This window comes from Rana temporaria, chromosome 2, assembly GCF_905171775.1.
Source record: "Rana temporaria chromosome 2, aRanTem1.1, whole genome shotgun sequence".
NCBI classification, from domain to species: Eukaryota; Metazoa; Chordata; class Amphibia; order Anura; family Ranidae; genus Rana; species Rana temporaria.
Genome location: NC_053490.1, coordinates 166,038,191 through 166,110,279, shown reverse-complemented (window position 1 = coordinate 166,110,279; position 72,089 = coordinate 166,038,191). Strand labels below are relative to the sequence as shown.

General features: G+C 43.9%; 1 long non-coding RNA gene and 1 pseudogene across 2 annotated transcripts; one reads left to right on the top strand and one right to left on the bottom strand.

Moving 5' to 3' along the window:
• Positions 1-25,169: 25,169 nt before the first annotated feature.
• LOC120929678 lies at positions 25,170-26,948 on the bottom strand. 2 transcript variants are annotated; one of them, XR_005747417.1, is made up of 4 exons: positions 26,307-26,948; positions 26,069-26,208; positions 25,829-25,909; positions 25,170-25,587 (listed from the first exon to the last, which is right to left on the bottom strand). It is a non-coding gene; the product is annotated as an uncharacterized LOC120929678 (long non-coding RNA). The 2 variants fall into 2 exon arrangements; XR_005747416.1 differs by lacking the exon at positions 26,307-26,948 and having other exon boundaries at positions 26,069-26,292.
• A 4,804-nt stretch (positions 26,949-31,752) lies between these two features.
• LOC120928566 lies at positions 31,753-32,214 on the top strand (annotated as a pseudogene).
• Positions 32,215-72,089: the final 39,875 nt, after the last annotated feature.

Below are 72,089 nucleotides of genomic sequence, written 5' to 3'. Positions count from 1 at the left end.
TGTAATAAAATGGGATGGGACACCTTTGACATATACCTCTAGGCATGTAAATACAGTGGATTTGCACAGTTCTGGTCTAACACTGGTTGCTTGACCTAATAGTAATATTTCTGGATGACATATTGGTTTTATGTTTTCATTTATTTCTCCGAAAGAAGATTTTTGTAAGCAAACATACATGAATGATTTTGTGTGGTATACATTTTCGCCTAAGATTTGTCCAAACATCTTTGTTTAAAATAAATGTACTGCCAGTACATGTGACATATGTTCAACCAGAGCTTCAACAGAAGCTGCCGAAACGAACAGCTTGTGTTGAAGTGAGAAGGATACAGACAGCATAATATGGGGCCACATTCTGTGTTCCTTTGTAAAAAAAACACAGCCTTTTCACCAAAAACAAGATGGTAAGATTTACAGCGTAATGCCGCGTACACACGATCATTTTTCGGCATGAAAAAAAAACGAAGTTTTTCGGCATGTAGAAAAAACTATGTTTTTCCAACTTCATCATTAAAACGACGTTGCCCACACACCATCGTTTTAAAAAAATGCTCTAGCAAAGCGCGGTGACGGACAACACGTACAACGGCACTATAAAGGGGAAGTTCCATGCGGATAACGCCACCCTTGGGGCTGCATTAGCTGATTCCGTGTTAGTAAAAGACGATTCGCGTTTTTCTGTCTGTTACAGCGTGATGAATGTGCTTACTCTATTATGAACGGTAGTTTTACCAGAATGAGCGCTCATGTCTCATAACTTGCTTCTGAGCATGCGCGGGTTTTTAACGTCGTTTTAGCCCACACACGATCATTTTTTACAACCCGAAAAACGACATTGTTTAACCCCTTCCCGACCGCCGCATGTACATATACGTCGGCAGAATGGCACGTACAGGCACATTGGCGTACCTGTACGTCCCTGCCTAGACGTGGGTCGGGGGTCCGATCGGGACCCCCCCCGCGACTTGCGGCGGTCGGGTCCCCTCGGGGAGCGATCCGGGACGACGGCGCGGCTATTTGTTTATAGCCACTCCGTCGCGATCGCTCCCCGGAGCTGAAGAACGGGGAGAGTCGTGTGTAAACACGGCTTCCCCGTGCTTCACTATGGCGCTGCATCGATCGAGTGATCCCTTATATAGGGAGACTCGATCGATGACGTCATTCCTACAGCCACACCCCCCTACAGTTGTAAACACACACACACAGTATACACCAAATCCTACAGCGCCACCTGTGGTTAACTCCCAAACTGCAACTGTCATTTTCACAATAAAGAATGCAATTTAAATGCATTTTTTGCTGTGAAAATGACAAAAATCCCCAAAATTTGTCAAAATTGTCCGAAGTGTCCGCCATAATGTCGCAGTCACGAAAAAAATCGCTGATCGCCGCCATTAGTAGTAAAAAAAAAAAATGAATAAAAATGCAATAAAACTATCCCCTATTTTGTAAACGCTATAAATTTTGCGCAAACCAATCGATAAACGATTATTGCGATTTTTTTTACCAAAAATAGGTACAAGAATACGTATCGCCCTAAACTGAGGAAAAATTTTTTTTTTATATATGTTTTTGGGGGATATTTATTATAGCAAAAAGTAAAAAATATTGCATTTTTTTCAAAATTGTCGCTCTATTTTTGTTTATAGCGCAAAAAATAAAAACCGCCGAGGTGATCAAATACCACCAAAAGAAAGCTCTATTTGTGGGGAAAAAAGGACGCCAATTTTGTTTGGGAGCCACGTCGCACGACCGCGCAATTGTCTGTTAAAGCGACGCAGTCCAAAACTGTAAAAACACCTTGGGTCTTTAGGCAGCAATATGGTCCGGGGCTTAAGTGGTTAAAACGTCATTAAAAAATGCAACATGTTCGAAAAAAATTGTTGTCGTTTTTCAGAACCCGAAAAATGATGTGAAGCCCACACGATCAATTTAAATAACATTTTTTTAAAACAAAGTTTTTTTCATGCCGGAAAATGATCGTGTGTACGCGGCATAAGAGTTGCTGCATAGGTTTGTAAGAAGTGCTGTCAGACTTCAGGGCCATAATCATTGTGATAGGATTAAGGGATTGGCGGGATAGAGTTCTCATCGGTGTCTTGAACCTCAATATCCAGAAGAAATCCTACACAATGGATACAGCAGGTAAAAAAAAAAAATTCTGGGCTATAGTGCAGAAAACCACTGAGTAGTGAGGTACAGAGGAACCTTCTTTCAAGGACCTCAAATATCTGCTCGAAGATATGTCTTGTCTTAGCAATTGTTACATTGTAGAAAGATGCTGCAGATGTTGAGCACCTCGAGAATAGGGTTAACAGCCAGGGCAGACAAGGATGCCCAGAATCACCTACAATACAGTTTGAAAATGTAATTTTTGGAACAGCAATAGTACAACCCCTGGCAAAAAGTGTAGAATCACCACTCTTGGAAAATGTTAATTCAATTGTTTAATTGTGTAGAAAAAAAATAATTACAGACATGCATTAAAACTATTTTCATGTAACATTCCAACCTTCTGCCAGACCCTGGGAAGCCAGTGACCACATTTCTGATGAACTTATTTGCATCACATACAACCTGGATGTTCAGGGAGTGGTGCCCCTTCCTATTATGGTAGATGTGCTCTTGTTCAGAGGGGGCAAACAAAAAGGAACATGAGTACAGTCTATGACACCCATGACATTGGGAATCCCAGCTACCGAGCTACCGTATAGAAAATCATTCTTAATCTGCTCCCGCTCCTGACACCCTCCTTAGAATGGCCTGAAACTCCAACAAATTAGCCTCAAATTTAGGTTGTAGGAGTAAGCAATTCAGTGTCCAGCTGCCAAATGTGAGTGTAGACTAACCAAATGCTCATTAGATTGTGAATTGGTGCCCCTTTTTTATTTCTATGCCTTGCCCTTTGAGTGTGGTGACCAAAGTCATCAATTCCATCATTTCTGCATGCCTGGACCACTACTTAATTACTGTATGCATTTATTTAATTATTTCCATCTGTAACATTTGTTTACTGCTTGTTAATGTAGTATTTACCTTGTTTTTCTGCATTTTGCGGTACCAAAATGGCATTGTGAATTGACAATTTTAGGATCACATGTGATATTTAGGGAAAATGTGTTTGGAAACCTAAATACTGCATGCAATCTGCTTTAACTGCTTCCGGACCAGCTGCCACAGTTATACTGAGGCAGGCTGGCTCCCCTGCGCAAACTGTCGTAGTTGTACATTGGCTCCTTAAGATGCCTCAAGCGGCGCGTGTGCCCATAGCGTGACCCCCGAGCTGATGCAAATGCCTGGCGGTCATTCCAAATGCTCGTTCCAAAAGGTGAATTTATCCTTAAGTTGAAATCCAAGCCATAAACAAAACCATTTATTTTAACCTATTCCTTACACCTACACCTTAACCTAAGCATAACCTTAAACTAAACATTAAAGGGGTTGTAAAGGTTCGTCTTTTATTTTCTAAATTGGGTCCTTTAAGCTAGTGCATTGTTGGTTCAGCTACCTTTTAATTCGATTTCCTTCCTGTTTCTCCTCAGTAAGCTTTCCACCATCATCTGAGTGGTGGAAAGTCGTTTAGAACAGCTTACTGAACACCTTACTGAGGAGGAACAGGAAGTGAGAAATTCAGACAAAGAAAACAAAGAAAAACAACATTTAGAAGGGAAATTTAAGGAAAAGGTAAGTGAACCAACAATGCAAAAGCTTAAAGGAACCTATTTAGAAAATAAAAAATGAACCTTTACAACCCCTTTAAACTAGCCATTAAACCTAAACCTAAGTGCCCCCCACAACTAGAGTTGAGCGGACACCTGGATGTTCGGGTTCGGGTTCGGGTCCGGCGCCGGATGGATGGATCTTCTCAGCGCTGGAGCGCAGATCACCCAGAGCAGGATCTTCTCATCGCTGGAGATCACCCGCAGCCGTCGCAGGATCAGGACAACGCACCTGAACCCGACACCTGAACCCGATAACGTCAGGGATAACGGGTCTGGTTATGGATATTTAGGGGGAACCGCACGTCATTTTTGTTTTAAATTGACGGCGGGGTTCCCCTGAATATCCATACCATTCCTGAAGGGTCTGGTTGTGGATATTTAGGGGGAACTGCACGTCATTTTTGTTTTAAATTGACGGCGGGGTTCCCCTGAATATCCATACCAGACCTAAAGGGTCTGGTTATTGAATTTGTGGGGACCTCCGCACATTTTTTTTTCCCGAACTCCGATCCCGGACCCGAACTTTTTTCAATTATTCGGGTTCGGGTCCGGGTTCAGGAAAAACCCAAAGTCCGAACTTTACAGTTCGGGTTGGCTCAACCCTACCCACAACTAATTACTGTTATAAGAAAATAAAATCATAATTTCTCTTTTTACGCACTTAAACTGGAGATCACGTGACTGTCCATTCTCAAGCGTGTTGTCTTCTTACATGCATAAGAGGCAGAGTCCTTATTTGGGTGTCCAAAAGCCCACATAACATGGACAGCATGTATTGACTCTTCAGTGTCAAGGGTCTCTCAGGAACCAGAAGTTTTCAGGTGATTATATAATGTGAGGGGTACTTGGAAATAGCACTCAATTGTTTGGGAAATACATTTTGCCTGGAGATTGGCTTTGAAGTCAGTTTAATCCTGAAACATATTAACCACTTCAATACCGGGCTTTAAAACCCACCTCCTTCCCGGGCCTATTCTGGCACTTCTTTCCTACATGTACAAATCCTCATTCTTTTGCTAGAAAATTACTCAGAACCCCCAAACATTATATATGTTTTTTTAGCAGACACCCTAGGGAATAAAATGGCGGTCATTGCAACTTTTTATCTTGCACCGTATTTGCGCAATAATTTTTTAAACGGCTTTTTTTTGTAAAAAAAATGGTTTCATAAATTAAAAAATAACAAAACAGTAACGTTAACCCAATTTTTTGGTAAAATATGAAAGATGATGTTACGCCGAGTAACTAGATACCTAACATGTCACGCTTTAAAATTGCGTACACTCATGGAATGGCGCCAAACTTCGTTACTTTAAAATCTCCATAGGCGACACTTTAAAATTTTTTCAGGTTGCCAGTTTAGAGTTACAGAGGAGGTCTAGTGCTATAATTGTTGCACACGCTCTAACGCACGCGGCGACACCTCACATGTGTGGTTTGAACGACGTTTACATACGTGGGCGGGACTTGCGTGTGCGTACGCTTCTGAGCGCGAGCTACCGGGGACAGGGGCATTTTAATTTTTTTATTATTATTTTTTCTTTTTTATTTTACTTATTTCTTTATTTTTTACACTTTTTTTTACACTTTTTTTTTTTCAATCGCTTTTATTCCTATTACAAGGAATGTAAACATCCCTTGTAATAGGAATGTGTGTGACAGGTCCTCTTTAAGGAGAGATGCGGGGTCAATAAGACCCCACATCTCTCCTGCAGGCTGGAAAGAATGAGATTGTGAAAAAAAATTCACAGATCTCATTCAAACTAGCCGCAATTGCGGTTTGTTTACTTACGGGGACCCGGGCGTGACGTCATCACATCGCGCCCGGGCCTCCGACGGTCATAGAGATGACTGGTGACCAGATCGTCACCAGTCTTCTCTATGGCAAACATCCGGCGGACGGCGATCATCTCTCCGGGCCCCCGGTGGGACGGGAGAGCCCGGAGAAGCACCGGATGGCGGCGGGAGGGGGGGGATGTCCCCTCCCGCCGCCTGTAAGAACGATCTAGCGGCGGAACCGCCGCTATGATCGTTCTTACGGTGCGCAGGATCGCCGCCGCTAAAAAATGATATCTCAATGATGCCTCCGGGTGCAGGCATCATTGAGATATCCCCCCCGCAAAGCCCATCACGTCATATGACGTCCACCCAGGATAACAGGTCCCCGTTTTGGACGTCATATGACGGCGTGCGGGTGTCAAGTGGTTAAAGCAGCAAAAACATGTAAAAAACAAAACCTGTCCACGCTGACCCAGGTATTTTCTTTTGCTACAATTCACTGATGCTTTTTGAGCCCACTGTCTACATCTCACCTTATTACACATTACAGGTAGAGAGTGCAACTCTCTTCTTATTGGTCTGCCTCTCTATAGGCTATCCACTCTTCAGTCTATTATGAATGCTGCTGCCAGACTTATCTACCTTACCAACCGCTCAGTATCTGCCAAACCTCTCCTCCAATCCCTACACTGGCTTCCTATCACCCAGCGAATTAAATTAAAAATACTAATCACAACCTACAAAGCCATCCACAACTCTGCCCCAAGCTACATCACCCATCTTGTCTCTAAACATATCCCAAACCGTCGTCTCCGCTCTTATCAAGACCTCCTACTGTCAAGCTCTCTTGTCTCTTCCTCCCATGCTCGTCTCCAGGATTTCTCCAGAGTCTGTCCCATCCTCTGGAACTCACTACCTCAACCTGTCCGGGTATCCCCTACTCTTGCTCCCTTCAGGCAATCCCTGAAAACTCACCTCTTCAGGGAAGCCTATCACGTCTCCAACTAATCTTTTACCACTTCCATCAGTTCATTCCCCACAGTTACAACCTTTTGTACCACCTGCCCCACCCTATTAGATTGTAAGCTCTTCTGAGCAGGGCCTCTTAATTCTCTTGTATTTTATTGTATTGTAATTGTATTGTCTCCCTTTTATATTGTAAAGCGCTGCATAAACTGTTGGTGCTATATAAATTCTGTATAATAATATAATAATAATAATGTTGCATCCCACCAAAGCTTGATCCTGAAGTCCTAAGAAAAATGAATGCAATGGGACAAATTGATCTAGACAACCAAGTAATCAGTAATTCATGCTATGAATGCATGCTGCACTATGCAGAACTGCTCATGGGCTGCAGCCCAGTTGTTCTCCACAGAGCATAGAACTCCTAAGCACATTAGTGTTATTGGGTGTCACCCAACTCATGTATATTCAAAGCTTTTGCTTATAAATGAAGAACCATATCACTACTTCGGTAATCAATTTGAACAACAGAGTATTTATAAGAGGTGTTTGCTCTATAAAGTCAGGTTGTAGTACTAATGGTAGATTTTTTTAGTTGTGTGACAGGTGCACTTAAAGAAAAAGCAGGCATCTGTTACTTTCACACTGCTAAATATATTCATTAACACCTTTCCTTAAATTCACAACAGCCAGGATTTAGCTACACATAAATAAATAGACAAGAGAACCTTTTAATAATGTCATATGTTTCCTAAGCAGATGTTTCCTTGAAATGTTTAGGATATGTTAAGGGTTTTAGGCATTGTAGCTTTTGCAGTTTAGTGGAGGAGGTTTGTAATCTCTTCTGCAGTTTATCATTTTATTTCCTGACATAAAAATGGATCAAGTTCCAAGCAAAATGTTTATTTTTATAACTGGTCTTAAGTAGACACTAGGGTAGAAATCAGATAAAATACTTTGCAAGATGTGTTTCTGTTTCATTTGAAGCCTGACAGCAGAATTGGCCTCAGTATGTGTAATTTAGTCACTATGCTACTGGAAGTCTATAGAAGATTAATGAATAGTCGAGCTCTGTGGCAGTTGTGAAGAGATGCAGGATATAGCAAACTAGCTGCCATCTGTTCACCATGTCTCTTATAGCTCTTTTAAGGAAAACATTTAGCAGCAGGAGATAAGCAGATGGGTAGTTTTTAAATATTAATATTGTTTTGTTGTTTGAAGATATAGAAAATAATCTACAAATTGTGCATTTATATATTAGGACTTTTAATGATGAACAAAACCTAATTGAACCTATAATAAAAAATTCCAATGAGCATTTAAGAATAGTAAATATATAATTCTTAGATACTGTATGCACCTTCGGTATTTTAATGCCCTTCAACTGAATACTATAAATCAGTTCCCAACATGTAAATGAAGGTTTCCTTGTAATAATTTTGCAGGTAGCCATCTAGTTGCTGGAGTTTATAATAACCAGTTTTAGCTACCTCACTGACCCTTAACACAGAGAAACTACTGCATCCAACTACAAAAGCATCAGTTAGTAATTATTCATACAGTATGCCTGTAGATGAATGTTGTTTCTCTGGAATTAACCACTATAAATTAAGATATAAACCCACAGCATAGAATGTAAATCACTTTTTAGGCATTAATAGTTGTCCTTTTGATTGAAGGGCAAGTATGGGTAGCACATAGTTCATGTTTATCAATGCAATGTGTACTATAAAGTAATTATCTTATTTGTATAGAAAAGGATATAGGCATAATATTCATAGACCCTGGGTTAAAGGCTTGTACCATCAGGTGATTGGATGCTGGTAAATCACCTGACAACATGCCCTCCCCTATAACCCTGCCTCAATCCTTGATTTTTTGCTAGTGTCCTAATGTGGTGGATCTCTTCTCCATGTTCACTGTTTGCTTTTATTACTTCATGATTGAATCTTTGGATTATTTAATCAATTCCTATATATTCTTGTTATTACAATAGAAACAGTACATCTGGATGTAACTTCCATAAAACCTTGAGAGCTGTACTCAAACCCCATGACATGGGGATGGTCTGTAATGTTGCTTCAGGTGCTAGATCTTGCACAGGTCTTGGCACTTAGTGCAATTCTTTGTAATCAGTGACAGGGTGCTATACAAGTCTAGGGTTTAGGCTTAGGCACAAAGGGGCAGATCCTCAAAGAAATTACGCCGGCGTATCTCTTCATACGCCGTGTAATTTCAAATTTTGTGCGTCGTATATTTGTTTTGGTATCCACAAAACAAGATACGACGGCATCTGGGTTAGATCCGACAGGCGTACGCCTTAGTACGCCATCGGATCTTAGATGCGCTACGCCGCCGTAACTTATGGTGCAGATTCGTTGAGGATTTAAACCAACTCAAAGTAAGTTACAGCGGCGTAGCGTATCTTACATACGCTGCACCTAGCGCAGATGTATGTGGATCTGCCCCATAGGGTTCTTCTACCCTCTTTCCATGAGGACTTTTGGTACACGATGGTCTATTATTGGGTTATTGTGTTACTCTACTGTACATGACTACCCTGTATTCAGCACCATGCTTCGTAAGTACCGCCTGCGAAAATACCCTTTGTAGCAAAATGGTGGAATACTAGAAAAAGGGAGCCACAGCGGTCACGGTCACTTTGCCAGGGGCCTCATTTAACACTCCACCCTAGGGTGGTATGGCTTCCAAACACTGGAGCAGGAAGGGCTTGTTTACACTTGCTTCAAAATGTGGCATTGGACACACTTTTTTAAAGCACTCTAAATGCCAATTTAACCCTATGTCAATAATAAATAATAATAAAATCGTTACTTACCAGTCCTGTTCACACATTGGCCCGGATTCACAAAGCACTTACGCCGACGTATCTTGAGATACGCCGCGTAAGTGTAAATATGCACCGTCGTATCTGTCCACAGAACTAGATACGCCTGAAAATAGGCTTCATCCGACCAACGTTACTTTCCTACGCCGGCGTATCTTGGGCGCATATTTACGCTGGCCACAAGTGGTGCTCCCATTGATTTCCTATTCACATATGCAAATGAGGGAGATACGCCGATTCACAAACGTACTTGCGCCTGGCTCATAATATACGCGGTTTGCGTAAGTCGTACATCCGGCGTAAAGTTATGCCCCATAAAGCAGGTGTAAGTCAGCAGCATCCATGCAAATGGCTGCACCAGGGAACACAGCCGTCGTATTTTATGTCGTTTACGTAGTACGTGAATATGGCTAGGCGTAGGTTACGTTCACGTCGTAGGCAGTGATTCGACGTATCTTAGGCAGTTGTTTCGACGTGATTCTGAGCATGCGCACTGGGATGCATCCACGGGATGGCGCATGCGCCGTTCGTTATTCGTATCTTTATGGCGCTTGGCCCATTATTTGCATGGGGTCACGCCTCATTTGCATTGCTGATGCCCACTTCCACCTACAACGGCTTACGCCGAGGAAACCCAGCGCAGTTTGGGAGGCAAGTGCTTTGTGAATTTGGTGCTTGCCTCTCTGCACTGGTTCGGCGTAACGTATATTAGATACGCTACGCCGGCATAAATATGCGCCAATGTATGTGAATCCGGGCCATTGTGTTTGCTTTGCTTGAAAAATTATACCTCATGTCACTTTTTTTGGTGCTCCAAAGAGTTTCCAAAGCCTCAATAGAAGTCTATGACAATGCTCACTAACAACATCAGCTTTTGAGGGACTTTTATTCATCTTTAGCTTCGCCTTGTTTTGGAGGTATTGCAGGTATGAAATATCCCAGGATGCATCTGGGAAACCAACAAGAGAACTGAAAAGACATCATCAGTAGTCACTTCCGATTCATATTCTGGAAGTCTCTGGTGCAGATGTAACATCTGGTGTGCAGCGTGAAGCAGCAGGAAGGTGAGCGGGATCTGCTGAGTGGGGTTACTACTGAGCTGAGGTTCAACTGTTCTCCTTTAAAACAAATGCAAAATCAACGCACACTCAGTGCATTTGCCGACCTTCAGTAAAACTTCAAAAAAGCATAATTGAAGCATTATCGAAGCATCACAGAAGCATCATCAAAGCATCACTGAAGCATCAAAAAAACATGTTGAAGAAATTTGGTGCTTTAATGTGTGTTGTAGTCAAAGCAAGTGTAAATGAACCCAAACACATTTTAGCATTTGTCGTTGCATCTGAAGCTGCCTATATCTCTGGCAATCAGAAAGTGTTCTGTCTGATTAAAGAGGGACTTTCTGCAGCCATGGAACAATTCCTCGAACAGCTAATGACAGCTAATTAATTTAATCCAGCCAGTTCTATCTGCAGCAAAAATCCACCAAGTTCCTCCTTTAATCCAGCCATTGTTTTAGTGTTAGATCTTGCAATACCCGCTCTTCAAGAGTCTAGCATAAAAGAGGAGCAGGAGGAGCTGGATAACATTTTAGAAAGGACCTGAGAATACATCGTTTGTCTGCAGTAAATATGAATATTAAAAGTCAAAATAGGTTTTTAGTACAATTTGTTTGTTTTAAATGTAATAATGTTATTTTTTTCAGTTTTCTTGGTATTCTTTTACCTTATATGGTATGAGTCATTTGGGAAAATTTCAACCCAAAATTGTATCACATTGTGTGTAAAAAGGTTCCAGTGGTTTGGCATCTTCTAACACATTTGTTTGATTTTAAAGGTTGAATTTTGACAAAGCATTGGGGAACCATATACCATTGGAGTCATAGTTTATAATTATAATTATATATATGTAGATTAGGGGCTTGCCCTTCTAAGATGGGTGCATAAATTAATGTGATAAGGCCTTTGACCATTGGGTTATGTTTGCATGCATCTTCAAAAGGGGTTAGGTTTGTAAAAGAAAAATATGACCTAATGAATTTCTTAATTAGGATATAATTGGAATGTTCGTGGCAGGAACACTTGTTTTATTTTATTGCATGTATGATTTTCAAGCAATAACCATACATTCTTCTGTTATGGTTTTGGTTTCCATCCACATGCATAGAATTGTTTGGCTTAAGACTTTGTTGATAAAAGCTACATGGAAAAGCATATGCTTACCCCTCAAAGGAGGTGTCTATTTGGTGATGCTCTGGACAATCTCACATAAGATTGTCTAGAGCACTCTACAGCACTTTCTGTACCAAACAGGAATGCCCGCCCCCCCCCCCAATGAGCTAGAACACCCTCCTAGAATGTTTTTGACATTTAAATGTTTCACTTTAAGCATTCAAAACAAGCACTGCTGCTGGCTGAATGTAATTTTTTTTTTTTAATTGGTACATGTTCCTCAGAGCAGTGCCCCCCCCCCCTCCACTATTTCTAATGCCTCCTTAGCTATTAGCCCAGAAAATGGTCACTTTTAATTTGAAAGATTTGGCTCCCATTGATTTGATTGGGGTTCAAGTTTGACGTCCTAACTCCTTTAAAGTTGGTCGAACCCCCTGCTCAACCAAACTCTGGGCAGTTTGGTTTATCATTACTCCAGATTAGAAGTTTCAGAAGATCCTTCCTATTCCATACTGGTTACAACCTATCATATCAGGCTTTTCTGACTACATACAGCAGTGTTTCTCAACTCCAGTCCTCAAGGCGTCCCAACAGGTCAGGTTTTTAGGATTTCCCTCAGATGAAACAGCTGTGGTAATTACTAAGGCAGTGAAACTGATCAAATCACCTGTGCAAAATAATGGAAAGCCTGAAAACATGACCTGTTGGGGCGCCTTGAGGACTGGAGTTGAGAAACACTGACATACAGTATAAAGAGTATTTCTCTTACGTTCCCTCTTTGCAAGGCATCCTCCTGTACTCGCCTTACATCTCTGGCACTACAGAGATTAGTTATTACTCTGTTACTCTTTAATTTTTTTTATGTTCCTTAAATAGTGTTTCTTTCTTTGTCTTATACAAGGTAAGCCATTTCCAGGCATTCTCTCTGGGCTGTTTGCTGTAGTTCCAGTGTCCACCAGCAGGCGTCTCCCAGGAGCCAGCAGGCTTGTGTAATCATGCAAATTAGTGTTCAGCTGACGGGGGCTACTTAAGGCTTCTCCTCCCTTCCCTCGGCGCATCATGATTTCGGTCCCTTTTTCACTGCTTAGCCTTATCCTGATCTAGTCTGTACCCCTCTGCCTTGCTCCTGCCTACCTCTGCCCTGTCCCCAGCCGTGATCTCTCCTTCCTTGCAAGTGTGCATTCCTTGTTAGTGATGGATGAACTGATGGGACAGTTCGCGAACGCTAACCGCAAACTTTTGCAAATGTCAGCGAACCGCAAGTTTGCGGCGGGCCCCATTGACTTTAATGGCAGGCGAATATTAAAAACCTGCAGGTCATATTTGCAGCCACACTAGCTGTGCACAAATAGTCCCACAACATGAACACTGACCTACCAGAAGTATTAAGTGAAAAACCGGATACATAAGTAAGTGCCGGCCATTACAGGCCCCAAAAATTAGCCGACAGGCGTTCACCTGACAGCAAACAACTTTGTATTCTGTGGCTGGAGGTACATTAACCTATTCACTGGATACAGAAGTAAGTGTCGGCCATTACAGGCCCCAAAAATTAGCCCACAGGCGCCCACCCGACAGAAAACAACTTTGTATTCTATTACATGCCCATTACATGCCCCAAAAATTTGCCCACAGCCACAGGCGTTCACCTGACAGCAAACTACTTTGTATTCTGTGGCTGGTGGTACAATAGGCATTCACCAGATACAGAAGTAAGTGTAGGCCATTACAGGCCCCAAAAATTAGCCCACGGCCACAGGCATTTGCCTGACAGCAAACAACTTTGTATTATGTGACTGGTGGTACATTAGGCATTCACTGTATACAGAAGTAAGTGTCGGCCATTACAGGCCCCAAAAATTAGCCCACGGCCACAGGCGTTCACCTGACAGCAAACAACTTTGTATTCTGTGGCTGGTGGTACATTAGGCATTGACCGTATACAGAAGTAAGTGTCGGCCATTACAGGCCCCAAAAATTAGCCCACGGCCACAGGCGTTCACCTGACAGCAAACAACTTTGTATTCTGTGGCTGGTGGTACATTGGGCATTGACCGTATACAGAAGTAAGTGTCGGCCATTACAGGCCCCAAAAACTTGCCCACGGCCACAGGCGTTCACCTGACAGTAAACAACTTTATATTCTGTGGCTGGTGGTACATTAGGCATTCACCGGATACAGAAGTAAGTTCTGGCCAGTACAGGCTCAAAAATATTATCCCACAGGCATTCACCTGAATTTGAATGAAACATGGTCTACTGGTCACATGTGTTGAATTCCTCCGAGATCCATGCCTCATTCATTTTTATAAATGTGAGGTAGGCGAGTGCGCTTATCGGTCAGGACCCCCCCTGCTGCTGTGAACGTCCTTTCGGACAGGACACTGGACGAGGGGCAAGCCAACAGTTCCATTGCAAATTGTGCAAGCTCTGGCCAGAGGTCAAGCCTGCCCACCCAGTAGTTCAGGGGTTCATCACTTCTCAGTGCATCCACATCGGCCGGTAACCCGATGTAGTCAGACACCTGTCAGTCTAGGTGTTCCCTGATGCTGGATCCGGAGGGCAGCTGTTGATGGGTCAGCTGAAAGAATGATCTCACATCATTAGTGAACAAGACATCTTCAAACTGCCCTCTTCTTGCAGGCGCTGTTGGATTGGTATCCAAAACTGTTTCTCTGTGAGTGGAAATTCCTCTGCCAATGCACGCAAAAGCAGAATGCAGCATTTCTCAAAGCAAGGCCTGGAAGTGCTGCATTCTGATAGTCCTCTGTGATGGTGGTAACATTTCCGTCATGTTTTGTTTGTACCGGGGGGTCTAAGTACATTGCCACCAAGTACTGGTCCTTTCCCTTTATGCTTTTTATACGGGGGTTACCTCTTAAAACACTGGAGCATGAAGGCCCCCATTTGCACTAAACTGGAAGCGCTGCACTGGCCTGGCTCCTGCTCATCATCCAGGATAATGTCGTCCTCGTTCTCCTCCCCCCATCCACGGATAACACCAGGGATCCCAGAAAGGTTTAAAGCATGCTCTTCTTGCTCCTCCTCCTCCGCCCCGGCACCATCCTCCTCTGACTCCTCTTCAGACTCCCATTGTTGACTTGTCTCAGGGGGAGTAGCCCCCCTGGGAATTCATCCAGCATTGCGACTTTCTCATCTTCCTGCTCCTCGACGGCTTGATCAATGACACAACGCAATGCACGCTCCAGAAAGAAGGCGTAAGGTACGATGTCACTGATGGCACCCTGGCTGCGACTGACCAGTTTGGTGATCTCATCAAATGGCCGCAGAAGTCTGCATGAGTCGCGCATGAGCAGCCACTGGCGTGGTGAAAAAAAAACAAGCTCCCAGAACCTGTCCTGCCGCAGAGTTCCGACAGGTAGTCATTAACTGCACATTTCTGCTGAAGCAGCCTATCAAGCATATACAATGTTGAGTTCCATCGCGTCGGGCAGTCACAAATAAGATGTCTGACGGGCAGGTTGTGTCGCTGCTGAATGTCAGCAAGGCGAGCCATGGCTGTGTAAGATCTTCTGAAATGGGCTGAGATTTTCCTGGCCTGCTGCAAGACGTCCTGGACCCCAGGGTATTTGGCAACGAATCGCTGCACGGCCAAGTTCAGGACGTGTGCCATGCATGGCACGTGTGTAATTTTGCCCTGTTTCAGCGCGCTCAGCAGATTGGCACTGTTGTCGCACACCACTTTACCAACTGTCAAATTGAGCGGTGTTAGCCACTGATCTGCCTGTGAACACACAGCTGAAAGGAGTGCAGGACCAGTGTGGCTCTTGTCTTCCAGGCACAACAGACGCAGCACAGCATGGCAACATCTCACCTGGCATGTCGAATAGGTTCTGGGGATCTTGGGTGATGCAGCGGAAGAGACGGTAGCATCGGAAAATGAGGAGTCAGCCAAGGAGGAGAGGGAGGATGGAGTAGGAGGAGAAGAAGAGGCAGGCCTGCATGCAATCCGTGGTGGTAAAACCAAATCTACATGGGTGACAGGGGTTACATGCTTGACGGCCGTCAGAAGGTTCACCCAGTGGGCAGTAAAAGTTATATACCTTCCCTGCCTGTGTTTGCTAGACCACATGTCTGTGGTAAGATGTATCATGGCACCGACACTGTGTACATTCACTTGCCGCTGAACATGGCCATATAGCTCTGGGATGCCCTTCTGTGAGAAATATTTCCTTCCTTGGACCTTACATTGTGGTGTTCCAATGGCCACAAATTTTCAAAAGGCCTCCGAGTCCACCAGTTTATAAGGCAGTAGTTGGCAGGCTATCAGTTCCGACAAGCCAGCGCTCAACCATTGGGCAAGAGGGTTATCCAGCGTCATTGTTTTTTTACGATCGAACATTTGGGTCATGGAAGCCTGCCTTTTCGCAGAAAAATGGGAGGATGGCATGATGGCAGGTGGAGTGGAGGACATTTGTGATCATAGAGGAGAAGAAGAAGGAGAAGAGGCTGGATGGCGAGAGCCTGGAGTGTGGCTTTGTGGGTTCTGATGGCGTTGCTGCCACTGGGCTCGGTGATGGGAGGCCAGGTGCCTTCTTAAGGCGGTGGTCCCTAGGGAAGTGTTGGGCTTACCACGACATATTCGTTGACTGCAAAGGCTGCAGATGGCAACACTATTGTCTGCAGAGGACACGTTAAAATAAAGGCCACACTGCGGAGCCATGGGCCGGCGTCCTGGCAGCACCAGATGTGACCGTACATGGTTGATGGCTCGCTCCTGATACATTAGGAGTCTGGTTTGTCCCTCCTGTTCAATGTAAGTTTGGCCTGCTTCTTCTCCCTATCTGCTGGTCCATCTCTTCCTCTGAACTCCCATCCTCTTCCTCTCTTGTGGGCACCCACGTGACGTCTGTAGACACGTCATCATCGAAGTCACCTTCCCCATCACTAACAATAGAGATCTCGGAGTAGGCAGCAACAGCGGGCACCAACCTCCTTGGGCTGATCTGGGTACTGTCGTCAGACTGCTGAGTGCTACCTCCTCTTCCTGATCCAATGCCAAGAATGGCTGCACATCGGAAATGTCTTCTGATGGATCAGAAAATAATTCCTGTGACTCAAGTGGAGGGTATATGGTGGTGGTGGTGTTGGTGCTGAGCCACTCAACCAAGTCTGGTGCGTCCTTTGATGTAATCGAACGAACATTGTGCCACTTCCCACTTTGGCTCCGGCCTGGTGCTCCTGCCCTACCCCTACTACCCCTGCAGAAGAGCCTGCCTCTTCCTCTGCCTGTCATTTTTTAAATGACCCTGTGACAAAAGTCTCTAGAGAAGCGCAGTATATGTGGAAGAAGGTATATAACACCTCGCTTCAATCTGTCGTTTTGGGGGGCCACTGGTTTATCGCACCAGTTATGAAACTTTTTTTATGAAATTTTGTCACCATGTGTAGCAGAGGTAACGCAGCGAAAGCGACAAAAATTCTGCAGTACCCAAATACACTATTATTAAAGTATACTTTTAGATAACACCCCACTTCAATCTGTCATTTTGGGGGCCGCTGGTTTATTGCACCAGTTATGAAACTTTATTTTCAGGAAATTTTGTGAATGTGTGTAGCAGAGGTTACGCAGCGAAAGAAGCAAAAATTCTGCAGAAACCAAATACACCACCAGTCACAATGCTGCACAATACAAATCCACTATAATATGCTTTCTATATTTAAAAGTATATTATAAGTGTATTACACCCCTATATACTGCTCACCAAACAATAGTACACCTATACCAGTCCTTGAAAGGACTTTTGTGGACCTGTTAGGTAACGATTTGTGTCACTACATTCTGTCCCTGCTCCGCACACAGCAACCTGTCCCTACTCTGACTAAAGGTATATGAATGTATTACAGCTATATACTGTTTGATTCAATACAGCCTGTCCCTGCTCCAAACAGCAACCTCTCACTACACTGACAAAAAACAGAATGTAAGATGGCTGCCAGATCAGTTCTATTTATAAGGTAGGGGGTATGTCCATGTGCTGAAATGGCTCAATTGGCTGTCCTGCACCACCTCATGGATGTGTCATGGGTCAAAGTTCTTCTCAATGTAAAATGGCAGACCGCCGCGAATATCGCCAGATGTCCGCCTGTTTTAGCATCTTTTCCCAGATGAAGACACGTGACGGTGTCGTAACGCGTAGGGATTGGCTGTGGACAGACGTGCACTTGGAGTGATGTAAGAAGGCGCAGAGAACGCTGCTGTTCAAGTTTTTACTTTGCACCCGTTTTTTTTTATGTTAATGTAAGAGCATTTACATTCGAATAAACGTCCCCTTGTTTTTGATACTACACCAATGGAGGTCTTTCTCTGTCTTCTGTCTCCCCCGGTCCCCTTATTGGAGCCCTAATAGGGATTATTTGAGGAATTGGTTGGAGTAAGCCGCAGAAATATATATGAAGTCTGCAGGTAGTCTGAAAGATACCAGTGGAAGTGTATAAAGTGGGAATATCGTTTGATGTATGGAGGTGAAGCTCTTTATGGATTTCCTTGTTGCTGTATCTGTATACAGTATATATATATGAGGTGAGAGTTCTGAGAGACCAGACACGCTGGGGATCAGACCATTTATTCATTTTTTTGGGTTTACAGATCAACAGATGTTTATTTTCCATTTACACATATATATATTTTTTTCATTTTTTTTCGTTTTTCCTGCAGTTTATCTGCCTTATGTATATGGACTATTTTTTGGTGTTACATGACTTGATTATTACACATCACTGTTATTGTTTCATTCACTTCAATTTAATAGTATTAATGCGTGTATAGATTATGCGTGAGAACCTTTATTCATTTCATTTTAATATTTCAGTAGTGAAATGAGCGTTATTGGATTAACAGAAAACGTGCAATATGCATCAAAACGAAATTAGACAGGTGCATACATTTGGGCAACCTTGTCATTTTGTTGATTTGAATACCTGTAACTACTTAGCACTAATTAATTAAAACACACAATTGGTTTGGTGAGCCCATTAAGCCTTGAACTTCATAGACAGGTGCATTCAATCACGTGAAAAGGTATTTAAGGTGACCAATTGCAAGTTGTTCTCTTTGACTCTCCTCTGAAGAGTGACAACATGGGGGCCTCAAAACAACTCTCAAATGACCTGAAAACAAAGATTGTTCTACATTATGGTTTAGGGGAAGGCTACAAAAGGTCATCACAGAGATATAAGCTGTCAGTGTCCACTGTGAGGAACATAGTGAGGTAATGGAATACCACAGGCACAGTTCTTGTTAAGGCCAGAAGTAGCGGGCACATAAAATATTGGAGAGGCCAAGGCGAAGGATGGTAAGAATGGTCAAAAACAGCCCACGGACCACCTCCAAAGACCTACAACATCAACTTGCTGCAGATGGTGTCACTGAGCATTCTTCAACAATTCAGCGCACTTTGCACAAGGAGAAGCTGTATGGGAGAGTGATGGGAAAGAAGACTTTTCTGCACACACGCCACAAACTGAGTCGCTTGAGGTATGCAAACACACATTTGGACAAGCCAGCTTAATTTTGGAATAAGGTACTGTGGACTGATGAAACAAATATTGAGTTATTTGGTCATAACAAGGGGCGTTATGCATTGCGGCAAAAGAACACAGCATTCCAAGAAAAACACTTGCTACCCACAGTAAAATTTGGTGCAGGTTCCATCATGCTGTGGGGTTGTGTGGCCAGTGCCGGTACTGGGAATCTGGTTAAAGTTGAGGGTCGCATGGATTCCACTCAATGTCAGCAGATTTTTGAGAATAATGTTGAGGAATCAGTCACAAAGTTAAAGTTACGCCGGGGTTAGATATTTCAACAAGACAACGACCCAAAACATGTCTCAAAATCTACCCGGGCATTTATGCAGAGGAACGAGTACAATGTTCTGGAATGGCCATCCCAGTCCCCAGACCTGAATATCATTGAACATCTGTGGGGTGATTTGAAGTGGGCTGTCCATGCTCGGCAACCATCAAACCTAACTGAACTGGAGATGTTTTGTAAGGAGGAATGGTCCAAAATACATTCATCCAGAATCCAAACACTCATTACAGGCTATAGGAAGCGTCAAGAGGCTGTTATTTCTGCTCTGCTAAATAGTGATGTGATTTTTTTGTTGGGGTGCAAATTTATGCACCTGTCTAATTTTGTTTTGTTGCATATTGCGCATTTTCTGTTAATCCAATAAACCTCATTTCAATACTGAAATATTACTGTGTCCTTCAGTCATTTGATAGATCAAAATGAAATTGCTGATCCAAACACCCAAATATTTATATATGATAATCATGTAAATTGTCAGGGGTTCCTAAACTTTTGCATATATAAATGCAGTATATATATTTCCCCTCCACCAGTTTACCTACTTATTCTCTTAGGGCCAGATTCACAAAGCACTTACGCCGACGTATCTAGAGATGCGCGTCGTAATTGAAAAATGCGCCGCGCATATTTTTGCGCCTGATCCTTAAAACGAAATACGCCTGAAAACCATTTTTTTCCGTCCTACCTAAAACAATTACACCGGCGCTTCTTCAAGCGCAAAATACGCTAGACACACCATTGTTTTGCTAGGCAAAGATGCAAATGAGGGAGATAAGGCGATCCACAAAATTAAGTGTGTGCGGCGTAGGCTATGCCCTGTGCGCATCTGTTAGTTTCCCGGAGTAAAGTTACACTTTATAAAAAGGTGCCTTAACTTTGCTCCAGCTGTGTAAAGGTCAGCTAAAGCAACACCATTAAGGAAGAGCTGAGCACACACACTTGCCGGACTACAATCTGTCTGCCAACATGCCAGGGGCATCCATGCTCATAACTATACTAGTGACTTTAGAGGCGCAAAGAAGGAGGAGGGAACGGAGGAGGAGGGCACAGGAGAGGATCTACCGCAGACGCTTAGATGTGTTTGGCATGTGTGATTCTGAGGTGTATCGCACCTTCAGATTCAACCGTGAAGCCATCATGGAAATAACCACAATCCTGCAGGATGATCTCACCAGCCCAACACACCGCTCGCATGCAGTGCAGCCACTGATCAAGGTACTGGCAACACTCCATTTCCTGGCCACTGGCTCTTTTCAGCGCACAAGTGGAGGTGTGGCTGGGATGTCACAATCCTCCATTAGCAGATGTGTGCACCAGGTTGTCCCTGCAATCCTCAGACGCATGGCCAACCAAATCATCAAACCCACCCAGGAGGTCCAGCGAATGAACACATTGACAGATTTTTACTAAATTGACAGATTCCCACGCACCATCGGGGCCATTGATTGCACACATGTGGCACTACAGCCCCCCCATGAGACAGAGCACATGTACCGCAATCGGAAGCATTGGCATTCAATCAATGTCCAGGTGATAGTGGATGCCCAATGCCTCATATGGCACACCCGTGCCAAACACCCAGGATCCAGCCATGACAGCTTCATATACCGTCAGAGCAACATCTCCAGAGAATTTGAACAGAACGTGTATGGGGACAGCTGGCTGGTTGGTGAGTGACATGGGTGTCAGGTATGACTGTCCCCCCCCCCAGATGCAGACATCACGAGGGGCACATGCATGACTAACATCCTCCTGTCTTTTCCCTTCCAGGTGACTCTGCATATGCACTGGGACCCCATCTCATGACTCCATTCCGGAACCCCCAAACCCCAGGAGAGGAAAGATACAATGCTGCACACATACTTACCCGTGGAGTGGTGGAACGCACATTTGGCCTCCTGAAGTCACGTTTCCGATGCCTGGATAAGTCTGGGGGTACCCTGTTGTATTCCCCAGACTTCGTGTGCCAGATCATCGGTGCATGTTGCATGCTGCACAACTTCGCCGTGAGAAAGGGACTGCAGATTGACATACGTGATGACCTGACCCCTGAACCAGACAATCCCCCCCTAACCCAGGGTACCCCCTCTTCTGAGGGAAGAGCAGCCAGGAGACGCCTCGCAGAAGGCATCTTTGCACGTTAAACACACACATTAAACATGGCACAATGAGAATGCATGCATGCACACCCACTGTGGTCCCTAGCACACACACCCCACATGCACATCGAATTGGATTAGACTCAAGAAAACCACATGGTATTAGGGAGCAACAACGCCACGCCACTGCTCCAATTATGTCACTGTGCATTCATACACCATTCACATGGACCTGGGATCACTTCTCCCTGGTCCTGGGGATCCCTACTCCACCAAAACTGAGGGTGACACCCTTTTTCACCAGGAATGTCACCTCCACATTCACACATCATTCACACACATAAAACAAATCATAATCACACTAGAAAATCATATATATAAAAAAAAATACCAAAAGAACATCCCTACATATCAACGGCGGCGTGAGCTACGGCCACGGTCCCTTAGGGGAGACTCATGGGGGGGGAGCAGGGGAAGGAGGAGCCTCCCCGGGTGGCTGCCCACCTGCTGGCCTGCCCTCCAAGGCCATGGCGATCCTGGTCAGGCCCAGAGTGAGGGCTGCCGTATTGGCCTGGAGAGCCTGGGTGTTGTCCTGGACAGCCTGGGTCAGGGCAGTCACCTCAAGGGCCACGCCTGTTGTGGCGGCCTGCAGCTCACTGAAATAATTGATGAATGCTGCAGTATTTGTGCCCACGTCACTGACTGACTCCTTGATGGCGGCCAGGCTCTCCTCCATCTGGGCCAAAGTCCGGCTGACCTGACCCAGATGTTGTGTCTGCCGGGCCTGGTCCCTCTGCAGATTTGCAGGCAGGACCTCGGCCACCCCCTGGTTTTCTGGGTGGCCTTCCTGCCTGCAGTTGAGGCTTGTGGCCTGGGAGGAGGGGAGCCCCCTGGGGGGGCCTGTTAGGGGAGGAGTGGGAGGGACTACCCCTGATGGTGGCCTGACTGCTTCCAGCTGAGGCTTGTGGCCTGGGAGGAGGGGAGCCCCTGGGGGGGCAGCCCTGTTGGGGGAGGACTGGGAGGGGCTACCACTGAAGGTGGCCTGACTGCTGTCAGCCACAAGGGAATCCTCATCCCAACACTCCATAACTTCTCGGACAATGTCCATCTGGTCATCCACATCCTCCCCCCTCATCCTTCTCCCCCTGAACCTCCTCATGAGGGGAGTTGTGGCCACTCCCCTGCCCTGGGGACTCCAGCCTTTCTGGTGGCTCCTCAGCAGCCTGTTGTCCTGGGGGTGGTGCAGCCTGGCCTGATGGCCCAGCAACCTCCTGGCCTGATGGCCCAGCAATCTCCTGGCCATCTGTGGAGGACACACAACATACACAGGTTGGAGGATCCACACACTTGGCACATATTCCCTTCCCCCACCCACATGCTACTCACCAGATGGAAAGAAAAAAAAACTTACCTGTCCTCACAGGATCATCAGAGTCAAAGCCAGGCAGGCCCACCACTTGCTGGCTATGGAAGCACCGGGCCACCACACGTTCCTCCTCCTCAGTCCACCTTACGGTGCAGGGTGGGTCTCCTCCAGTGCCCCTGGCATGGGCTGTTTGCTTGGCCAGCTTATCCCGGACCAGGCTCCTAAGATCGTTGATCTTCTTCTGAATCCCATTGGGGTCCTCGTCCCCCCCCTCCGCATTGATCCGATCAGTAATTTGCTGTATGATCGCCCTCTTCCTGGTCGGGGTGACGTCCCAGCTGTCAGGGCCATGCAAAAATTGCCCAAATTGGGTGATAGCCCTGGCCAGTAAGTGCTTCTCACGCACCGAGAAGTTGAGTTTCCTTCTCTTAGGTGCCATCTCACCAAACAGCACTCAGCAACAAACAGACACTAAATTCAAACAGAACAAACAAACACAGAAACACACAGAACAAACCAACAAAAAGACACAGAACAAACACAAAAAGACACAGAACAGACACAAAAAGACACTGAACAAACACACACAAAAATTCAGACAGCAAAAACCAAACACCAAAAAAGAAATAACACAAGCAGACAGCTAATACAAATTCAGACAAAAACACAGAAGAAACAGACACAAAAAACACTCAGAAAATACACACACCTACTACAACCTCCTACTACAATAAATCTTTATTCCAACAATACTACACTAACCAACAAACAGCCACAAACAACAGAACAAAAGCACCTTACTTTAGGAAGGGAAACACAGGGATGTACTTTTGCAATGGAAGTGCGTTTGTCTGGGGCTATTTAAGCACAGGGCGATTCTCACACTAAGTATGCTTGGCCTTTTTTCTATCTCACTGATTGCGCCAGGCCGAGTTCTGCACATGCCCAGTGAGATGCAGATTCGTGCGCGCATGCGCAGTACGGCCGGCCCTTCATTTGCATGGGGTCACGGCTCATTTCAATGGAGCACGCCCACTTCCTTCCCACTTGCAATAACCCTGCCTTACGCCTCGGTATTTACGTCGCGCTGGCGCAAATTTGGGCGCAAATGCTCTGTGGATACGGCACTTACGTCACAAAATTCAGCCGCCGTAACTTAAATGACATACGTTAGGACAAACTAAATTTGCGCCGCTCTACGTGAATATGGCCCTTATATCCTATAGAATATGCTAATTCCTGGACAATGGGGGCTACAGTTACACTGGTTACAGCAGCATTCTAAGGGCCCCAGGGTCTATGAATTGTTGTGGAAATTGTATTATATAAAATGTATGTGGACATTTTGTTCTAAGATGTGTGCTTTATAGATTGTCATCTGTCTCCCTATGTCTGATTTAATCGAGGAGCGCTCTAGCAGAGTGCACTTGGGTTGAATCGAGACCAGCGGTAAAAACCGTCAGTATGAAAACCTTCTCATGGGATTTGAGACATGTTCTCTGTGTGTGTGGACATTTTGCTGGTTTGTAGGTATCAAGCACAATGCGCTGAGCTTCTTGCCTTCAAATGGCTATGCACATTAGAAAAGCAAAGTCTGTATAACGAGAGAAACCTATTATATCTCTCTTGCGGCTACGCTATCCCCTTTTGGATACATATCTGTTTTTATAAGGGGACATTGATATCTGCCTTGCCAGTGTACATATACCGTATATTGACAACAGCAGTAGCAATGTCCCTGCACATTGTCTCATGCCTGTAAGAACAAGTAGAATGATCTTACTAGATACTGTTTACTTTGCGCAATATTGAGTGGGCTCCATGCTGATTAAGATGGTGGATGTGCATGCATGTAGTTGGGCCGGGGGGCAGTGTTCATGCCTCAAATGGATGGGGCGTGAGCACTTCCCCCTTTCCCACCTGTGAGTGCCCTCCCCTTTTCTGTTGTAATTTCCTGTGATGTCATGTTGTATTGAGGAAGCGATTGGCTGTTGGGGCCATGGCTTCCTGTTTGTCATTTCTTTTATTTCCGATGAATAAAAAAACAAGTGTCTGTGCTTCAGGGACAGATGTTTGAGACTCTAGCTTGAAGCAAATAAAAAGGTTAGCTTATATAAGGGGAAAGAATACATTTCCTCCCCAAATATAGGGATTTTTACGTGAGATGTGTTGCTCTTAGTATCGAAGGTAGGCGCACAAAACACAAGGTTTTTAGATATCAAAAATAATTTAATTATATAAATATAAAGTTTCACATTTCATAAAATAAATTAGCAAAGTGAAATATACATGATCACGACCAATTTTACATGATTTATACAAAAAGGAAATCAAGATTATGATTAGAAGAAAAGCAGATGCGATATTGCCAACTAGTTTCGCACTAGATGTGCTTCATCAGGGCTTGCATGATACTTCTGTTCCTTAATTACATGTAGTGGTCTGTGTATGACACAAAGGTTCATTATTAATTCAGGTAGGGTCAATGTAGTATCTTTAAACTTTGTAAATAAGTGTTCAACACATATACAATTAATAAAATAAGAATAAGAGAATATAGTGCGCTTACCAATTATGTTTAAAGAGCTCAAAGAACCTGGCAGAACCAAGAGGAGCTGCCAAGAAAAATAGCGAAGGCGAACCTGATGCGGACAGGAGATATTGGATGCTGCACTTTCAATCAGCGGAGGCCAGATCCACTTGATTTTAGCAGGTGCGGACAATGAGATGTAAAGAGGGGGTTCACCACAGTTAAGGAGGAAGAGATACAGGTAAGAATACGTTGTATCTATTTCTCTCCTAAGAAAGAAGGCACAGGATTAAAATTGAAGATAAAGAAAAATAATATTGATTGAGAAAATGAATGAAAAAATTATAATAATATGACAGATTAAGGATGTATCCATATATATTTTTATAGACATTTTTTTAGATAAAACAGATATCTTATATTCAAATGAACATAGACAGAATAAATATCCATGCATTAAATGAATATGGATAAAGTCTAAAGAATATGTATAAATCTAAAGAGTATTACCTCAATAGTAGTGAAGTTTGGATATAAGCTCAATACTGCTAGTAGAGTCCAGCAGAGTTCACACTGGATTCACGGTAAGCTCTACAAGTAAATAAAGCACAGAATGTGCATGCATATAGGTATATAGATGAATTCAATATAATATGAAAAACATGAATTCAGTAAAGATGACTATTGCGACGCAACATAGTAACCGTCTATTAGAGAAGAATATAATTGAAAAAGAGAAAGAGAATTTACCTTAGATGGTTAATGACATGAAGTATCTAGTAAAATATGCTGATGTCCTAGGGGGATATAATATCCCAGTAGTATTATAACCAAAGACAATGCTGTAGAATAGTCCAAGGGCAGTTATATATGTTGTTTATACTGCGATTCTATAAATAGAATAATAGATAGGTTAAGCTCGTGCATATGGCAAGGAAAACCTGCATAGAGCACTAGATCTTAAGAAGATAGACTGGAAGGTAATTACCTTATTTATGTCTTAACACCGCGAGGCTAAGTAAGGCAGCGTTGCATGTGTGGCGTGATATCCTCCCTCAAGCCGTCCAAGTCGGCGTCTGACACACACTGTGTCAGCGCTGACCTTAAGAGCAACATCTCCACCGGAAGTGAAGAGAGTCAAGCATGACCCCTGGCGTCATATCCGGTCCACGTGTCCCAAGACACTTGCGCGCGCATCCCATGCGCTCCAGCGTGATGATGTAAGCTGGAGCGCATAGGAAGGAGACATGTATTAACAGTCTCAGACCGGCCAGAGACGAAATAGTGGCCGGATATGCGCGCGCGTCCCATCAGATGTTAATAATAGGGACGGGAGGCATTGAAGAGAGCACGCCCCCTGTGTTGGGACCTGTGATTGGCCACACCAAGGCTGTGCAGGATCCGACCTCCCTCCGCATCAGGAATCCCTCCCCATGTTAAATGGAATGGTTCAGAGCTCAGAAAACGCAAAAAGAAAATTTTTTTAATAAACACTAATAATAAGTTATACGCAATAACGCGTGTATTTAACTATGAAGAAATATATTAGAATATACTACTGATTTCTCTCAGCTGGACATCCAATGGCTTATTTTTACACTGTCTTATCTGAGGGAAGGTTAATGAAAAAGACATCTGCAATAATGAATATTTTTAGAAGGTTTTGACATTTTCCAATTGCTAACTCATAAATCATAATATAACAAGGCAAGATGGAACAAAGCAAAATACAATCCAAGTAAGAAAATAAATAAAACAAAAACAAAAAACATAAAAAAGCAAAACAAAAAACACAAGAGATACATTTGAGCCAATGATAGAGGGAGAGGCAATATAGCCATAGATCATAAAGTTCATATCATGTATTTATCACCAATGATTCATTATATCTATATAGGACTAGTACCTAAGGCAAAGATATAATTTGCCTTATATCTATATAGGGCTGGTACCTAAGGTAAAGATATAATTAGCCCTAACAGGGCGACCTATATTAAAGTATATATATGATTTATAAGTTAAATCTCTGTGATTTGAACCAATGATAAATGAATGTATAAAATGTATTCTAATGGGGTTTAATGATGATTAATCACGGCCATGGCATTACCCTATAAAAAAGGTTTAAATGACAGGGATGTGTTGAGCCCTGGTACATAGGTGGCCCGTTGGTCAAAAATCCAACGGGCCTCACGTTGGAGGATTTTTTTATCAAAATCCCCTCCTCTTTCCGGAGGGGAGATCACTTCTAATGCAAAGAAAGTAATGAAAGATGGATCATAGCTGTGGTGCAACCCCACATGTTTGCAAATGGGTGTATAGAGCAAACCTGCCTCTAGATAATAAAGATGATCCTTAATTCTTCTAGAGAATGCCCTTTTCGTTTTTCCTATATAGAAAGCGCCGCACCGACACTTTGCAAGATATACAATACCTATAGTTGAACAATTGGCATGTTTCTTGGATTTAAGGAAACCTCCTCTAGGGAGGGGACAACCGTCCCCTTCTTCGATCCAGGGGCAAACATCACAGTGTCCACATTTGTATGTACCTGGTATCTCAGGCTCCTGTGATACCAGGTACATACAAATGTGGACACTTCTTGCAAAGTGTCGGTGCGGCGCTTTCTATATAGGAAAAACGAAAAGGGCATTCTCTAGAAGAATTAAGGATCATCTTTATTATCTAGAGGCAGGTTTGCTCTATACACCCATTTGCAAACATGTGGGGTTGCACCACAGCTATGATCCATCTTTCATTACTTTCTTTGCATTAGAAGTGATCTCCCCTCCGGAAAGAGGAGGGGATTTTGATAAAAAAGCGCAAGTTTATGAATCAGTGGCAGTTCCTCATTTGCATATTTGCTGAGGGAAAACCATGAGAGCGCAAGTTGCTCCCTGAGCAAAATTGCCCCTTAATTGCGCCGGGGCAGAGAAACTGCCTCTGTGCAAAAATGGCACATTTCAGGCTTAGCTTGCTTTCTGGGTCACCCGCAAATTTGCCTGGGAGCAAATCCGTACTTGCGCGGCGCAAATCACACTTGCTCCCGCGCAAGTCGTACCTGAATCTGGGCCAAGGTCAGTAAATCAATGCCATGTACATTTAATTATATCATTTAGATGAATTTATTCAGTTTCCCACATTTTTTCATCTGTCACTTTCCTTTAAGGCAGTGCATCTTTTTCCCACTGAAAGCTATAGTCTACATAATATACTCATAACAGCTGTTTTTCTTATTAACAATATACATATGTATGTTGACATTTAAATGGAAAATTGATTGCTGAACAACACATACAATTCATGGCCTTTATTTGTTTAAAGTAAAACGCTTTGCATCGTGGTGCACATAACCTCTAGAAGAACCCAACACAACAGAATACAAATTCTTCCTCATTCTGCTTTCTCTATTCCCAGTCATCAGTGTTACCATGTTACTATTCTATTTTCCCTTTCAGATTGTAAGCTACAATCAGCAGGGTTATTTTAGCTTTGTTACAGAGATATTGTATTCATACAGAGGTGGTGTTGTATTCAATGGTGCCTGCAATGGCATGTACTACATTCATCTTTAGTTTTAAAATGTAAAACCCTGTCATTATTTTACTACACAGAGCTAAGGAATGTTTTATAAATATTCTACTATTGATCACATCTCACTGTGGTTTATTCAAATTACAATTCACCAATCTAGTGATACACATTCTTTAGAGATTATCATAAATTATTCTGATAATGCTTTACATTCCTTGTGGGCCTGATGTCAAGTTTGAAAAATGTGACACCCATTTACCCTGTTATGCTAGTATTTCCCTCCAATACATTATACACACCAATGCCATGACCTCAAAAATCCAGTAATGCAGTCTCACTCTGTGAGTTTCCAATAGAGAAGTGAATACTCTGGGCTTCAGAAAAATGGTGGCCTCGATCAAGAAAAAAGAGGAGCAATGGTGGAGGCAACAGCAAAGTATATTTAAAATAGTAATAAATGAACCAAAAAAAGATTTGGTTTGTTGGATATTTTCTGAACTCTTGCCATACTTTTTTCTACCCTTAGGCCCAGGTGATTTTCAAACATGGGTAGATAGGCACCGCCATGTGGACATACTGTAGCAATGCAAAAAATAAAAAATAAAAAGACAGAAATCAGTGAGGAGCAGGTCTTTTATTAAGGTGTAAAAGGCAGCATTAAAAATACACAAATACACAGTACACAATTCCTTTCAATAACTCGTACTCCAGGAAAAGTGCCCAAAACTGCTTTAATGGCACTTCCTATCCCTGGCCTGCATTTCTGATTCTGTAAACAAATTGGACAAGGGATCCAGGATGACGCTATTGACTTAAATATGGTAATTGCCATATTTTTTCAATGGTGCCAACTGGCCAGTTTATTGACTTTCAGCTGCTGGACAAGGAGTCATCATTTCCTGCATTGTGTTTGAATTGGTGGTTCATGGGCCATCTATCAATATAATTGATGATGGATCTAAGTTGCTGGATGGCATGATTGATGTTTAATTTACATATTTTCTTATGTGTGTGTGTGTTTTTTTAAATAAAATTAGTTTCATTTACTTTGCAATTGTTTTCATACTATGCATCTCTTATGCCGCGTACAGACGTTCGTTTTTTGTGATGAAAAAAAACGTTGTTTTTGAAAACGTCATTTAAAATGACCATGTGTGGGGAAAACATTGTTTAATGTCTTCTGAAAAACGACAAAAAAAAATTCGAACATGCTTGAATTTTTTGTGTCGTTTTTCAAAACGTCGTTTTTTGTGTCATTTAAAATGATAGTGGGTGGGCAAAATGACGTTTAAAACGACGTTTTTAAACCCGCGCATGCTCAGAAGCAAGTTATGAAGTGAGCCCCGTCGTACGTGCTGAACGTAACCGCGCTTTGCTAGAGCATTTTGAAAAAACGATGGTGTGTAGGCAACGTCGTTTTTGAAAATGAAGTTTCAAAAACGTCGTTTTATTTCATGATTTAAAACGTCGTTTTTTTTCATCACAAAAAACGACCGTCTGTACGCGGCATTACTCATTTATGTAGACAGGGACAAATATCTGAACAGATATTTGGAGCCCCTTATCTTAAAGAGGGCTTTCAGATTCCAATAAGTCTCCCTCTTGCAGACCGACATATATACCAGGCCAGGGATATGGAGATGAGGCCCTTGTCTCAATCAACAACATAAGGACAAGATGCCCTGCTGGGGGGAGCAAGCACTAATTTCCCTTTACATCCTGTCCCTTTGGAAGTGAGAAGAACTCTCTCTAAAGTGAAGGAAATTACATCTTAAACAATAACATGGGAACAAGTTTTTTCTGTCTACTCCTGTTTAGAGTTGGGCGAACAGTTCCAGCCGAGCAAAAGTTTGGGCCAAACATTGTCTGTTTGGCGAACAGCCGAATGTGCGGGTCGCTTGGCGGGATGTTAGTCTACGAAGCACCCCACACAGCACTGCACTGTGCATTCTAGGGACATAATTGGATGAAGCAATGCACCTGACCACTGGTCAGGTGCAAGGCTTTGCCCAATAAGGGCACAGAGCACAGTCAAAACAATGATTGGAGTCCGGAGTAATGGCAAGTCATGATGACTTTGCCCAATCATGGATCAGTGCTCAAAGTCCCACCCCACAATAAAAAGATTTCCTTCCCACAGGAACCTTTTTCAGTGTGTTGTTAGAGTGGAGAGAGATAGAGCAGGGCGCTGTTTGCTACTATCGAGTTAGTGTGTTATTGTGACTTTGAGTGAAGAGTTTCAGTGTAGTGTTAGTGTAGTCTGAGTATAGTGTGTGTATAGTGTGAGTATAGTGTAGTGTCAGTGTATGTGTCAGAGCAGTGTTAGTGTAGTGTGAGTATAATGTGAGTATAGTGTGAGCATACTGTAAGTATAGTGTAGTGTACTGTGAGTATAGTGTAGTGTGTCAGTGTACTGTCAGTATAGTGTGAGTATAGTCTAGTGTCAGTGTACTGTGAGTGTAGTGTTAGTATAGTGCAGTGTTTAACACAGTATTTTTTACCATTTAGTGCTGTATACTACGCCAATGTTGCTGAATAAATCTTTTTAGTATCTGGAATCACTGCAAGATTGTCTAGGCTGCCTAGCTTTGTTGGTGTTGATTTTATCATGAAGAAATTTTTTGGTATAGGTTTCATGGGCACAATTAACACCCAAGGACAAAACTTTTCTGCACCTGTTTGACAGGTGCATATAATTTTTTTTTTTTTACAGAAAGGACTATTCTTGCTTTTATCAAATTTACCTCTATAGTGTTATGGTGTGAAGGCACCACCAACACCTAAAGCTCAATTTGTCTGCACCTGTTTGACAGGTGTATATACTTATTTTTTTTTAAAGAAAGGCCAATTCTTGATTTCAATCATAAGTACCTCTTATCATTTTTCCTGCTCTCTCTGGCAATGTGTTCTCAGAGCATTCCGCAAGGAAATTGTTTATTTTTTTATCATTGATCTGTAGATCAGTGGTGGCTTCATCAGCAGAATGAGTTTGCCACTAAATCCAAAACTATTCCTTACCGGTAAGCCAGTAATGGTGAAACTGAAGTGGGATATGGAATACAAGGGATACCTGGTCTCTGTGGATGGCTACATGAACATGCAGCTTGCCAATACAGAAGAGTATATTGATGGGGCATTGTCTTGACATCTTGGAGAAGTTCTAATAAGGTGTAATAATGTATTGTATATACAAGGAGTAGAAGAGGAGGAGGAAGAAGATGTTGAGATGAAAGAATAAAGCAATTTCCAAGTTAGTTTAGTAAAAAAAAAATGTGAAACTTCTCTTTTGAGGTTATTGTTGGACAATGCTTTTGTATGTTTTGGTAAGAAAATAAGCAGATTTTTTTTTCAAGAGTACCTCTACAGGGTTATGATATGAAGGCACCACTAACACCCAAAGCCCAATTTTTACACACTTGTTACTTCTATACAAAGTCTGCAAACGTGACACCAGACTTTATCTTAAATAAATTGTTTAATCTTGGCCTGAGTGTACAATAATTTGGCTTCTTCACATAATACTGGTGCAAAAATGTGTTATTTCCATCCAAAGTCTGCTAAAGAGACACCAGAATTTTTCCAAATAATTTCTAATCTTGTTCCGAGTGCACTAAATTGTGGCCGCATCATACAGACTGGCTCCCCAAGCTGTTGTTTACAAAATAAAGAAAGCTTACAAGGAAAATCAACTTAAATGTTATTGTTTTATTTATTTATGCTAGTTTTGCTGCAGCAGGCTCTATACATGGTAAAGATGTGCCACTTTACAGACAGACTGAGGCCCCGTACACACGAGAGGATCTATCCGCTGGAATTGATCTGCGGATCAGTTCCAGCGGATAGATCCGCTGGTGTGTACAACCCAGCGGATATTTTTCCGCAGATTTTTTTCGGGCCGACCGATTTCCAGCGGATAAAAATTTCTTAGCATGCTAAGAAATCTATCCGCTGGAATCGGCTTCAGCGGATCGATCCGGTGGTCTGTACAGACTCACCGGATCGATCTGTCCGATTCCCTCCCTCGCATGCGTCGTAATGATTCGACGCATGCGTGGATATCCTTATATGACAGTGTCGCGCACGTCGCCGCGTCATCAACGCGGCGACGGCGCAACACGTCACCGCGGACGGAATTCCGCGGGGATTTTGATCTCCTGGTTAGTACAACCAGGAGATCAAAATCCGCCAGAGGATTTATCCGCGGATACGGTCCGGAGGACCGTTTCCGCGGATAAATCCTCTCGTCTGTACCCGGCATAAGGTGGCCCCCATGCACTATACAGTGCCTTGACAAAGTATACATACCCCTTGAAATGTTGCCATGTTATAACCAAAAATGTAAATGTGTTTTTTTGGGGGGATTTTATGTGATAGACCAACACAAAGTGGCACATAATTGTGAATTTGGGGGAAAATGATAAATGGTTTTTGCATTTGTATTCAGCTTCCTTTACTCTGATACCCCTAAACTAAAATCTAGTGGAACCAATTGCCTTCACAAGTCAGCTAATTAGTAAATAGAATCCACCTGTGTTTAATTGAATCTGAGTATAAATATAGATGTTCTGTGAAGCCCTCAGAGGTTTGTTAGAGAACCTTAGTGAACAAACAGCATCATGAAGGCCAAGGAACACACCTGACAGGTCAGAAATAAAGTTGTGAAGAAGTTTAGAAGAGGGTTATGTTATACAAAAATATCCCAAGCTTTGAACATCTCACAGAGCACTATTCAATACATCATCTGAAAGAGTATGGCACAACTGCAAACCTACCAAGACATGCCTGTCCACCTGAACTGACAGGCTGGGCAATGAGAGCATTATTTAGAGAAGCAGCCAAGAGGCCCATAGTAGCCCTAGAGGAGCAGCAGAGATCCACAGCTCAGGTGGGAAAATCTGTCCACGGGACAACTATTAGTCATGCACCCCACAAATCTGGCCTTTGTGGGAGAGTGCCAAGAAGAAAGACATTGTTGAAATACAGCCATAAGAAGTCCCATTTACAGTTTGCAAGAAGCCATGTGGGGACACAGCAAACATGTGGAAGAAGGTATTTAACTTTCTGGCCTAAAAGCAAAACGATATGTGTGGTGGAAAACTAAAACTGCACATCACCCTGAACACACCATCCCCACCATGAAACATGGTGGTGGCAGCCAGCATCATGTTGTGGGGATGATTTTACTTTAGCAGGGACAGGGAAGCTGTTCAGAGTTGATGGGAAGATGGATGAAGCCAAATAAAGGGCAATCTTGGAAGACAACCTGTTAAGTCTGCAAGACTTGAGTCTGGGATGGAGGTTCATCTTCCAGCAGAACAACAACCCTAAACATACAGCCAGAGATACAATAGAATGGTTTAAATCAAAGAATATTCATGTGTAAGAATGGCCCAGTCAAAGTCCAGACCTTAATCCAGTTAAGAATCTGTGGCAAGACTTGAAAATTGCTGTTCACTGATGCTCTTCATCCAATCTGATAGATATTGAGCTATTTTAGAAAGAAGAATGGCCAAACAAGTCACTCTCTAGATGTGCAAAGCTGATAGAGACATACCCAAAAAGACTTGCAACTGTAATTGCAGCGAAAGGTGGTTCTACAAAGTATTGACTCAGGGGGCTGAATACAAATGCACACCACACTTTTCACATATTCATTTGTAAACAATCTTGAAAACCATTTATCGTTTTCCTTCCACTTCACAATTATGTGCCGCTTTGTTTTGGTCTATTACATGTAATCCCAATAAAATACATTTATGTTTTTGGTTGTAACATGACAAAAAGTGGAAAATGTCTCGGGGTAGGAATACTTTTTCAAGGCACTGTTTTTAATTACTTCAGTCCCGAGCCTCGTTTTGAGATTTGGTGTTTAAAAACATTTATTTTTGCTAGAAAAATACTTATGCCGCGTACAGACAGTCGTTTTTTGTGATGAAAAAAAACGACGTTTTAAATCATGAAATAAAACAATGTTTTTGAAACATCATTTTCAAAAACGACGTTGCCTACACACCATCGTTTTTTCACAATGCTCTAGCAAAGCGAGGTTACGTTTCACCACTTTTTTCCATTGAAGCTCGCTTCCTGGGCATGCGCGGGTTTAAAAACGTCGTTTCAAACGTCGTTTTTTGCTACACACGGTCAATTTCTGTGAAACAAAAAACGACGTTTTGAAAGACGACACAAAAAATTCGAGCATGTTCAAATTTTTTTTTGTCGTTTTTCAGAAGACATAAAACAACGTTTTCCCCCACACACGGTAATTTTAAATGCCATTTTCAAAAACGTCGTTTTTTTTCATCACAAAAAACGACCGTCTGTACGCGGCATAAGAATCCCCAAACATTATATATATACAGTATATATATATTTTTCTAACACCCTAGAGAATAAAATGGCACACTGTATTTGCACAGCGGTCTTACAGCGGTCTTACAAGCGGTCTTACAAGCACACTTTTTTTGGAAAAAATACTCTTTTTGTGAATAAAAAAATATGACAACATTTTTATTGTGAAAGATAATGTTATGCCGAGTAAATTGATACCCAACATGTCACGCTTGAAAATTGAACCCGCTCATGGAATGGCGACAAACTTTTGCCCTTAAAAATCTCCATAGGCGATGTTTAAAAAAGGTCTAGTGCTATAATTATTGCTCTCATCTCTAAAGCCCTGTACACACGATCGGTTTGATGGACCGTTTTCATCGGACAAACCGATCGTGTGTGGACCCCATCGGTTTGTTTTCCATCGGTGAAAAAAATAGAACACGTTTTAAAATTTTCCTATGGACAAAAAAACGATAGAAAAAAACGATTGTCTGTGAGGAAGTCCATCGGTCAAAAATCCATGCATGCTCAGAATCAAGTTGACGCATGGTCGGAAGCATTGAACTTCATTTTTCTCAGCACGTCGTAGTGTTTTACATCACCGCAATTGGACATGATCGGATTTTTGACCGATGGTGTGTAGGCAAAACTGATGAAAGTCAGCTTCATCGGATATGCGACAGAAAAATCCATCGGATTAGATTCCATCAGATATCCAATCGTGTGTACAGGGCATAAGAACCGCGGTAATACCTCACATGAACACTGTTTTCATATGCAAGCGTATTTTTTTTTCTTATTTATTTTATTTTTAATTTATTATGTTTACACTGTTCTTTTAACCACTCCAGCCCTGGAAGAATTTACCCCCTTTCTGACCAGAGCACCTTTTGCATTGCTTTAACTGATAATTGTGTGGTTGTGCGCTATTGCACCCAAACAAAATTGACGTAATTTTTTCCCACAAATAGAGCTTTCTTTTGGTGGTATTTGATCATCTTTGCAGTTTTTATTTTTTGCGCTATAAACAAAAAAAGAGCAAAAAATTTGAAAAAAAAGCAATATTTTTTACTTTTTGCTATAATAAATATCACAAAAAATATATAAAAACATTATTTTTCTCAGTTTAGGCTGATATGTATTCTTCTACATATTTTTGGTAAAAAAAAATCGCAATAAGCATATGTTGATCGGTTTGCGCAAAAGTTATAGCGCCTACAAAATAAGGCATAGATTTATAGCATTTTTTAAATTATAATGTTTTTATTAGTAATGGCGATATGTGATTTTTATCATGACTGCGACATTATGGCAGACACATTGAACACTTTTGACACTATTTTGGGACCATTGACATTTATACAGCGATCAGTGCTATAAAAATGCACTGATTACTGTGTAGATGACACTGGCAGAGAAGGGGTTAAACGCTAGGGGGCAATCAAGGGGTTAAGTGTGTCCTAGGGAGTGATTCTAACTGTGGGGGGGATGGGCTACCACTGACAGGACAGAGATCACTGTTCCCGATGACAGGGAGCAGTAGATCTGTCATGTTGCTAGGCAGAACAGGGAAATGCCTTGTTTACATAGGCTTCTCCCTGTTCTGCAGCTCCGTGACACGATCACGGGACACCGGTGGACATCGAGTCACGGAGCTCGCGGCGGGTGAGTTTAGTTTAAAGATTTTTATTGAAAGAAATTTCCATAACAAAATGGCAGAAGACAATGACACATGAAAGTACTGAGCCAAGTCTATCCAGTGTAACAGAGCTAGTAAATCATTCTCCCATAGGACATGCTAACAAAACTAAATCATCCAATCTATAACACCAGTGGTGGTAAAACCAACCCTGTGAATGCTACCAAGATAATCAGACTTATATAATACCGCTGCGCAGGTCGCGCGACTCTCGGCTCCCCAGACGCCCCTAAAGGGGTCACACTGCATCCCGGGAGTCAAGGCCACAGAGCCCCGAGCCGCAACGATGGAGAAGGAAGTCTGCCTGCATCAGAGCAAGCAGCAAATATTAGAGCATGTCAGAAAACAACCTAATAATCACAACAACACTACACAACACCAAGAGAGGTGCAAGAGGAGAAAAGAGAGAGAGAAACGTGGGATGGAGAGAAAGAGAGGAGGGTCAGAGAGACGCAGTCAAGAATGGATTGGAGTGGTCCCGCTTTCAGGCTGGACCCCAGTTAGGAGAGACACATTTCAGTAGGTAGCCCAGGGTTCCCATGTGGATCTGAATTTTTCCGATCGGTCCGCCCATTTAGCAACTATTTGCTCCTGCGACATTATCCAGGAGACTTTTCTCCTAAATACCAGAAAGGAAACTGAAGGTTTCTTCCACGACTTGGCTATGGTCATTTTAGCCTCCAACAATATGAAAAATGATAAGATCTGGGATTGTTTAGAAAGGCCAGGGATACACTGGTTCAGCAGCGCCAAATAAGGCTGCGGAGGTACCACTGTCCCCAGCAAAGATCCGATGGTGTGAAAAACCTTATTCCAGAAGGATCTAATGCGGGGGCAGGACCATCACGTGTGGAACATGGTGCCCTCCAGCTCACATCCCTGAAAACATTGTGGAGAGGACCCTGGAAACATTCTCGCCAGCCTGGAAGGAACGTAATACCACCTAAGCATGAGTTTAGGACTTGCTTCTACAAAACATATATTAAGAATATCTTTATACGCCCGATTCGATGCGCTGTACCATACCGCAGTGCTCCATGAGGTGTTCAAGTCCTCCTCCCAGGCCCGTGCATAAGATGGCTTATCTGTCTGAGACATCAGAGCCATATATATATATATCAAGGAGATTCCACCCCTCTGATCCATTGTGTTTGCACACCAGTGTTCGTAGAGAGTTATATTGGGAGGCATCAACTTATTCGTTCAAATAGAATGGAGAAAGTGGGAAATTTGGGAGAACCTAAAAAGTTCATCATTGGGCATGTCCAGTTTTTTCCTGCAGTGTGAAAGGAAAAGCGTGCCCGCCGGGGAGAGAAAGTGTCCTATCCTGTATAGGCCTTTATCCGTCCACCACTGAAATTCCCTGATATCCAACCCCGGTGGGAAGTTGGGATTATGAAATAAATGCGTTAGAGGTTTCAGGGGGGAAATCAGGGTGCGAAGGGAAAATAGTTTGGAGCAGAGGGCTACGGAGTGGGATAGAGTGGGAGACAAAATGGCTGGTCTGCGTTTGGGGTCACACCCCAAAATGTAATCAATGGTGTTTAATGGGATAGCTTGTTGTTCCATTGCGAGCCAATCAGATTTAGCTCCCTTAGAGAAAACCGTCGACATTTGTGTCAGGTGAGCTGCTTGATAGTACCCCCATAGATTAGGAAGCCCCAGGCCACCCTGCGTTTTTAAGCAAAAGAGTATACCCGAGGGACATCTATACCCCTTTTTCCCCCGGACAAATCGGACAATCGGCGATTGAAATTTTCTGAGGAATTGTTTCTTTACCGGGATTGGGAGAGCGCGGAATAAATACAGAAGACGTGGGAGAAGGGTAATTTTAACCGCATTCACTCTACCCAACCAAGACAACCCACACTTGGCCCACCGCTCAATATCCCCTTTACAACCAAATATCATAGGAGGGTAGTTTGCCTTAAAGAGATCCTTAATTTCGGGCGTTAATTTGATTCCTAGGTATGGAATTTGCGAGGGAGCCCAAGTGAAGGTAAAGTTAGTGGAAAGCTGTTTAAGCAAATTCGGGGGGGGGCGGAGATATTCAAAGCTAGAGATTTACCCAAATTAACCTGCAATCCAGAAATCTCACTGAAGACCCATAGTGTCTTAAGTATAATTGGGGTGGATATTCGGGGAGATGTGACGAAGAGCAAGAGGTCGTCAGCGTATAGAGCGCATTTGTGTTCCTGTGGCCCACAGGTTACTCCCTTGATGTCAGTATTCGATCTCAGTGCCACTGCCAACGTCTCTCGATGGCCACCGCGAAGAGGAGAGGGGAGAGTGGACAACCCTGTCTGGTTCCCCTGCCTATGGGGAAGGATTCTGAGTATCTGCCCATCAGGCATACCTGTGCAGAGGGGCTCGAGTAAAGCGACCTGATGAGGCTAAGGAAGCTAGGGCCGAATCTCCACCTTCCCAGAACACCCGCCAAATGATCCCAATCTATAGAATCAAAAGCCTTATGTAGGTCTATAGACAGCAAGAAACCCTTCTGTGGCGGTCCCCCATCCCATTGCGATTTAAGTAGGGAGATGACATCAATAGCTCATCTGATCTGATCCGTTCCCTGTCTCCCAGGGATGAAGCCCACCTGATCTTTGTGAACATATAAGGAGATGAAACTTGATAATCTGTTCGCTAGTATTTTTAACGTCATTGTTAATCAGAGAAATGGGGCGATAATTACACACCTCGCTGGGATCCTTATCCGGTTTCGGAATGACCGAGATATAAGCGGAATTTAAGTCTGCCCCCAGACAGGCTCCATCCCTGATAGAGTTGAACAGTCGCTTCAAGTGAGGGGCCAGATATGCACCAAATTTCTTATAGTAACCGGTGGAGAAGCCATCCGGTCCTGGGGAGGAGCCTAGTTTAAGGGCCTTAATGGTCGACAACACCTCCTCCTGAGTGAAAGGGGATTCCAGGAGATCCCTGTGATCCTCAGACAGAGACTGTTATTGCAGGTCATCCATAAATTCCCTCCCTGTCGAGCTGGGAGGAGAACGGGCAGGTTTGTATAGGTTTGAGTAGAAACGTAAGAAAGCGTCCATAATTTTAGTCGGGTTCTGTGTCAGTTCCCCTGTGGCCACCCGGATTTTAGGGAAGGCTAGTGAACGCTGTTTGGGACTCAGCTTGGTGGCCAAACGGGAGCCCATTCTGTCGGTCTGGGAGTAAAACTTAGCCCTGGTCCACCAAAGGTGTTGTTCGGCCGCAGTTGTCAGGGAGAGGTTAAGAAGTGCACGAGCTTCGTCCAGTCGGGCGAGTGAATCGGTCGTGGGCTGTCGTTTGTGAATTTTCATCAACGTGCGAAATTCCTCTGTGAGTTTAAGAGTGTCTGCCCTGTGTTCCGCTCTAAGTTTAGCAGCCAACTGAATCAGTTTCCCCCTGATGATCGTCTTGTGCGCCGCCCAGACCGTGGAAGGGGACACCTCGCTCGTCGCATTGATAAGGAAGTATTCCTTAATGGCCTCCTCCAATAAGGAACATTGTATCGGGTCGCTCAAAAGTGACTCTCTCAGGCGCCAGCGAGGCGGATTTCTATATCCAGTTGGCCTCCGAGTTAGCAGAGTGACCACGGAGTGGTCTGAAAGGGGGGAGTTTACGATCCTGGAGTTGCATAATAGAGGAATTGTCGTGGCGTGGGTGAATATGTGGTCTATCCTGGCATAGGAGTTGTGGGGGGCAGAAAAATGGGTGTAGTCCTTTGTGCATGGGTTAGCTTCTCGCAAAACATCCACTAACCCTGTGAAGGAGTTTGGCTATTTTGGAACTCTGTTTGGAAGGGCGCTTAGGTTTAGACGTGCCGTCCGCTGATTTATCCAGCGAAAAGTCAAAAGCTGTGTTAGAGTCCCCTCCCATGAAGACAGAACCCTTAAAGTGAGGTTGTAGCTTGCGTAGCAAAGATTCAAAGAAGGATCTTTGTCCCTTATTAGGAGTATAGTAAGAAACAAAAGTGTATAGTTCCCCGTCTATGTGGCCCGAGACCAGGACATAGCGACCCTGAGGGTCAACTATCGATTCCACCAGGGAGAGGTTGATGTGTCTAGCAAAACAGATGGCCACCCCCTTCGTTTTGTTTTCTGCTGATGATAAAAAAAATTGGGGGTAACGCTGATGGAGGAATGTGGGTTTGTAGGAGCATGGGAAATGTGTCTCCTAAATCAGAAGGACATTCGTGTGCATAGAGTGGTAGAGTTGGAGAAGTTTCCTGCGTTTGATGGGGGAATTTAGGCCCTGAGCGTTATGGGAGATGAGCTTGAGGGTTGGTGGGGGAGAATGTGTGTCAGTCATGGATCAGAGGTGTGAAAACTATACCAGACGAGTAGCCTACCTTGGTCCAGCTGAGAATACTCCCTGCAGAAATCGGGCAACCGGAGCGCTCTGGACCCGGGACCTGGGACGAAGGACTGGAATCCGCCGTGGAACCTACGCACACTCCAAGGGTCATGAGAGGAAAGCAGAAACAAAAGAAATGAAAAGGAGAAAGATGAGAAAAGAGAGAACATTATGACTGTATAACTGCAGCAAAGCAAATCAAAGCATACAAAAAAGAGACAGTGCATGATCTGAACCTGGGGGCCAGCCTGCCCCTAAGATTGTCAGCATGCCTAGCCCTTTTCATAACCTCCTTTTTGACCGCATAGTAGTGCAGTTTTACAATGATGTCTCTGGGCAATGCATCCAATCGGGGAGATTGCAAGGCTCTGTGTGCCCTGTGTAGCTCCAGACGGTGCTCAGCAATATCAGGGATGAGGCTTTTAATGAGGGATTTCACCGCCACTTGTACCTCCTTGTCTGATTCCGGGAGCCCCCGTACCCTAAAGTTATAGCGTCTCGATCGGTTCTCAAGGTCGTCGATCTTAGCAAAGGCCTTTTCCAATTGGTCCTGTACCTCTTGCAACCTGGCGGAATTCTGATTAATCCGTACCACCGCTTGGTCAGCCTTCTGCTCAATAGTGTCCATCCTCATCCCCAAATGCAGCAAGTCCGCATGGATGGATGATGTAATCTGTGCTGCGTTTAACGCCAGGCTCTTGGACAACATTTGGGAGAAAGCAGTCATCATTGTAGGAAAGTCTGTGGGGATGGGGGCCTCCTCCTGCACCTCACATACAGAAAGCAGCAGGCCTGTATGAGGATCTATCATGGTGGTAGTGGGGAATCCAGCCCCCACCCTGTCCAGCAGTGACTCAGTGGAGGAAGGAGATGCTGCTACAGCCGAGGGGGAAGTCAGTACCTGGAGACTGCGGGGGGAGCAGGTCCTGATCAGCTATGGAGTCCTCAGGCCGTTCCGCTGCAGGCAGGCCTCGTGGAGCCGCCATATTGGCATAGCTGAGGGGGCCAGGAGACGCCACCATCTGACCAGATAAGTCCCTCCTGACAGGCGGTAATGACATCTGCGGGATCGGGGGTGCCTCCCCTACCTGATGGTCCCAGTTAGAGGGCTGCAGGGGCGCTGGCGTGGTGGAGCGGAGCTTTAGATGCCGGCGGCCATCTTGGAAGCTGCCGTGCATGCGCCTCCCTATACCGCAATTTAAAGGGGACGTACCTGTCGTGTAGTGGCTCAGCTGTGCCATTGTGCCGACGTATATTGTCATGTGCTGGTCGACAAGTGGTTAAAAAAAAATTGTCAGAAATTTAAACATCATGTAAAGCATGATAGGACCTCAAAAATACCTCAGATCTCATATTTACACTAAAATGCAATACAAAAATACCAAAAATGTTGTTTGAAGAAAAAAAATGTCCTGTTTTGACGTCACTTCCGCCCTCCCATGGTATGGAGCCAAATGGGGGGCCATCTTCCCCTCATTCAGCTTCATACCACAGAGGGGACAGGATCCGATCACCTCTGCCACTACCCATGGTGCCGGTAAGCGGTGGAAGGCACCTGAGGGCAGTGGGGGGGGCCCCCTCCCTCAACAGATAAAAGTGATCTTGCTGTGAATTCACCACAGAGACCACTTTTATCTGAAAGTCGGCTGCCCGCTGAAGAAGAGGATACCGGGGTTTACGGCAGCTAGCTGCTGACATAACAACGATATTCCTCTTCAAAAAGCCAATGCATAATGACGACGGGTGGTCGGCAAGTGGTTAAATAATTGTTTTATTTTTATTGTTTTACTTTAAGCACCTTAAAAACCCTGCTCCTTTCAAAACAATCTTTAAAAAAAAAAAAATTTTGCATTGATATATGTGCCTCAGGGCAGTACCCTGGACCCCATAATTTTTTTCCGACCACTAAATTTCATATAAGCCTTCAAAATTTCTAACCCTTTGCTGCTTTTTTTTAAAACAGAAACTTGGCTTTATGCCTCGTACACACGATCGTTTTTTCCATCGGACTAAACTACGACAAGTTTTTCCAACGGAATTCTGCTCAAGCTGTCTTGCATACGCACGGACACACCAAATTCCGACCGTCAAAACCACGGTGATGTACAACACTACGATGAACCTAGAAAAATGAGCATGCGTCAAATTGTCATGCCCCCCACACACACACCACCATTTTCTAAGAGCATAGGAGTGGTAGAAATAAATAAGGTGCTACTGATTTTTTAGGCCCTGCAATAGTGTAGCAAATGTTAATCAAATCACAAGTTTCCCAAAAAATACACTGATATCAGTATTAGGGGACACAAACATTACAAAACTTCTGTTAAATTTCCACTAAATATAAAAGTTAAAACTCTATTGAGTGAAAAAATAACAAATATTTGTAAAGTTTTAATTTGTGCCTGATTTTTTTAGGCCTTGAAAAGGTTGCTTAACCGGTTCCCGACTGGCGCACAAGGATATATGTTGACAGAATGGCACGGCTGTGCTAAAGGGCGTACCGATATGTCCCCTTTAATTTGCTAGCCATGGGGACGCGCACACCGGTGGTGGCGCGCTCGAGACCCTGCTGTGAGCTCCGTGACCACGGGACCCACGGACCCGATTGCTGCCGGGGGGCCCGCAATTGGATCACAGAGCTGAAGAACGGGGAGATGTTAGTGTAAACACAACATCTCCCCGTTGTCAGGAAAGGTTCCATCCGCTGGAAATATCTATCATTTGGCATGCAGTACTGAGGTCCACCAGCAAGTGTCTCCTGGCAGTTTTGAACTGTCAAGGGAACTTCTCCCTGCTGGTGTTCTTGGATCCTGGCAGTGTGGAGCAGACAGCACCTTTTGCGCTCAGGTGTGACTTGAGGCCAATTACAGGCATTCCTATAAATACCCGGCAAGTGCAAACATACCTTGCCCTGGTATCGTCCTCGTGCCCTGATCTGTACCTGCTGCCTGATTATTTGAACCTGTTCCTGAAATCTGATACCTGAGTTCCTGATCCTGTCTCCCTGTCCTGACCATCCATCCTCTCCTTGTCCTGTGTTGCTTACCCCATCTGCTGATCTCCATGTATATGACCTTGGCCTGGCTAACATTTATGCTTCTGGAATATCCCTTTGTCCATCTGCCGATCTGCTGTGTATGACCCTGGCCTGGCTATTGTTTATGATTCTGGCATTTCCCATTTATTGTACATATCTGTCTGTTGTTACAGTATTTGTGGGTCTCTGTCTGTTGGTTGGTTTGTTGCACTGTGTCATATTGGAGGTGGTTGTATTTATATTATTCACTTACCTAAATAAATCATTATATTTTCACTTATATGTGTTTGGTGTTTCTCTGTTGCTAGCCACACAGTTCTGGTCACACCTGGTACATGACCCCCGTTCTGCCTAGGTGACACTGTCACTGATCGTGTTCCCTGTCATCGGGAACAGCAATCAATGACGTGTCACGGCAAGCCATGCCCCCTAACAGTTACAAGCACTCCCTAGGACACACTTTACACCTTCATCGCCCCCTACAGGTTAACCCTTTCACTGCCAATGTCATTTTTACAGTAATAAGTGCATTTTTATAGAACTGATCGCTGTAAAAATTATAATGGTCCCAAAATGGGGTCAAAACTGTCCAATGTGTCCGCCATAATGTCGCAGTTATGATAAAAATCGATGATCGCCGCCATTACTAGTAAAAACTAAATTATTAATAAAAATGCCATAAAACTATCCCCTATTTTGTAGACGCAAACCAATCATTAAACGTTTATTGCGTTTTTTTACCAAAAATATGTAGAAGAATACATATCGGCCTAAAGTGAGGAAAAAAAAATTATATATATTTTTCTGGGGATATTTATTATAGCAAAAAGTAAAAAATCTAGCATTTTTTTTTAAATTTACGCTCTATTTTTGTTTATAGCGCAAAAAATAAAAACCGCAGAGGTGATCAAATGCCATCAAAAGAAAGCTCTATTTGTAGAAAAAAAAAGAACGTACATTTTATTTGGGAGCTACGTCGCACGACCGCAATTGTCAGTTAAAGCAACGCAGTGCCGAACCACAAAAGGTGGCATGGTCTTTGGAGAGCAAAATGGTCTGGGGTTAACTGTTTATCAAATCACTATTTTTGCAAAAAATCCTCGTATTTCAATATTTCAGTATTAGCAGACACAAATACTACATAACTTACAACATTTCTGTTGAATTCACTTTAAAAATGAAAGCTAAAACCGTATTGAGTAAATAAAGAGTAATATTGTAAATAACAAGTATTTGTAAATTTTTAATTGAGCCTTTTTGCAAAAAGGTGAAAATTGAAGGTACTCAAAACTGTAAATGAGCAACTTACTCAAAATCTGTATCTGACCCAAAATGTAATCCAAACCATACATTTTCCGAAATGTAGTACTAGTAGAATAAAAACAAGTTGATTCTGATTTTTTTAGGCCCTTAAATAGTTGTGCAAATGTTTATCAAAATTATATTTTTACTAAAAATACACTAAAAGCATTATTAGCACACGCAAACACAACATACCTTACAAAATTCTTGTTAAATTCATACTCAGACCTTGTTCACATGGGGAGTACTAAAGCAGGTCATGTTTACCCACACAGGGATGCACAGGTGTTCCACGCATTCCTATTCATGTCAATTAGTTACATTGGCTGTAGGGACACTGCCACTACTCCAAATCTGATATCCGGCCAGGTGTGGGTGCATGGCCTTGAATGCAGACAGTGTGAGTTTGGGGACACAGACCCACATCTTCCCCAGCAAGGCAGCTTGTCCCCATGTTAATGTAAACAAAGGCTTCATCCCCAACTCCTTGGCCTGGTGAATTTGGGGAAATGTATCATTATCTGGAAGTACCCTTTAGAATAAAAGGGCCCCATATATTGAGTCCTCCCCCATATTTAAAAACATATATAATTTAAAGTACCCCTTGTTATTCACAAATACATGCTTTTAATAAATAAATAAAAATATAGACACTATACATATAAAAAAAAATAATGTCTCATAATGTACTGTAAATCCATTGTCAATCACATTGGCCAGAAATATATCCAGCTTCAATCTCGATGCACAACACCCAAAAATGTAATGACCCATCATCTAGGTTATATTGCCCCACTGCTACACCTGCCCTAAACTAATGCCGCGTACACACGATCGGTTAAACCGATAAGAATGGTCTGATGGACCGTTTTCATTGGTCAAAACCGATCGTGTGTGTGCGCCATCGGTTATTTAACCATCGGTAAAAAAAAGCCAACTTGTTTTAAATTTAACCGATGGATTTCTAACCGATGGGGAAAAAAACGATCCTTAATAGGCACAACCATCGGTTAAAAATCCACGCATGCTCAGAATCAAGTCGACGCATGCTTGGAAGCATTGAACTTCGTTTTTTTCAGCACGTCGTTGTGTTTTACGTCACCACGTTCTGACACGATAATTTTTTTAACCGATGGTGTGTAGGCGCGACGGACCATCAGTCAGCTTCATCAGTTAACCGATGAAAACGGTCCATCAGTCCGTTCTCATCGGATGGACTGATCGTGTGTACGCGGCATAAGTGAACATGCACCATTTAGGTAGCATGCTATACTCTTTCAGTCAACCCCAAACAGTGTAAAAAAAAAAGTTTTTTAAGGGGAGGGGATATCTTCATAAATTATAAAAAGGTAGAGTTCCAACTTTTTCATTAAGAGTGTGAAACTTTTTCAAATTGGATGATATTTAGAGAAACGTTATTTTTCTTTGGGTTTTAAAACATGTTCAAGCCAGTGATTAATAATTACAGTGAAATGTTTGTATGCAATTTCAAACTTATGCAAATACCTAAATTCCGGTTCTGTATAAATAAACAGCATAACAAAGTTTTATTTTTTATTTTCAATTTTACAAATGAACATGCATACTGTTTACATAAATATATTTCTTGTTAATTGGCTATTAATTCTATGTGTAGTACCTGAACCATAAGTCAAAATTATTTCCCTACAATAATTAAGAATGTAGATTTAAGTAGCAAAACAATAAAATAAATTAATGTCACTTTTCTGTGCACATAATAAGCTCAACATTTTGGCATTGCTTGCATAAATGATGTAAAATGAGATGAACAAAATAGTAACATGCTGACCTAATTTAATGCATTAATTTAATTGCTTGCTTTGTAACATATTAAATAAACACGTTATATGAATTGCTTCAGGTATTTTAATGAACTGTAATAGTAAAATCATACAGCTAATATCTAACGAGAAAACAATGTCAAGTTAAGAACAATACAATGATCAGGCACAATTCATATTCAAAAGAAACATATTGATTGCACTGGATTGAAGCAGGTATACAGCATAATGTTTTTATTCAGTATTACTTGAATTATTACATATTTCCTAATATCGATTGTGTTAACAATAACTGTCATTGTTGATTAATGGGCACTTAAGTACGTTAAATATTTAAAACGGTAAATCTTGCAGTTGAATAGGATTTTATGTCTAAATTATATCTACATGACAGTGTAATGCCTGAATGGGTATTGTATCTTGTAAGCATATTTTGTATATTTAAAGTTTAGATTAAATTGCTATCTCTAATTTGTTAAACCATCTTTTAGAAAGCTTTTGATGTTTTTAACATTTGCATTGTGTTGTACTGTGCACATTAAATATTAAAAACATGACATTATTTGCAGTTGCCCCTCAGACTTTACCAACCTCAATACAGGGCACCTTTACCACCTTCCTGCTCAGCCATTTTTAAGCTTTCAGTGCTATGGCACTTTAAATGACAATTGCGTGGTCATGCAACGCTATACTAAAATAATTATTTTTGATATTTTTCTTCACACAAATTGAGCTTTATTTTGGTGGTATTCAATCACTGCTGGTATTTTTATTTTTTACCAAAAAATAAATAAAAATTTCTGGCAGTAAATTTTGTAAATAAGTAATTTTTCTCCTTCACTGATGGGCACTGATAGGCTGCACTGATGAGGTGGCACTTATGAGCACTGATGAGCACCGTGAGGCCCCATCGGTTATAAATAAATAAATCGGTTATCCATAGGTTAAAAAAAAATCTTGTTTTAAATTTAACCGATGGATACCTGACCGATAGAAAAAAAACTATCGTTTGTAGGCACGTCCATCGGTTAAAAATCCACGCATGCTCAGAATCAAGTCGAAGCATGCTTGGAAGCATTGAACTTCGTTTTTTTTCAGCACGTCGTTGTGTTTTACGTCACCGCGTTCTGACACGATCGTTTTTTTAAACAATGGTGTGTAGGCACGACTGACCATCAGTCAGCTTCATCGGTTAACCTATGACAACGATCCATCAGACCGTTTTCATCGGATGGACCGATCGTGTGTACAGGGCTTTACAGTGTGTACCTGTTTGTTATTCTCTTCCATTCCAGATATTGTATATCACTATACTGAGAAGCTGATTCATATAGCCTTAAATTTGACCTCCCCTAAGGTTCAGTGGCGGCCCGTCCATAGAGGGCGCCCGGGCGCCGCCCCCCCCTCCCCAATCAGTAAAAAAAAAAAAAAAAATCTAAAAAAAAAAAAAAAAAAAAAAAGTTTATTTAAACATGTCCCTTTAAGGAATTTTTTTTTCCAAAAAAGGTCCTTCGGTGGACTGTGTCCCAGCGCCGGACGCCGGGCACAGTGCTGTGTGAGTAGCGCCACGTCTGTGCAATCGCAGACGAGGCGCTACATTGGCCGGAAAAAAATGCCATTGTGGCGTTCTCCATCGCGCCACTTGCTTCCGGCGCGATGGACTGTGTTGTTATGGCTCGGGTGCACACTTTCTGTGTGCACCCGCACGTCTCTATGCTAGTCCCGACGTCTCAGGAAGAACCGGAAGTGACGTCGGGACTCTCGAGCTCGCCAGGAAGCTGAGCTATGCTGCCAGCACGCCTGCATTAACAGGTATGAACCCCCTCCCTGCCTAATCAAAGTATTGCAAATGTAGCAATGTATGTAATAGCGGGCAAACGGACCCCTTCCTTCACCCGGCTCTTAAAAAACTTAAATAATAACTTATTTAAATGTGTTTATTTTTGTTAATCGACCCCCCCCCCCCCGCTTATTCATGTTTTATTTTTGGGCTTGTTAAAAAAAATAAAGTATTTAACATTGGTTTTTTTAATTTAACTGGTGGAAATAGCAGCCGCAACGGCACCCAAAGCCCCCCCCCCCCCCCCCCCCGCTTATTCATTTTTTTCCTACCCCATCCAATCCCCCCCCCCCCCCTCGGGCTTGTTAAAAAAAAAGTATTTAACATTTTTTTTTTTTTTTATTTAATTGGTGGAAATAGCAGCCGTAACGGCACCCAAACCATCCCAACCCCATCCCCCCCCCCCCCCGCCGCTTATTCGTTTTTTTTGGACCCCATCCAATCATATCTGTGCAACTTCAAGTCACAGCGACTTCGAAGTAGTCCCTGCATTACTTTTGTCCCACTTTGATGTGACTTGAGGTGCATAGACCTCCAGAATACATAGGCATTGCTTCAAGTCGCTGCAAAATCGCAGCAAAAAATTGTGGCAGAATCTTGCGACTTTAAGGCTAACGCAGTCTGAAAGTTTGATGCGACTTAAAGCAATGCCTGTGTATTCTGGAGGTCTATGGACCTCAAGTTGCATCAAAGTGCGACCAAAGTAGTGCAGGGACTACTTTGAAGTCGCTGTGACTTGAAGTCGCACAGATATGAACGGTTCTCATTGGAAATCATAGGGTACGACTTGTCATGCGACGTTGAAGTCCCAAGTCGCAGGACAAGTAATGCAGTATGTCTGCAGTCTCTGGTCATCTTGTGCAGTATGTGCGCAGTCTCTGGTCATCTTGTGCAGTATGTGCGCAGTCTCTGGTCATCTTGTGCAGTATGTGCGCAGTCTCTGGTCATCTTGTGCAGTATGTGCGCAGTCTCTGGTCATCTTGTGCAGTATGTGCGCAGTATCTGGTCATCTTGTGCAGTATGTGCGCAGTCTCTGGTCATCTCGTGCAGTATGTGCGCAGTCTCTGGTCATCTCGTGCAGTATGTCCGCAGTCTCTGGTCATCTTGTGCAGTATGTCTGCAGTCTCTGGTCATCTTGTGCAGTATGTCTGCAGTCTCTGGTCATCTTGTGCAGTATGTGCGCAGTCTCTGGTCATCTTGTGCAGTATGTCTGCAGTCTCTGGTCATCTTGTGCAGTATGTCTGCAGTCTCTGGTCATCTTGTGCAGTATGTCTGCAGTCTCTGGTCATCTTGTGCAGTATGTCTGCAGTCTCTGGTCATCTTGTGCAGTATGTCTGCAGTCTCTGGTCATCTTGTGCAGTATGTCTGCAGTCTCTGGTCATCTTGTGCAGTATGTCTGCAGTCTCTGGTCATCTTGTGCAGTATGTCTGCAGTCTCTGGTCATCTTGTGCAGTATGTCTGCAGTCTCTGGTCATCTTGTGCAGTATGTCTGCAGTCTCTGGTCATCTTGTGCAGTATGTCTGCAGTCTCTGGTCATCTTGTGCAGTATGTCTGCAGTCAATGGTCATCTTGTGCAGTATGTCTGCAGTCTCTGGTCATCTTGTGCAGTATGTCTGCAGTCTCTGGTCATCTTGTGCAGTATGTCTGCAGTCTCTGGTCATCTTGTGCAGTATGTGCGCAGTCTCTGGTCATCTTGTGCAGTATGTCCGCAGTCTCTGGTCATCTTGTGCAGTATGTGCGCAGTATCTGGTCATCTTGTGCAGTATGTGCGCAGTCTCTGGTCATCTTGTGCAGTATGTCCGCAGTCTCTGGTCATCTTGTGCAGTATGTGCGCAGTATCTGGTCATCTTGTGCAGTATGTGCGCAGTCTCTGGTCATCTTGTGCAGTATGTCCGCAGTCTCTGGTCATCTTGTGCAGTATGTGCGCAGTATCTGGTCATCTTGTGCAGTATGTGCGCAGTCTCTGGTCATCTTGTGCAGTATGTGCGCAGTCTCTGGTCATCTTGTGCAGTATGTCTGCAGTCTCTCATAATCTCATGCCCATTTAGAGTCCTTCATAACTAACAGTGTAATTTTTTTGTTTGCGCGATCTGTAAGGCTGCGCTATATACCATGATTTGTGATGCTGGGGCTATATACCCTGTGCTGTGATGCTGAGCTGTATACTCCTGACACTATGAGGGGAAGCAAGTGGAATACAGGGGACGGAGTGAGTGTATTCTATAGGGGGTGTGGCTTATGAGAAGTGGGAGGGACCAAATGTGGAGGGGCGGGATCTTGCGCCCCCCCATTCTAAAATGTCACCAGCCGCCACTGCTAAGGTTCCTTTTTTTTCCAAGTAATAGCTAGAGTGGATTCAATTAGCTTGATGAAAAACATATTTCACACTTTACATGATTCTAGGCCTAATTTTCAGGAAAATGGGACTCCTACCTGTGTCATAGTTTGAAAACAGCTTCCTGTGAATGAATGCCTACAAGTGCCACTGTGGCTGACGGCTTGTAGTTCTCAATGAACTGTGAGGGAGTTGGTCAACACTCTTGTAGTCCATTGGTCTTCCTGCTCTCAGTTAACTGCCTGCTCATACAAGATATGGGCAGACAATTATCCTGAGAGTCTGCAAAAGCAGGAGATTGCACTAGCGTTCTGCTGATCATGGGTGCAATGCCCTGCAGGTTTCTTTTTTTTTTAAAAAGCACATGTTTTTGTAGGTAAAAATGCATTTATTAATTTTTTCAAAGGGGAAATTGTCCTTTAAAGCGGTTGTAAAGTGTTTTTTTTTTACTTCTACCTACAGGTAAGCCTATAATAAGGCTTACCTGTAGGTAAAAAAATATCTCCTAAACATTTACGGTTTAGAAGATATTCCCCTCGCAATGAGCCGCTGACTCCAGCGGCGCATGCACACAGTGGATTCTGGGCTAAAGGCCCGACAGACGCCGGACCATGCCGTAAAGAAGTCTCCCGCACACATGAGTGCGAGTGACGACATCGCGGCTCCAGAAACTCACAACGCTGGAGCTGCGATACCCGGAAGACACGCCGAGGCAACATGTCAGCTACCTCGGCGTGGACCAGGTAAGTTACCAATGTCTCGTTCTAAGGTAAGTATTTCATAATGAGCTAGTATACGGTGCATCCTAGCTCATTATGCCTTTTGATTTACAGGTGTAAAAAAATAAATAAATAAGACTATACAGCCACTTTAATCTTATAAATGTAGTAATTTATTGATACAAAATCTGATTAGTGTTTGATTACTATGCTCTGTTCCATGGTCCATGGTTGTACCTTATTAACTTTTGTAACACCCCCTTAGTATTATTTTACAATTTTGAACATGTATATTTTGGTGCTATTATTTTATTGTCCATGCTTTATCAATGTGACGTTGTTTTATATGTCTACTCTTAACAAAATCTTTTCTGACCCTGTCACTTGCTGAGGTTATTGCTGGGGTTATCATTGCCAAGACTTACACATGTTAGGAGTTATCATTGTTGGCTTACCAATGCTGGGAGTTATTATTGTTGCCAAGGACCAACAATGGGGCTCTATTCTCTTAAAATCTCTTCAGTGTACTATTTTGTCTAAACCATAGCAAAGCAAAGGGAAAAGTTGTCACACTACAAGCCATACACTGTAAAGTAATGCCCACTTTATTAATCTTGCCTATTGACCAAGCCTAAGGCCGCGTACACACGACTGGTCAAAACCGATGAGAATGGACCGAGGTTCAGTTTCATCTGTCCAAACCGACCGTGTGTACCACCCATCGGTCTTTTGTCCTTCGGACCAAAATTTGAAATATTGCTTTAAAATTGAACCGATGGACCGCTGACCAATCGGGCCAAACCAATGGTTAGTACACAAAAGCATTGGTTCAAAACCTGCGCATGCTCAGAATCAAGTCGACGCATGCTTGGAAGCATTGAACTTCGTTTTTTTCAGCACGTCCTGTGTTTTACGTCACCGCGTTCTGACCCAATCGGTTTTTGAACTGATGGTGTGTACACACATCAGACCATCAGGCCACTTCAGCGGTGGACCGATGAAAACGGTCCGTCGGACCATTCTCATTGGATGAACCGATCGTGTGTACAGGGCCTAAAAGTGCTTGGCGGGTGGCATGCTACCCATGCCACAATTTTCCTAACCCCTTTTAAGACAGAGAGCAGGCAGCCCACATAGTGCACAACCTTTTCTTCTAAGGTGCAAGGTGTCATTCCTAATACTTTTAAAATGTTGGCAACTCTGGTTTATTTCTATGCTTACTGACACTAATAGAAATGTTGTTTGTCCTTGCTGATCACTAAGGTAAGTGACACCGTTACATCGTTTTGACCAGTGCACCCTCTGTATGCTTTGTTGTATGTTACATACTGAAAAGCATACTGACCAACGTTATACAGTAAATGGATGTGAGCTGACACACACACTAAATAAAATAAAACACATGGCGGCCTCCATCCCTAATTTGGTATATGGAAAAGAAGGGTAAGTGGGACTTTAAATGAGGGAGCACCATGTCAGAGGAAATATTACCATAAAGATCGGGTTATAGTACATGATATATTTATTACAATCTTAAATACATGTCAAATATTTTGTATCAAATAGATAGATAGTCACAAGACTTTTTCTAAATGTAAATAATAAATGTCCAATATAGAAATTTGGAACAAACAACACCCCGGTGCACTTGAATTCCTTGTGAACCACCAACCAACAATTAATAACAGCAATAACGGTGGGATAACCCAGGAGTATGAAATCACAGCACGGGATTGGATTCCAGATCACAGGTAGGCATCAAGCAAAAGCAATATCCACAGCGGGATGAATCCAGGATAATGGAGCCACAACGTGGATGTAATTCCTCAATAGCCGTATCATGCAGCCAATCCACACACCATATGCAATAAAGGAGACCGGATCATAGTGTAGTAACGTATAAAACGGTTTAATAAAAAAAGTTAAAACCTACTTACACACAAAGATGCAAATCAGGCGAATAGAAACAAATGCCGGCTGGCATGAACAGGAGCCCTTCCTCCTAGCGTAGAACACGGTGACGTCACTGTACGCAAGGGACGCCCTAAAAATGCCACCTCCAAACCAAGGGACATCATCTGCAGGATCAGCTCCTACCCCTTGAAGGAAGAGATCATGCGCCAAGCTCGCTTGGCGAGGAAAGTGATGCTCCAGGATGTGCCAGTGCAACTGTATCCAGACCTCTCATGGATTACTCTACAAAATCGCAGACTCCTACAACCCTTGCTGCATGCCCTGCAAGACAAACATATACTCTATAGGTGGGGTTTCCCCTTCAGCCTCATAGCCAAACACCAGGGCAAGTCGGCCATCCTGAGGTATCCGGAGAATCTCGACGCCTTTTGTGATGTCCTGGGGATTCCTGTCCCCCAACTCCCTGAATGGGACCTTGTTGCCACACCGCCTGCTCCGCCAGTTATCTGGCAGAAAGTTCCTCCATCTAATCGCCCCCGGAGTAGGGAGGCCCCTCGCAAGGCGCCCCACCACAGAGGCACCTCGATGAACTCTGGAACTCTGGAATGCCCCCCTTCTTGTGATGTTTATCAGGGCTCCCGGGCATCCATCCGGCGCATCCTCCTGGAATGTGGCCGGGTGGGTCCTTGGGAAACCGTATTGACCTTGGCCTATTGGCCTTTCAAGGTCTGGTGCAAATGTTAGTTCTAATTGCTCACCATTTTTTTGTATGTACTAACATCTCTTTTCTCTTTCAGTCTTCTTTTCTCTCCCCTCCTCCTCAATACCTCCCGGGGCGCTTCTGTCCTTTGCCTCTGATCTTCGTCAGCTTCACATCGCTTCAGGTAAGAGACTCCCCCTCTCCCTCTACCTAACCTCATGGCTAAGATCTTATGCTTGAACGTACATGGCCTAAATTCTGATAGGAAAAGGCATCTGGCACTAAGGGAGTTCAGACAGAAAGGGATCCTTCTCATTCACCTCTAGACAATTCCCACAGGTCTACTCCTCTTCAGGTCCCCGTAAGCGGGCTGGGGTCGCAATACTTATCAAACATGGATCTCCGTTCACTTGCTCTAGTTACTATAGCGATCCCCATGGACATTTTGTTATTCTCAGAGGTTTGTGGCAGACGCGGGAGGTTACTTTTTGTGCACTATACGCCCCAAATGTCCAGCAACATAGATTCCTGACAAGGATGTTTACCCGCCTCTTTAGATCGGAGCATGGGCTTCTGGTGTTGGGGGGTGACTTTAAGTTGACCCAATCTGTGACTGCTGATCGCCATGTGGTGGGCCCCCGGGCGTTGTTGGCTCGGGCCCTTAGGGACTCAAAGCTTTTCCGCCAAATCTCTAGACGATATGCTCTCCTTGATGCCTGGAGGGCCCTCCACCCGGGTGATTGGCAGTACACTTTTTACTCTGCCCCCCATAGAGCTCACTCCCGCATTGACTACGTGAGGCACAGATGCTCCCGATATCGTGGTTGGACCACGCCCCTATCCTACTTACATTGGACCTGGGTTCCCCTATCCATAGGCCCTACAACTGGAAACTAAATACCTTCCTCCTCCAGCACCTACCGTCCAAGACGGAACTCACCTCCACCCTTCAACTTTATTTAGCGGAGAACAACACGACTGACATCTCCACTTCTATGCTCTGGGAAGCCCATAAGGTGGTCCTTCGGGGTAGATGTATAGCATTGCCCGCTGCCTTGAAAAAGGATGCACTGGCCACCAAACAGAGAACTGAGAGGGAACTTGAGGTTCTGGAACGCCGACTGCAAATGACCCCCTCTATCGCCCTCCTTAAGAAAATCACAAACCTCCGAGCGACCCTGAGAGACCTGGCTCTGGGCCGTGTAGAAAAAGCTCTTGTCAGACTGCGACAAGTCTATTATGACAAAGGCAACAAGGCCCATTCCCTACTAGCGAAGAAACTGTGCGATACCCACCTTGCGACGACGCCCCACCAAATTAAGGACAGCTCGGGCTGCCTACAGTCCCACCCCAGAGATATAGCCCACACATTTGCAGAATTTTATACAAACCTTTACAACAATCCTGACATTCCCAGTGACCCTCTTCCCCCAGACATCTCCCTTAGCATGGAGCAGTATTTGTAACAAAGCGGCGTTTCCCGACTCCAACCCTCTGACCTAGCATCCCTAAATATGTGGATCACTGAGGAGGAGATAGAACAGACCATTAAATCCCTGCCCTCCCGTAAGTCCCCAGGCCCAGATGGTCTGCCCTATGAATATTACAAAGACTTCCTGCCCCTCCTGCTCCCCCACATGTGCAAACTTTTTAATACCTTCCTCCGGGATACCCCTGTCCCGGCAGATATGCAGCGCTCCTTTATCACTTTGATTCCCAAGCCGGACAAGGACCCCGTTCTCTGTGCCAACTATAGACCTATCGCCCTGCTGAATTGAGACCTGAAATTTTTTACAAAATTACTCTTGATTCGTTTGAACAGGGTTCTCCCTTCCCTTATCCACAAAGACCAAGTGGGCTTTGTGCCACTTAGGCAGGCGGGCGATAACACCCGAAAGGTAATTGATCTGGTGGATGTGGCAAACAGGGAAAATATGGCGTCCCTGCTACTTAGCCTGGATGCCGAGAAGGCCTTTGACTGGCTTGGGTGGCCCTTCATGTTCGCCACATTGTACCACGTAGGGATCCAGGGCCCATTCATGAGCTTGATCCGTCATCTCTACTCCGACCCCTCCTTAAAGGTCAAGACACCTTTTGCCCTCTCATCCTCCTTCGCCATTACCAACAGCACCCAGCAGGGGTACCCACTCTCGCCCCTACTATTCGTACTTTGCGTTGAACCTTTAGCAGCCACTATTCGAGGCAACCCGTTCATTCGGGGGGGGTGAGTCCGGGGCAGGGAATTTAAAATCTCTCTGTTCGCGGACGTCTTTATCCTCTCCCTGACGCAACCTAGGATTTCCCTCCCGAACCTTCATGTAGAATTGGCCCGGTATGGAGCTTTGTCGGGCTACAAAATTAACAGTCGGAGGCCCGCTGGAGCGGAGATTGCTCATTTGCGGGCCAACTTCTCCTATCAATGGAAAACAACTTCCCAGAAATATCTGGGGATACACATTACTCCAAGTTTCACTACCTTATACCAGGAAAACTTTCCTCCTCTATTCCGCTCAATAAGATCCCTGCTGATGCAATGGAAAAAACACCATATTTCCCTGCTCGGCCGGATCGCCTCAATTAAAATGACGATACTCCCGAAGCTTCTCTATCTTTTTCAAATGTTACCCATCCCTGTCCCCTATAAACACTTGAGAAAACTTCAGTCCGACCTACTTAAATTTACCTGGAATCACAAAAAACATAGGATACCCCAGACGGTACTAATGGCAGCGCGCTCAGACAGAGGCCTTTCATTTCCTAACCTCATTAAATATTACCAGGCCACTTAACTTCGTGCAATAGCTTCTTGGTTCACCCAGCGGTCCTACAATAAGTGGACGGAGATTGAAAAACTGTGGCTAGCCCCGACTCACCCTAATAACCTACTTTGGAGTGCGGATGTGGATGTTCCCTCTGAACGCTTGCTGGGATCTGTGTCACAGCTTCGACGACTCTGGCGTCGGCTGTTGCGACCATGTGGGCTGTCCTCGGAGCGTTTGCTCTTGACCTCATTCATGTATAACCCCAAGGTGCCAGATAGCCTCACTCACCAAACGTCTCATCCGTGGACATCCCGGAATGTATTTAATTTTAGGAATCTAGTAGACCCCTTGTCACGCCAACTAATACCCTTCTCTAGCCTCCAAACAAAATTTCATCTCCCTTGGCAGGTATTCTATAGCTACTTGCAAATTCGCCATTACGCCCTGTCCATAGCACCTAACCTGCATTTTTCTCCTCCAACTCCCTTTGAAAGGCTGGTCCTGGCCGGATCGGCCCAGAAAGGCCTAATTTCTGATATCTACAAAATACTAAATGCCTACCCCTTAGAATCCCAGGGTAAACACTCTTATATGATCCGATGGGAAAAAGCCCTTAAGAGGTAATACCCATAGAGCAATGGCGGATTATTTGGTCCCAGGCAGCTAAGAGTTCACTTTGTACATTGTACAAGGAAAATGCATATAAAGTCCTTCTCTTTTGGTATATGACTCCTGACGTGCTTCACATCATATACCCCACTAGTTCTGATCGCTGCTGGCGATGTCAGGGAGACAAGGGCTCCCTCTTTTACATTTACTGGAGTTTCTCAATGATCACCACCCCTACTGGACTGCAGTACAGCGACTGTTGGGCCGCCTTCTGGACGCACAAGTCCCCATGTCCCCCAAATTCTTCCTATTGGGCCTATCTCCCCTGAGAACCTCTACGCCTTACAAAAAGTTAACACACAATATTCTCACAGCTGCCCGCTGTCTTATAGCCCTAAATTGGAAAAACCGCTCTCCCCCTACCCCAGAGGCTTTGCACGCCAGGATCAAAGATGTGGAGCTAAAAGGAGAGAATGACTGCCAGGTTTCAGGACAGGTTGGAGGCCCATGACATTGTCTGGGAGCCATGGCACCTTCGGGAGGACCCACCATGACCAGGTAAATGAGCTGATTCGATTACCTCTCCTTCTTCTTCCCTCTCTACCCCCTCTTTTTTTTCTTCTTCTTCTTTCTTTCTCCCTCCTATTGGGAGTACCCCTGTGACTCCCCCCATGTTTAACGTTTCACAGTGTACTAATATATGTTACTATGATATAGCACCCTCAACCTCAGTTATGTGTTTGCTATTGTTTAGGAGCGTGAAGACGGTCCACCTTTGTCACTACTTGAATACCTGTAACACAGGCAGATTTATGCCTTACCTCTTTATCTCTCCACATGCTGTATCATATGCTCCTGTATCTTGTAAGCAGTTTTTTTTTCAATAAAAAGTTATTTGAGAAAAAAAAACACAAAAAAAAATCTAGAATCATAAATATGAAGTGGATGCATCAAAATAAGCTCGACAACATTTCATGGACTTCTATCCACTCATCAGGAGCAAGTGCATCAATATACTAAAAGGGGGTAAACATCGCCATTATAGTTTGATATAACTACCAACCGGGGGGGGGGGTGTTTGTGGGATAGTGATACACAGATAGACGCCCATAACTGAAAATACTCACATAAGAACTGATACTGTTTATTCTATCATACTCAAATTAACCCAGGCCTAATCATTTCTAGTCAGATTTCTATATATATATATTTTGATGTTACCTAGTACAGTAGTACTTTGGCAAAAATTTCACATTTAGCCAGATTCAGAGAGACTTGCGCCGACGTATCAGTAGATATGCCGTCGTAAGTCCGAATGTGCGCCGTCGTATCTATGCGCTCATTCTTAAAATGAGATACACCTGAATTTTGCCAAAAAACGACCAACGTAAGTCTCCTACGCCGTCGTATCTTGGGTGCATATTTACGCTGGCCGCAATGGGCGCTTTCATTGATTTACGCGTCGACTATGTAAATGAGCTAGATACGCCGATTCACGAACGTAATTGCGCCCGTCGCTGTAATCTACGTCGTTTACGTAAGGCGTTTTTCTGGCGTAAAGTTAAACCACCAAAAAGCTGGTCTAAGTCATTTAGGGTATGGACGTCGGAAGTGCCGTCGGATTTTACGTAGTTTACGTAAGTCGTACGTGAATGGGGCTGGGCGTAAGTTAGGTTCACGTCGTACGCATTGAGCCGTCGTATCATAGGGAGTATTTGCGACGTGATTCTGAGCATGCGTGCGCATATTCAGTTCGGCCATGCATTCACATGGGGTCACGATTCATTTGAATACAACACGCCCACTGCCTTGCTACTTTGAATTAGGCGGGCTTACGTTGGCCCATTTACGTTATGCCGGCGTACATATGGGAGCAAGTGCTTTGTGAATACAGTACTTGCCTCTCAATGTTACGTCGGCGTAGCGCATATGAGATGCACTACGCCTAACTAAAGATGCGCCCGTCTCTCTGAATCTGGCTAATTATGTTTAAGTTGGTCCTAATCTACTGCTGTTTTTGTGTTATCATGTTAAATTTCCAAAACAGTACATGACAGAGACTCCACCTCTCTTCCTGTAACGGACCACTTGACATCTTCCTTGAATGAACAGCTACACTGAATGACAAAGAGATACCAACAACAATCTGTATGGATAACTTGAATTCAACAGTTAAAAATCACACGTTATACTTGCTTGTTTTCCAAAGTAAAACATGCACTATTCTGCTGCTCATGTCTTCAAGAATATTGGTAATAATGAAATATAATCTTTCACTTACCAAATAAGTATTTGATAATGAAGCATGCATTGCTGTTAAATGAAATTGCTTATTAACAAAGAGTGATAATACTGTAGTGCTCAATTTACGATGCAGTAACCAGTGATAACAAATCAGAATTCTTTTTGTATTGGTCTAATTTAAACATGGTTACTGTATTTATTGGCGTATAACACTCACTTTTTTACCCTGAAAATAGAGGGAAAAACTGTGCCTGCGTGTTATACGCAGGGGGCTATGGAATTTTTTTTCCTGAAACTTCCCTCCTAAAGTTATGCCGCGTACACACGGTCGGTTAAACCGATGAGAACAGTCTGATGGACCGCTTTCATTGGTCAAAACCGATCAAGTGTGGGCACCATCGGTTAAAAAAAAGCCAACTTGTTTTAAAATTAACCAATGGATTCCTAACCGATAGGACAAAACCGATCGTTAGTAGGCACAACCATCGGTTAAAAATCCATGCATGCTCAGAATCAAGTCGACGCATGCTTGGAAGCATTGAACTTCGTTTTTTTCAGCACGTCGTTGTGTTTTACGTCACCGCGTTCTGACACGATAATTTTTTTAACCGATGGTGTGTAGGCACGACGGTTAACTGATAAAAACGGTCCATCGGTCTGTTCTCATCGATGGACTGATGGTGTGTACGCGGCATAAGGGTGCGTGCTATACGCCTGTGCGAGTTATACGCCGAAAAAGTACGGTAGTTAAGGTTGTTTTATACATTGACCTTTTGCAATATAGTTACACATACTGCAATTTCCATGTGGTAAAATTTCCTATTTGTCTCATTCCAGCAAGTCAATATTTTTTGGGGTTTTATTCTCCTGATAAACCATTATTCTTTCAATTTTTTTACCTGTTCTGCTTTCTTTCCCATCTCTCAATCTGCCCACTGTTTTCTATGTACTCCTTTTTAACTTTTCTGTATTCTACTAAAAATCTGAATTGCATGTATTCTTATGTTTCAGTAGAGAAACTGACCAGCTATGACTAAGCATTAGTTGTTAATGCGAAACGCGTCAGCTGTCTATCCCACTGTATGCTGTTGTGTGCTGTGCATTTTTTCCTTTTTACAATAAAGAGCACGTGTTTTTTCAACAAGACTTTTTGGAGTGTGGTTGTCCATCCATTCTCCCACCTGCTTAATTCTATGCATTGCCAGCACCCGTGTGATTCCTGAGTGGACATTGATTACCTGCCTGTGCTCATCTGGAGCGGCGGTCTCCCTACCTAGAGAAACTGACCATATGGTATGGCACATTTAACATATTTAAGGTGGCAACTTTCAAAATACAAAATAGAATTTAGTGCTGTCTCCTTCCATTTCAGATGAGGTTAATGAAAACCTTTACAGAATTTCCATTCATCAAAAGATTAAGGCCCAGATTCTCGTAGGGCGGCGTAAATGTAGGCGGGCGTAGCGTATCGTAGTTACGCTACGCCGCCGCAACTTAGAGAGGCAAGTGCTGTATTCACAAAGCACTTGCATCTAAAGTTACGGCGGCGTAGCGTAAATGTGCCGGCGTAAGCGCGCCTAAATCAAATGAGGAACAGGGGGGGCGTGTTTTATGTAAACTAATCATAACCCCACGTAAATTATGCTTTTTTCGAACGGCGCATGCTCAGTATCACGTAGAATTACGTGCCTAGTCGACGTGAACATAACTTACGTCCAGCCCCATTCACGGACGAATTACGCAAACGACGTAAAACACGACGTAAAACACAACGCTGTTCGTACGCTTCCGACGTCCATACCTAACATGACTTACCCCTGCTTCATGAGGGGTAACTTTACGCCAGCGTATGTCTTACGTAAACGACGTATCTTGCTACGCCGGGCGCACATACGTTCGTGGAACGGCGTATCTAGCTCATTAGCATATTCAACGCGGAAATCTACGGAAGCACCACCTGGCGGCCAGCGTAAATATGCAACTAAGATACGACGGCTCTCATTCGAACTTACGATGGCGTACATGGCGCTACGCCGTCGTAAGTCCTTTGAGAATCTGGGCCTAAGTATTCTTTGGTTGATTTCCAAAAGCAGCAGAAATTGTTTATATGCCAAGTGACTGTTCATTTTGCAAAGTAAGGGCCAGATCCACAAACAGCGGCGCAAATTAAGTTACTCAAATCGTATGTCATTTAAGTTACGGCGCCTTAATTTTTTGTTGTAAGTGCCGTATCCACAGCGTATTTGCGGCCTAAATTGCGTAACTTAAATCCTGAGCCGTAAGGCAGGGTTATTGCAAGTGGGAAGGAAGTGGGCGTGCTCCATTGTAATGAGCTGTGACCCCATGCAAATGAAGGGCCGGCCGTACTGTGCATACGCACACGAATCAGCACCTCACTGGGCATGTGCAGAACTTGGCTCGGCGCAATCAGTGAGATAGGAAAAAGGCCAAGTGTACTTAGTTTGAGAATCGCCCTGTGTATAAAAAGCCCCAGACATACACACTTCCCTTGCAAAAGTACATGCCTGTGTTCCCCTTTCCTAGAGCAAGTTGCTTCTGCTCTGTCGTCTGTTGGTGTGTGTTGGTGAGTTTCGTGTTAGTTAAAAGATTTGGAGGAGTAGTAGAGTGTAGTAGTTGTGTGTATTTTCTGTTTGTTTTTTGCTGATTGTTTTCTTTCTGAGTTTTTTTTCTATTTGTTTTTTGGGAGTTTGTTTTTGAATTTGTAGTAGCTGTCTGCTTGTGTGGTTTGATTTTTGTGTTTGTTTGTTGTGTGAGTATTTGTGTTTGTTTGTTTTGTTTGTTTTTTCTTGTTGCTGAGTGGTGGGTATTATGGCACCGAAGCGCAGGAAGCTAAATTTTTCGAGCATAGAGAAGCAGATTCTTGCTAGGGGCATCGCCCAATATGGGCGTTATTTACATGGCCCTGAGAGCCGGAACACCCCCCCGGCCAGGAGGAAGGCGATCATCCAAAAAATTACGGATCAGATCAATGGAGACGAGAAGGGGGGAGACGAGGACCCCTGGTGGCATACAAAAGAAGATCAACGATCTTAAGAGCCTGGTCCGTGAGAAGATGGCCAAGGTCAATGCCCATGCCAGGGGCACTGGAGGAGGCGCACCATGCCCCGTCACGCTGAGTGAGGAGGAATGGGCAGTGGCCCGGTGTTTGCACCCACAGCAGGTGGTGGGCCTGCCTGGCTATCAATCTGATTCTCCTGTGAGGACAGGTAAGTTTTGGGTTTTTCTATCTGGTGATGTGTGGGCGGGGGAAGGGAAGATGTGCCAAGTGTGTGGATCCTCCAACCTGTGATTGTTTTGTGTCCTCCACAGATGGCCAGGAGGTTGCTGGGCCATCAGGCCAGGAGGTTGCTGGGCCATCAGGCCAGGCTGCTGCACCATCCCCAGGACAAGAGGCTGCTGAGGAGTCCCAAGAAGGGCAGGAGTTCCCAGGGGAGGGGAGTGGCCACACCTCCCCTCATGAGGAGGTTGAGGGGGAGGAGCATAAGGGGGTGGAGGCTGAAGATATGGACATTGCCAGGCCAGACCTTTTGGCATCGGATATGTTGACCCTTGAGGCTACCCCTGAGGCTGGCAGCAGTCAGGCCACCATCAGGGGTAGCGCCTCCCACTCCTCCCCCAACAGGCCTCAACCCACAAGGGTCTCTCTCTCCCCTCCTCCCAGGCCACAAGACTCGGCTGCAGGCAGGATGGCGACCCATGAGACCAGGGGGGTGGCCGAGCGTCTGCCGGGCAATCTGCAGAGGGACAATGCCCGGCAGACCCGCAATCTGGCTCAGATCAAAGTGACTCTGAGCCAGATGGAGGCCAGCCTGGGTACAATTAAGGAGTCAATCACTGATGTGTCCACAAACTCCTTGGCGGTCACCACATGCTTGTGTGACCTGCAGACCGCCACAACAGGCGTGGCCCAGGAGGTGAGTGCCCTGACCCAGGCTGTCCAGGACAATACCTGGGCTGGCCAGGCCAATACGGCTGCCCTCACAATCTGTCTGACCAGGATAGCAGTGGCCTTGGTTGGCAGGCCAGCAAGAGGACAGTCACCAGGGGAGGCTCCTCCTTCCCCTGCTTCCCCACCCCCCCGGGATGATCCCCCTTCCCCTGCTCACACCCCCCCCCAGGAGGCTCCTCTGGTTGGCCGTGGCCGTGCCTTTGGGTGGCCCAGGCGTAGCTCACGCCGCCACCGTTAATTTTGCAGGGTACTTTTGATTTTTATCATTTTTTTTGGTATACTGTACTTATGATTTGTTTTATGTGTGTGAATGATGTATGAATGTGGGGGTGGGCATTCCTGATTAAATAAGGGTGTCACCCTCAGTTTTGGTGGAGTAGGGATCCCCAGGACCAGGTGTCAGGGCACTGCCCTTTACGGTCACATTTCCCCAGTTGGCTCTGGGTGGAATTGAACCTGGGACCTGTCCATTGTGAGTCCAGCTCTTTGCCTCTGAGCCACTGCTCAAGTATTACATTGCTTGCTGTCCCTTGGAGCCTGGTTCTGAACCCATGTTACTTTGGACCAATCAGTGGCCAGTGCGGCCTATTTAAGCCAGCCCCTTCCCCTTTGCTAATTGCTGGTTCGTTGTCAGCTTTACCCTGTGAGAGAACCTTGGAAACCTGTATACCCAGACCTGCTTGACCCGGATTGGACCTTGACGATTCTCTGCCATCTCCTACACTTGACCCCTGCCTGCTTATCGGATTTGCTGTTGTCTCCTGCCCCTTGACCTTGGCTTGCTCTCACGGACTTCCTCTGATCTCTCCAACTCCTGACCCACGGCCTGTGACCCGGATTTGCCTTTGTTTCCTGTTGGTCCCTTCTGGACTTACCTGCCTGATCAACGACTGTCTCCAGTCCTCTGCACCTGCCCTGTTTTCGTCAGCTGCACCAAGTCTGCCTACCAGTTCCCGGCACAGGTGCCTCCTTGTGCCGCCCCTCCTCTGTTCTAACTCCAGGGAGTGGTCTGCACAGGGTCGCAAAGGTGAGCCGCCCTCAGCATCTCGGCCTCGGTGAGTACTTGCCTTAATGGTCCTGACAGTACGAACCAGCCATTATGTCTGAGGCCGACAGGGCATGCTCACCCCTTGAAACCCTGTGCCAACAGGTGTCTGTTTTGACGCTGGCAGTTCAAGACTTGCAAGAAGGTAAACCCTTGCATAATGGACTAACTAATGTTATGGAGTCCGCAGACTTATACAAGATGCTCTCCTCCCTGGCTCTGCAAGTCTCCAGCCTGAACCATACTATTCAGGAATTACAACAGGAGGTCCAAAAATTTAAAGAGACAACACGCCCAGCCCCGGAACCTGTATATTATGAGCCATTTGTTCTTATGCCAGAAAAATTTGATGGGAACCGTGCATCCTTCCTGTGCTTTCAAACCGATTGTGAGCTGTTGTTCACCCTCAGACCTAGGACCTATGCCACGGATTATATTAAGGTTCGAGCCTCCATCAATTTGCTAACAGGGCAGATCAAATCGTGGGCTCATCTGCTGTTGCAGGAAAAGAGTCCAGTCTTGGATAGCTGGGAGACGTTCATGTCTGCGCTGGACTCATATATTTCTGTTTCCAAGAAGACCAGCGCTCCCAGGTCTGCTCTTAATTCACGGGGCCTACGGGTACCCAGGGATAGGAAGCCCCAGTGCGGTTATGACACCCAGCCAGCCCAGTGTGTGCCAGATTATGAAACCCTGTATGTGCCCAGCCAGGAAGCTTCCCCATCACAAGGTCTTGATATCTCTGTGGATGCTCACACGCCTACCTTGGAGGAGGAAGAACCTATGCAGATCGGGGTCATCCGGTCCAGCCTATCTATGGCAGAAAGAGAGCGGAGAAGAGCCCATGGACTATGCTTTTATTGTGGTGCTAGCGGGCACCTTATATCGCTTTGCCCAACTCGCCCACCTCGGCCAAAGCTTCTTCAAGTGGGTACTATTGGAAGTTTTTTCTATGCCTCAAAATCTGTACCTACCTTTCCAGTGTCCCCAGTTCCTGTGTCTTCAGTCCCAGTGTCTTCAGTTCCAGTGTCTTCAGTCCCAGTGTCTTCAGTCCCAGTGTCTTCAGTTCCAGTGTCTTCAGTTCCAGTGTCTTCAGTCCCAGTGTCTTCAGTTCCAGTGTCTTCAGTCCCAGTGTCTTCAGTTCCAGTGTCTTCAGTTCCAGTGTCTTCAGTTCCAGTGTCTTCAGTTCCAGTGTCTTCAGTTCCAGCGTCCCCAGTCCCAGTTCTTATGTCCTCAGTTTCTGTGTCCCCAGTTCCAGTTCCGGTGTCTTCAGTTCCTATGTCCCCAGTTGAAGTTCTCCCTCCAGACTGCACGTATGCCTCGGATGGTACTATGGTCTGTAGACAGGATCTGGTAGTATTTGAACAGGCCTTACAAGCAAGGAGGGCGCCCCCTACCAGAACTTCAGGATCAAAAAAGCCAAAAAAGAAAAAGTAAAGATCTACATGCTCCCTGTTTGATCCATCAGGAGCATCCGGAACTAGTGGACAGTTTGGGCGTCCGGAGTCCGCCCCTAGGGGGGGGGCACAGTCAGGGCACTGCCCTTTACGGTCACATTTCCCCAGTTGGCTCTGGGTGGAATTGAACCTGGGACCTGTCCATCTCTTTGCCTCTGAGCCACTGCTCAAGTATTACATTGCTTGCTGTCCCTTGGAGCCTGGTTCTGAACCCATGTTACTTTGGACCAATCAGTGGCCAGTGCGGCCTATTTAAGCCAGCCCATTCCCCTTTGCTAATTGCTGGTTCGTTGTCAGCTTTACCCTGTGAGAGAACCTTGGAAACCTGTATACCCAGACCTGCTTGACCCGGATTGGACCTTGACGATTCTCTGCCATCTCCTACACTTGACCCCTGCCTTCTTATCGGATTTGCTGTTGTCTCCTGCCCCTTGACCTTGGCTTGCTCTCACGGACTTCCTCTGATCTCTCCAACTCCTGACCCACGGCCTGTGACCCGGATTTGCCTTTGTTTCCTGTTGGTCCCTTCTGGACTTACCTGCCTGATCAACGACTGTCTCCAGTCCTCTGCACCTGCCCTGTTTTCGTCAGCTGCACCAAGTCTGCCTACCAGTTCCCGGCACAGGTGCCTCCTTGTGCCGCCCCTCCTCTGTTCTAACTCCAGGGAGTGGTCTGCACAGGGTCGCAAAGGTGAGCCGCCCTCAGCATCTCGGCCTCGGTGAGTACTTGCCTTAATGGTCCTGACACCAGGGGACCAGGGAGAAGTGATCCCAGGTCCATGTGAATGGTGTATGAATGCACAGTGACATAATTGGAGCCGTGGCGGGGCGTTACTGCTCCCAAGTACCATTGGGGGGGGGTACTTGGATCTAATCCAATTAGATGTGCATGTGATGTGTCTGTGCTAGGGACCACAGTGGTGTGCATTCATGCATTCTCATTGTGACATAATTAATGTGTGTGTTTACTGTAAAAAGAGGCGTCTCCTGACTGCTGTTCCCTCAGAAGAGGGGGTACCCTCGGTTACTAAAGTCACTAGTCTAGCTATGCGCATGGATGCCCCTGGCATGTTGGCATACAGATTGTTGTCCTACAAGTGTGTGTGCTCAGCTCTTCCTTAATGGTGTTGCTTTAGCTGACATTTACATGGCAGGTGTAAAGTTAGGGCTGCTTTTATAAAGTGTAATTTTACACAATGAAACTAACAGAAGCGCACAGGGCGTAATCTACGCCACACACACTTAATTTTGTGGATCGCCTTATCTCCCTCATTTGCATCTTTGCCTATCAAAACAGCGGCGTGTCTAGCGTATTCTCGAAGAAGCGCCGGTGTAATTTTTTTAGGTAGGACGGAAAAAACTGGTTTTCAGGCGTAACTCGTTTTGAGGATCAGGCGCAAAAATACGCGATGTGCAAATTTCAATTACGCCGCGCATCTAGAGTTAAGTCGGCGCATCTGCTTTGTGGATGTGGCCCTGGATGTTTAGTGAGTTAGGTGAAGCTACAATCACTTTGACCATCTAAAAGTGAATATTATTTGCGAATCAGCCTCAGAATTTGTTTTCTTTTATTCCTCCCCTACATTTAGTAAGATTTCAAAAGTGTGTTGTAGTCCTTATATCACACATTGATTTTAAAAAACAAAGAGAAAATATATAATGACAAAGGAAACATATAAACAAATAGCACATAAAAGTGCAGCTCTTTGCTGTTTGACTTTGAAAATATAATATTTTCTATTGCAGTTTAGTTTGTAATATAGGTGACTTTCACAACAGGAGCACAAGCCAATTTAAAGTCCAAGCATCAAGCAATCTGAGATCCACCAGCTCCACGCAGTAATATAATTATTCCCTCTGAGGCTCTTAATTGTCTTCATCACACCATGATTTCTGCACAAATTAAACATGCATTTTAGCTATATATAACTTCCTTTGCAGTTAACATTCTGGAAACAAATTTCAAGGAGAACACATTTGAAATTAGTCTACCTTCTGACACATTTATCATTATTATGTATATTTTACATTTATAATCTTGCAGTTTATAAAAAATAGATGAAGGCAAATGTACCACATGAACAAAAGCTCAAAAAGAACAGCATTATAATGCTGTTTGATTTAAAGGCCTATTTATAAAGGTCAAAATTATATTTTAAGATTTTTTTTTCTTTGGAAACATCAATGTCAGCAATAGTGTGTATCAATTATTATTATTGCTCATGGACATTTCTCCTCTAACGTTTGTCTTAATTCAGCAGGAGTGAAAATGTGGCTCTGCAGAATATTTTAAATAATATATACTAATCAGTTAGCAGTTACATTTTTTAGTTTACATCATTCTAAAACTGGCATAATCCAATATGTCTCTTATTTTTACTTTCATAAACTTTTATTAAAGATTTAAGCATATAAAACAGACAGGAAACCAATGTGTTCTGGAGAAGCATAGATTATAGCCTAGTTGCAAATGACAATAATACAAGGCTTCAAAATACCAAAGATAGACTGAGCAACAAACGTAACAAATGGAAACATGAAGAAAAAAAGACATTATAAGGTGATTGTATGCTGTCCAATGATATATCAAGGGCACAAGACATAACAACTAGACCAAATCAGAGCACACTGAGCTCCAGGCAACAACAATAAGCAGAAACAGATCCCAGAACAGGACCGACCGAGACAAGGATTATTTTTATAAAATAATTGTGGGAAGGGCTACTGTTAAAAATCATGGTGGCCCCTACACCCCCTCCCCCTGAAAATATAAAGTTATATTTTTGCTAAAATACACTAAAATCATTATTATATGACATATTTACTAGCCTCCTCCTCCCCTCCCCATCCTGAAATATCCCATTGTGTGCCCACATAAGTTGCCACACGAGAGGAGGTAATCCCGCCAAGCTGTGAGGAAAAGAGGTGCCCAGGGGGGCCCATAAAGTGGGGTAGGGGTATAGATGCTATAACTGATTCCCCTGCAGCACAGCTGGAGGAAGGGAGCCAAGTAAGCGATGCAGGGGAAGGCATAAGAAGATCAATAAGGTAATACAGTTGGCCCTCTTTCATTTGAACTGATGGGGCCTGGGTCCAGTACAGAATGGCTGGCTGTACTGCCTTAACAGAGGCCCTGATTGTGGGACCAGTAATTCCTCAAAAAACTGCATTATACAGTGCCATTTGTATATATTACAGCATTTCTTCCTGTCTTAAACATTTGCACTGTACTGTGTGTGTATATGTACTGTATATACAGTATGTATATACAGTATGTATATATATATATATATATATATATATATATATATATATATATACACATATACATAATACTATGCAAACATTTTAGGCAGTAAGAAATGTTATAAAGTAAGGATGCATTAAAAAAAATATATATTTTAATGTTATTTGGATCAATTACAAAATGCAAAATGAGTGAACATAAGAACAATCTACATCAAACCAGTATTTGGTGTGACTACCTTTTGGATTTAAACTAGTATCAATTCTTACACTTGCACACTTTGTACACTTGTCAGTGTCAGGGAATTCCTGTAAAACGTCTGGCTCACAGATATGCGCACGCACGCGATAATCTCCGTAGAATGGTGACTAGGCATACGCATGCACACAGGAATGCACACGAGAACAGGCGCACATGCACACAGTGCATGTTGGCACCAGACTAACTATTTCAGGATGCTTCTGCCTGTGTGCTCAAGTATTGACTGGTCTTCAGCTGTTCCCTATGTCCTGCGTTCTTCCAGTGTGCTTCCTTTGTTGGTGACCCGGCTTGCTCCTGACATGATCTTGGATTCTGCTCTTGAATTGCTTGTTTCTGACCCAGCTTCTTCCTGACTTCAGCGTTTCTCATGATTCGGTACCACTGTGCCAGCAAGTTCACCTATCTACATCTGCAGGAACTCGGGTTCCTCTTGTCCCTAAGTATCCTCTATTCTACTGGGGTATGGACTGAAGATAGAAGATAGGTCTCCTCTCGTATGTGACAGTCAGGGATTTTGTAGCATTAGAGTCAGGTGTATGACTTTGGTTTATATATAGCACAGTTTATATAATTGCACTTGAGAATATATGTGTATGCTAATTTATACATACTTATACATTTTCTCTGATTCACTATTCATTGTTTATTTTAAGAAATACCAGGAGTTTTATCTCCTGACACATAGTAGTTAATGAGTGGATGTGCATGTGTTTCTTTGTATCATATGATTTTAGTTTTAGTATTTAGACTATTCACAAGCTGCAGCACCTTTTTTCTAAATCACTTTATAATAACTTGGTTGGTGCAATTTTTTTGCCTTTTAGATAATCAGGTGTATGATTAACCAATTATATCAAGCAGGTGCTAATGATCATCAATTTCATATGTAGGTTGAAATACAGTCATTAATTGAAACAGAGTCAGCTGTGTAGGAGGCTTAAAACTGTGTTGAGTAACAGCCAAACTCTGCTACTAAGGTAAAGTTGTGTAAGACACAGATCATACACCATGGCAAGACTGAGCCCAGCAACAAGACATATGGTAGTTATACTGCATCAGCAAGTCTGGCCAGAAGTGGTCTTAATGGAAGAATTGTGGCCAAAAAGTCAAACTTCTGATGTGGAAAAGAGGCTAAGCAACTCAGCTATGCAGGAAAACATAGAAGTGGGGTTGCACAAAAATGGCAGCAGGTGCTCTGGACTGATGAGTATAAATTTGAACTATTTGGCTGTGGCAGGAGGCAGTTTGTTTGCTGGAGGACTGAAGAGTGAGTGGTACAATAATGAGTGTCTGCAGGCAACAGTGAAGCATGGTGGAGGTTCCTTGCCAGTTTGGGGCTGCAAATGAAGTTGGATATTTGGCCAGGATCAATGGAGTCCTCAGTGCTGTGAAATACGGGCAAATACTTATCCATCATGCCATTACATCAGGGAGACATGTAAATGGCCCCCAATTTATTCTGCAGCAGGACAATGACCTCAAACATACAGCCATTGTCATTATGAACTATCTTCAGTGTAAAGAAGAAAAAGGAGTCCTAAAAGTGATTGTTGGCCCCCACAGAGCCCTGAAGCCCTGATATCAACATAATCAAGCCTGTGTTGGATTACATGAAGAG